Source organism: Zosterops lateralis (assembly GCF_965231275.1).
Source record: "Zosterops lateralis genome assembly, chromosome: 3".
In the NCBI taxonomy this organism is placed as follows: Eukaryota; Metazoa; Chordata; class Aves; order Passeriformes; family Zosteropidae; genus Zosterops; species Zosterops lateralis.
The window spans coordinates 79,815,601-79,887,689 of record NC_139764.1 but is presented as its reverse complement, the minus strand read 5'-3'; the positions used below and the strand labels follow the sequence as shown (position 1 = coordinate 79,887,689).

At 39.5% G+C, this 72,089-nt stretch overlaps 1 protein-coding gene across 1 annotated transcript; it reads left to right on the top strand.

Moving 5' to 3' along the window:
- Positions 1-19,837: 19,837 nt before the first annotated feature.
- TPBG (trophoblast glycoprotein) lies at positions 19,838-58,494 on the top strand (the record flags this gene model as incomplete). The annotated part of the gene is made up of 3 exons (XM_083858538.1): positions 19,838-21,702; positions 24,852-24,912; positions 58,216-58,494. One exon carries the CDS (start codon positions 19,838-19,840, stop codon positions 20,957-20,959), a length of 1,122 nt encoding a protein of 373 aa, XP_083714664.1. The 3' UTR covers positions 20,960-21,702; positions 24,852-24,912; positions 58,216-58,494.
- Positions 58,495-72,089: the final 13,595 nt, after the last annotated feature.

Here is a 72,089-nt window from a genome sequence, read left to right as displayed (position 1 = left end):
AGTTTCAACTAGAGGATGCACAAGATTTGATGGATTCCATATACCTTGCTAATTTCTAAGTTTTAATAAAGTAATCCCAAGTTTGATGTAATTGTTTCTGATTAGTTTTAATTTTGTTTATTTCCAGGTATGAAATAGGTTTCTGTCTCCTCTTCTAGCATTGATTGTGCAGTATGAACATCCAATACAACACTGCAGATACAAAGGGGTTATTTTAGTAGTACTGTAGCCCAAAAGATCATTAATGTCTGTGAATAGCATGGATTGAACCATACTAAAAAAAACCACTCAACTCTATCCTGTTTTTCTTCCCAAATGAACAATGAATTCAACTACCTGACTCCATGCCCTGAGACTAAAACCTCCAAAAATGGGACTCCAAGTAATACAATAGTAGTGTTATCTCTCTGCACTCACAGTTGTATTTCATTTTTGTAAAAGTTTGCTCTCAAGGATCAAGCCAGCTCCTTTCCTTAATTCATTCCTCAATTCATTCTAAACTCTTCGGTTCTGGGCAGCCATGGATTACATACAGATAACATCCTTATAGATAATCATGGCTGTCTATAGGATATACCTATCTCTCCTCTTCTGGCTGGATTCATGTCCCAGATCATGAACCAAGGTGATGATCCACATGTTCATGACAGTAGACTAGAGTTCTGCAATGTAGTGCTAACACCCAACTACAGTAGCACAAACAAAAGTAAAGTGAAGCTGTTTAGAAACAGTGGGGGGGGAAAAGGTCATTTTTTTTCCCTCCTTTTCTTTTTAAGTACCCAGGTGAACAAATAGTTCCTGTTAGCTCTGCTGGGACATTCTTCTGCAGTTTTCCAGCATAAATTCATAGACCTTATGCTCAAGTAGTTTGAGTTGCTGTGTCCGACTGGCTTAAATACTTTCTCAGAAGATACCAATCTCCCTTTATGGTTTCATTACACGGGGAATCTTTTCAGATGGGCAAAGGGCAAATCTTTCTTAGCAACTGAACTAAAGGCATGGACCTCTTCCCCCAGAACAACATCACCTCCCGTGCAAACCGCTAGACGTATTCCTCATTTATTCTGGATGGAAGAAGCCTTCAAGTCGCCCGCAGGGAGACCTCCCAAGGTACAAATCTGTGGAGCAAACATTAATCAGGGTGTAAAGGAGGTTGCGGCTCCCTCAAGGCATCGCACGTTTTGGCCACTAGATGCCACTGTCGAGACACGTTTGGTCCTTGATCCCGCTTATCCGAAAAGAAATAAAAAGAATGGCAAGATACGGTTTGGATAGCCTTTTTCTTAAAACGTGAGGGGAAAATACAGTCTAAGAAACTAAAATTTCTAGCGGATATGGTATACTTTCCTGAAGTAGAACCAGGGAAACATCTTTTCAGACTACTGCGAGTAAATGAGTTCACATTGTATTTAGCTGTTTAAATAGTTATGGTACTATTTAGAGACAGAAAGAAATTCCGTTAGCTACTTTCAAACCTACTCAGACATTACAGAATCAAAACTAGAGAGAGAAGTTGGCATATGAAGTTTCTATTTCATTTGGCTAAGAAAAATTGTTAGTTCTTCCCTAGTTCTGCCAGTCCTCTTATCTGGGAATATATATGTTTTCCTCACTGAGCTGAGAAACTTCTATTCTTTCTCATATGAAAGACAGCTAATAACCACCAAGAGGAAAAGAAAGGCACTGATAAGCTGGAGACCATTCTTTCACCTTCTTTTTCTGATAACAAAGAAAATAAGAAGTTTCCCATTACTCTGAAGGTGTAATGCATACTAGGAGGACACCATCCAGCTATTTGATTTGGGCTAAAGAAAACTTGCAATCCTATTGCTAGATTATGAAAACAGAAGTTTTCCCTTAATCATGTGCAGTTCTCCTGGCCCAGAGTGTGTTCACATGATCCCACATTTATTTGGTTTTGTAGTTACCTGAAAAGCTGTCCTTGTGTTAAATATTGTTCAGCTCCTACCCAAGGTACTTGCAGGCAGCAGGACTATTTCCAGGGTTGAATAGGCTAGCAGAACAGGGAGACTGACCTGAAGCATCAACTGAGAAAGAGTGACACTGCAGTAATTCTGATGCTGTTTTGATCAAACACAGAACAGTTTTAATTTTGCATCATTTGGAAGTGAAATAAAAATACTTGTGCTCAGAATCTATAAATGGCAATTCAGTGAATGTTCAGTACTTTGTAAAATGAATTAAAATCTGTAGTATTTGAAATTCAAAATAATGTTAAAAATGCAAAAACATTCATTGATTCATTCTTCATTTTTAAAGGTAATTTTTACCATGCATACATCTTCCCTAGCTGTTTCTGCTTAAGAGTTTGGACAGCAGTAAATTGCTTACAGAACATGTGGCTGCTACTTCTTGAAAAACAGCCTTATCAGCTTGCTGCTTGCTGCTTTTAAATTTATTTTTTAAGAGAATAAACTTTTCAGGGCAGATTAGGTAGAGGATTGGATTAAGTTTTTACTAAGCCAGTAAGTATCTTCTCAGATCAGTAAGTATCTTCTCAGATTGGTGAAGATATTGTAGTCCCACATCACTAGATCTACACTGAAGTGATATGGATTTTAAAACTACTCCTCTTTTTAGTCCAAATCAGATCAGATCTTGTTTTCAGCAGAGCCTCACAAAACCTGCTTGAGCCCAACAGAAGAACTGCAGCACGGATATGGCAATAAATGTGTAGGACAGAGGACAGGATGGAGAGGTAGGAATCATGTGGGCCAGCTATGCAAAAAGGAAGAAAATGTGGAATATACCACAGTTTTTTACACAGTTCACAGCACAATTCTAATATCTTTTTTATCAACAATAACACTGAAAAAATAGCATAATACTGCCCAGACTGCAAATGGATGTTTTAGCAGAGGGATGTAACATTTCTAAGGTAAGTGGGAAAATACTTCAAAATCACTGCTGAGCCAGGAAGCCCCAGGTTGGCTCACCATACTAGTTCTGTTTCAGCCCTTCACATAATGAGAGTGTAAATGGAATAGGGACCGACAAAAGCACAGGCTCCTTGTCCTGCAAAATAGTACATGAAAAGATTATGTTAACAAAAAAAAAAAAAAAAAAAAAAAAAAAACAAAAACATAGACTAAGTATGTTTTTAAAAGAAAGAAGGACTGGAAGCATCTCTCAGCTATAGCTGTTGGGCATCAGTTCACCCACCAATGACATGTTTAAGAAAACCCCAGGGGCCTGCCCTGCTGGCTGTCTGTGGTGATGGGATCCCTGGCTAGGAGACCTTGTGAGCCTCAGGGGGACTCTACCACTCCAATCCCCAGCCCCACTGTGCCCTGACATTTGCTTTAGCTTGAGGAAACTGGTCATTTCTCTCTGAACATACCCATTTGTATTTCAGGTATTCTTCCTTGCTCTCTCGGCTCTATTTTTATAGAAAATAATAGAAAGAAAGAAACAAAGATCATTTTTCATGCCAAAGCTCATTAAGCAGACTTGGTTCAGCTCCCAAGCAAAAAGAAAAGGCAACTACACGATGAAGGAGCCTGGTTTTCCCTATAATTCAATAGCATCCTTAAAGAGTCAACCTTTCAAAAAAAATTTTTGTCTGTCTTTTAGTTGCCTTAGTAAAGAATTTGCAGCCATGTTTCTGTCTTATGTCTTGGCTCAGCTATATGGCAGCACAACAAAACCTTTATGATGTTCTTACCAATGCAGGCATGTTTTATATTACGTGGCATTATGCTATCCTTTCACCAAAGCACAGAAAAACAAGGCTGGGGAAAAGATAATCAGAGGTGGTATTCTGAGGTAAGAGACCCATTAAGAAACTGGTGTTGCACAGTTGTGAAAGGGATGAGACACAAAACACAATTTCTGTAATAAACAAGGTGAAATAGGTGGGATTTAATGACATCATGTAGTCAATGTGATGATTCACTAGTTACTCTGTAAGGACATTGCTGTTACAAGCCCTCCTCAGGGTCCTTTTCTTTCTGCTGCCTGCTTTTATATGACTTAAAGCTTTGTATTCAGTCTTTTTCAGCCTGAAAGATTACAGCCAGATTTTTCTCAACTCTGTCCAACAAAGAGCTCTATATTTCCAGTACAGGCACTACCCTTGCACAGCAGCATTTGCCACGTCTTGCACACAGCCAAATACCAAAGCCAGCATAACTTTATACAAAGGACAAGCTAAAAGGGAAGAAAATACAGAAAACTTCTTCTATAAAGGCAGCTTCTTAAAACTAATAAGCTTTATTTGTCTGCTGCACTTTTAAGGAGTGTCTCCCTTTAACAGCTACTAAATCTCTGATCTGGGACTCAGCTGCTCATCGCATAAAAATGGCATATGTCGCTGAACCTTCAGATGCCTCAGCACCTACAGATATTTTAAACTCATAAGCACTCTCAAAAAGTTGTGTCCAGATGGCATAAGACTTAAACATAGCTTCTCTGTCTCCTTGGGACTTGATTATCTCCTGCCTTGCTCTTTAAATTGCTTTCACTGCTTGTATCTTCTAATTTATGTCTCTGTAAAGCATTGTCATTTTGGTAAGGTGAACGATACACACACCTGTAAGTGGCTGCATAAGATATAAAGTAGCAGAAGATTAGGTCTGTGGTTCCAATCTGTCCTGCAGAAGGAAAAAACAATCTAGAGATGAAAGGACAATAGGAATTACCAGCTGCTAGGACAAAGGATAAACAAAACCATTATTCTCCCATCAGTCAAGAAAGCAGAAAAAAAATTCCAGTGTGACCTCCCTCATGCACTTCATCTCAGATTGCTTTTCTCGGATCCTAAAATGTAGCCAGCTATGTAATGAAAGAAAGTCCATTAAAATGTTTTAAGGAGTTTTTCCTGAAAGCATATGAACAAATGTCATCCTGTTACCTTCAACAGAGTGCTCAGTCACTCTGGCAAACAGCAGAAATTCATTCTATTGCACACTTACCTGGCACAGCAAGTACAGCAATGCCTATAACAATATAGCTGAAGTGATAGGCATTTGCCTCATGCACCTGAAAAACTGGTAGGGAGGTAATTTCTTCTCTTAGTGCAAGAAGGAATGCTACCAGTGCATCTCTCATGCTGTGAGAAGAGTACTGAAAATGTTAATGCCTCTCAATGAGGAAACCAGGCTATCAACAGCTGCCCGTTGTGCCCCTTGCACAAGGAGAGAGAGAGGAAAGCATTCCTTTGTCTCCTGAGGCACGACAGCCTCCCCATAAAACTACAGCTGCTGGAAAAAGTTCAGGTTTGTGACTGTAATGTATCTAATTGGTCTATTTTAATGGTATCTGTAGTGTTGTACATGCAGCAGTAGACATTTATAGTGTTTATGCATAGTTCAGACTTACATATATGCAGTTATAAAATAATCATATATACTAGTGCTAGTCAGACTTTCTACATGCTGCTAAGCAGTAAGGTATGACCCCTTTCACAGCCATTTTACCTCAGAATACCTTTTTGTCTCCAATTGGATCTATCCCCTCTGCCAAATGATATCAACTTTTTAATTCTCTAAAGCAAGATGAACACATAAATCCCAATTCTCCTTATGAAGGATTTAGATAAAAATGAAAAAAAAAGGGGAAAAAAGCCTGAACAAGTTTTTAACAGTCAGCTTGTTAAAAATGTAAGTTTTGAAGCTGTCCTGTGAGAAATTATGATACTAAAAAAACCCCTGTTTCAGCTGAGTTCATAAAACTGATGATTACTGTGAAACATTAAGACTAAATAGATCTGCTACATTGTCTAGAGGCTGCTCTTTATGGTGGTTTAAAGAAAAGCATTAGACATCTCCAGGATGCTCTGTACATTATCACAGAAGCTTTTTAACAGCTGTAGGGCTACTTTGTCCAGAAGGAGAGTATCAGAGAGGCGTGGATGTCGTAGATACATATTGGATACCAAAGTACCAAAAAGGAACATCATCATGAATAAAATTGTGTGATCTAAGAGATGCAATCTAGTGAATAATTTTAGCCAGGTTCCCAGAAAAGCCCAGAAATGAAGTGAGAAACTAGTAAGGAAGATGAATGGGTTAAAAGAACTCAGCACTAACTCTGCTTGAATGGAATCAGTGCCTTTCAGAGGATGATTTCTTTAAAGAAAAGGTACCTGTAATCTTTTTTTATCCATTGCATGTTTCATAAATTAAAATTATCTCAAAGTGTTGAGAAATAAGCACTGGGTTATCTCAAGGATCTATATTTTTGTTACTCTTACACTGAATAACAGGCAAGTAGAAATATTTAAGTTGATACAAATGCTAGTACAGTGCTGATTTTCTTTCTCTCTCTGTATAGACAGCGCCCAGTTTGGAGTGCAGCTCCCTTCCTGAGACTCGGCTAGGAACAGGAATGTAACATATGGAGCTGTTTGTAGAATCAGCATTGAAATTTAGTCAAGCAGCTTTTGTAATTTTAAATTTGTTCTGACCCAGCAGAGTTATTCCCTTTCCATAATTAAGTTTATCGTCACTGTAATAGGAACCGTATCTGCAATTGGAGAAATGTTACTTTAGCAAAAATGAACATGATAAAAACTGCTTCGTCAAAAATGTAAAATGCTCAAAGATGTTAACTTAAAAAAAAAAAAAAAAAAAACAAAAAAAACAAAAAAAAAAACCTAGTAAACAAGTCATCTAAGCTGTTGAAAAATAATGTTTTTACCTATTTTCACATTATTGTGATTTTACAAAGACTATCTCATAAGCAAAGTAATATATTCTATAATGCACTTAGCATAGCACCCAAAATAATTTCTGCCCATTGCAACAAAGGCAGACTTCTACTTCAGCTCCACATAATGCATCTCTGGGATTCTTAGGCTGCCAGGTGTTTTATATAACATTCTTATGGAGAAAAAAAAAAAAAAAAAAAGATACTCTGTTCCTATAAAAATAGCAGGTCTCGTCATATTAACACAGTCAAAGCAATCTCATATGCAAAAGAAATGAAAATAACTACAGCAGGTCGATAAGGAGCAACCCGTATAGGAAACAAAAGAAGCTAACATAAGTGATGAACTTTGAATTTTGAATAAAATGAAAAGTTCAGATTAACTTAAAATTGACAGAGTGTGAATGCCTCATTGATTGCCAATGCTATCTGACAGTGTGTGCAACAGTCCAACATAACTTATCAGCACAAAAAAATATTTCCATATTACACATCATGATCAGTTTCAGGTGGGTAAACATCATTGCTAGAGAGGAAATGGTTAGTAAAAAAACAACAAAAAAACGAATCTGTATAATGACTGGGGTTACAGCCTAAGAAAGTCACATGCAAAGGCTTTCTCCTATAAATGTCCTCTCTTCCCCACAGAATGGAGTTATAAACATGGGCCCATGCTCATTTACAGAGAGGGAGCATAGGTCCATGATAAAGTGATTTTGTACTAATCCAAAAATATAAACGAGCCTGAGTGTATAAATATAAGCGAGATTAGATTTTCAGAACCAGCAATGTTTTATTATTGCAGGTAAACAAGACAACCACTGAGATACAGAAAGTCAGTTGTAGGCTTAACAAACTAAAAATACTCCTATCAAAATTCACTTGACATCTCAGCTTAAAAAAGTCCCAGCCTTCAGCAAATATAATTTAAATGAAAAATATGATGATTTGTTCAAATCTAGTCCAAGCTTTGATGTAAGGGGTTTTTTTTCTCTAATTAATTGAATGAAAAACTAGTTCTCTTCCCCATCCAACTAAAGACCTCTGTTACATACAATTAACACGTGCCTTGACACGCTCTCTTTTAGCTCTCTTTTATTTTGAAGCTCAACATTTGACCTTTTTACACACTCAGAATTGCTTTCTACAAATTAACTTTATTTTTAGATTAAATAATTATAGCCCTTCTTTTTTTCTTCCAAGAAGAAGCTACCATCAAAAAGTAATTATGGGATAAATTCTCCCCATTCATGTTTCACTATTAAAGGCATTGTCTGAACAATTAATAAACCTTCTTTAAGTTTACATTTGGCAAGGTAAGACTTGAGATTTAATGAGCATAAATATCATGTTTTCCTTATAGACTGAGTAGAAAAATTTAGCCAATAACAAAAATTGCTAATGGTATTTTTTCCCTATTCCCAAGGGAGACATCTAGAACCTTAATTTTCTGAATAGTGCTGTTCTACTTATCAGGAGTCTACAAACAGTATATATTTACCTTGTAGAGACACCAACTGTAAGTATTGAGGACAAAATATCTCTATAACAAAGGAATAGTTAGAAGCCCTACAAAGTGCCCTGAGTTGAGAATTTAGTTACTTACAATGAATTAAATGCTTGGAACCATAAGGTTTGCATTTGCTAAAGTGTTGGGTTTTTTTCTGAATGAAACAATTTATCATCATACAGAATCTGAATTCATATGCTGATGGATTATTCATTAGCCTATAATCAATTAACTTGAAGAAAACAAAGGACTTAAAATGAGGAAGAAATTATTTTAAATTCTTTTGACAAACCTGAAAAAGACTTGAGATAACAAAATTATTATTCTAGCCTTCACACTTAGTGTTGCCAGTGTCAATGACAACAATAAAACCTGGGAATTTCTTCATCCTGTCTGAATTGGAAAACAATTCTTAGCCTGCAAGGTAAGCAATTTTGTAATCAGATGAAAACATTTCTATAGAGCTTCTACTCCCATTAAAAACATCTACAGAGTGTCACAATACCTGTGGCTTTCCAAACTTTAAATCATCATCTGTCTCATGCACATCTTGGTTAAAATACTGGTCCTAGTCTTTTGTGACAGCTTTTCAGATATGTTTTCCCTCTCTACTTACATGGGCTCATTTTTGACACTGGCCAACACTTTCTAAAAATAACCACACACTGTCCAGGGCAAATATATAAATAAGCAATGTTCCACCATTATATATTTAGTTTTCCATTGGGTGACTCCACTGGATTCAAGGTATGCTAAAATACTATTTCCTGAAGGAAGAGTATGAATACAGGATTTTGAAACAGATCTAGCCAGCAGTAGATGCTCTAGCAGCGTTAAATGAAACCTTGTCCTAGGCCAGTCTTTTTTCTCTTGTATTTTTCCAGCAATTGACTTTGCCTTTGTTCTCATGCAGCTCTGAACTGTGACTTGGCAACATGAGTTGGCAAAGTGAAGGCATTTTTCAAACTGATACTAAACGATGGACAAAATGCCAACTGACTAGAGATTTAGCTGTCATGACATGTAGAAAATCTACTGCTATTATATGTAAGTAATGAATTATGATCCTCTTAATACTTTTTTGAGTTTTGATCAAAAACACAGTAGTAAAGAACACATGAATTTATCCTGTCCTTTTTTGGTTCCCCTACCACCTTGCCTGGCTCTGTTTCATGGATTGCAGCAGTTCTATAGAGGTACATGAGTTTGTCTGAGCATGTCAGAAAGAACATGTTGTCTGAAAGGAATAAATAAAATACTTAAAGTACAAGAAAGGGAGAAAACTACTTTTCTGTCACTTAATTATGGTAAATTAAAAAAAAAATTACTTGCAGCCTCAAAAATACCAAGGTATTATGCAGCTCCCATTCATTTGCGTAGAAATATATAAATGTAAAAAGTCATGCCCCTGTATTTTTGCAAATACTAGAAACTTTCTTTTTCACATTAAATTACTATTAAATACTGAAAATTATTTCCGTTCAAGAAAGGACTCATAGCTTAGTATCTTTTAGTCCATCTTAAATGCAGCCATGACCTCCATGCCCAGCGTGATCAATTGTCAGTTATGGTAAACAGCTACCATCAGCAATATCTATATGAGAAACAATAAAGCATATACAGCACTGAAAACTTCAGTGCATTTTTTTTTCAGTGTGACCTAAAGATGATTTAACTATCTTAACAATTGCTTCCCAGCCATTTTCTCCAGAAGCACATTAATTTTCAAGTGTCATGTTTATATACCTGGTATTAGCATCCCAAACTTCAGAATATTTTAACCTAGTCATAAAAGAAACAACTCTTGCCAGCCTGGATCTAATTTCATGTCATAAATCTCTCCAAGCAGTAAATCCTCAGCAAGAACACCTTTGACATGTTATCTTGCATCACCTCCATTGCAGGCTGTGACACTGCCATCTTTTCCCCACTTGTCTGTGTTTCCAGGGGTACATTTCATCCAGTTCAGGGAACCTCTGTATCTGTGTGTCCATAATGCTCTGAGGTTATACACAACTGGAAGCTGGTTTTTTCCAATTACTTCTTTTACCTTGCTCTTCCATATGCCCTTTTGTGGGTATGAATTGCAGAAAAAAAGAATATGGGGACCGAGTGTCTTAGTCCGTGCTGTAGGCTTTGACTGTTCTGTCCCAAATGTGAGTCAGAGCAGTCTCAGTTTCTGCTGCCCTCAATATCCATGAAATAAATTGCAGGTATATATGGTTCACTCTCAAAGTAGTATTCCCTTCAAAATGTTTCATGTCCATGGCCTGTTTTCTGTAGAGGCCATCAGCACCTAGAGAAGGGAAAGAGCTTCAGAAAGACATTTTATGCCCTATAGGGCATTTTTGTTCTGAATATGTCACAGGGAGGCCCTAATGAAACAAAGAAATCATCCAACAAATTTTTCTAAGGGACTTTGCAGGATGTATATTGTGCAAGTGCATTGCTAACGGTTTATTCAATAACAGCAAGCATATGCAATGGTTCTGAAGTGTATTACAAATATATGGAAATCTAAAATTAATGTGCTTAGCATTATATTATCTATTGAATTTTGAAGGCAGGAAATTTTGAATTTCTCAATAAACATTTTAATAAACATATTCTGATGGCCAGAGAAAGTCATAACTACAATTGGTTAAAAATAGAATTTTTCCCAGAAAAATGTTCAAATACTTTTTCTTGTCACTTTTTAATAGTATTGTATGGAAAGATAGATCAAAATCGATCTAAAAAACCCAAATTCTTTCTGTTTCTCCTTATTTTCAATACCTACAAATTTAGAATCTTGTCCCCTTTACTCTTATATCTCTCTATCTGTTTGGCCACAGAATGTAAACAGACTAATTGAGACCACTACTTTACTTTCATTTTTCCCATTCTTTTGACATCCTATGATTGAAATCTTTCAGACCCAGAAAATAAAAAGGGATGATGTAAACTTGTAACTATTTTGTGTTTAAAACCTTCAAAATACTAAGGATGCATGATTTTCTTTTGGAACTTCAGGTTGAAACAGAAACATATTTCAACACAAAATCTTTTCATTGTAAAAACTTTTAAGTGAAAAGAATTGGCTAACAGTACTCATGCTCATAGTACTGAAGATTTTTAAGCTCTGATTCAAAAATCCCTCAGCCACAAATCAGTAGAGTTGGGGAAAAAATATTGAAGAGTTCATGTTTGAGCAGAATTTAATGTCTTTCTTCAGCAATGTGTGTTGGCCACAAGTAAGAAACAATATGCTGGACTAGGCAGACTTTTGCTTCAATGCAAGGGTTTGACTCTTTTTCTGGAACTGAAGTTCTTCCAGTTTACATTCAGAAATAATAAACCTAATGGGGTAGACCTCAAACCTTATACAACATTGAGCTGATAATTATAGCCGACTTTGCAATGTAAAATAGATTATATTACCCATAAAAGGTACTAATGCAGTTCAGCCCAGTGACATTAACTTTCCATGGCCAGGTGGTGATGACATGCATCACGCTTCACTACTGCACTAAATCATTAAAGCTAGCATATTTTTAAGCATGCAAATTTGGCCAAAGAAAGCTGAAGTCTTTTGATCTGGACAGTGGCAGAACAGACTACAATTATATGTTCTACATATAATTGCAGAGTATCTTGTGATTCTTGGCTATGACATCACGAAAACAGAGAAAGAAAAAATTAAGAATGCATTCCTTAAAAACACTCAGTTACTACATTAGTTCCCTTTTTCCTTTTCATCTGTCACCGTAGTGAACTGACAGATACAGAACTTCCAAGGCATATAAAGATTTGACTCTAAGAGGTTCTTGGACTGAAGTAATAGCAAGAAATTGCACAAAATCTGTGAGTGTTCACAGCCATGAACTAAGAGAATGAGATTCCTAAAGTTACAAGAACCAGTCAGGAAAAAATAAGAGTTGTCTTCCGTACAAATAGATTCACATACAGCCACCTGCCATTGTGATATTTGAGCCTCTTTTCAGGCATGACAGAAATGTAAGCATGTATTAGAGTCGTGTCTTCACCAGTTCATTTAGCTGATTGTTGCACAGGGAACTTACTAAGAATTCTGAAGTACTTTCCTTAACAAGGTACAGTAAATTACCACTGTTATAAATGAAATAGCCAGATTTGAAAAATAAAATTAAAAAACACCAAAGTTTATTTTTGCGTAACAATAAATTTGGAAAGCCACAATAAAAGGACAATCCCGACCCCGGGATCGGGACCGGGTGAACGTAGGGACAGGCCTCCATCCTTTCCCGTTCACAAATCCCACCACCATGAGTCCAATTTTTATACAGTTTATTTCCCCCAAGGCTAGATCCTTTGCCCACTATTCTGGGATGATGCATTCTTGAGATTTTCTTTTGAAGCTGTCCCCCTCCTGAACAGGTTTCTGGGCAGAGTCGGTGAGTTGATTATTTTTCCCGGAAGGCTGCTTTGTTGGGTCTTATCTGGTTCCACTCCTCCTTGATTAATCATCGGCAATGGCCAGTCTCCAGGGCCGGGAACTTTCCTTCAGGTGTTGATTTCCATTATTCTCTTGCTGGAGACACCCAACCTGGAATGCAAGCCTAGTCTTCCCAGAACTGGGGCTTGTCTATTAATTTATTTATATTTTATTTCAGCACGAATTATTAAATGCAGTACATTCCCCGTAACACTACTAATACAATGTACTAAGGACAGAAATCTATAGTGTAGGCAAGTTTATTTTTTATACTAAGCATGCGGTTTTGTTTCCTGAATGTCATCCAATCACCTCTACCCACCCTGAAGTACTACAATTCTTCACTCAATTTTAGCCTATTTTGAAACAGAGGTTTCTGTAGCCTTTTTGGTTGGGCAAGCCTTTGCCTAAACTTTTAAAATTTATTTTAGTCTTTTCGTATATGTAATTCAGCATATATATAGCGTCCAATTCACTTTTAATGTTTTCTTTCTATTTTTCTTTCTTTCTCTCTCTCTCTCTCTTTCTTTTTCTCTTTTTCTCTCTTTCTTCTCTCTTCTTGTCATTTTTTTTCCAGTCGTAGGATGCCAGAATGGAATGCAGTATTTCAGGTGTAGTCACTGATGCCAAAGGGGAAGGAAGGTATCATCTTCCTCCTTTGCTGACAGAATATGCCACCTTCACAAAAAAAAATACTGTATCCCTTGTTCCTCCCACCCTCTTCCAATCTCTAAGAATGCATTCCTTTCAAAACACTTCAGATGTAGTATCCCAGAGAGATCAAAGTCTTGAGCTAAAACTGGAGAAGGATGGGAAGGCACAGCAAAACAAGAAAAGTTCAGTAGAAGATCATTGTATAAACCTACATGGTGGTCAATGCAGGTAACAAATGATCAACAGTCATGATGGAAAAGAAGCAGGGGACTGATTCACCCAGCTTTATAATATTGTGTATTCAATCATACTTGTGGAGGAGAATCCTACCCAGGCAGAGAGGTTGCATTTTAAGCCTGCTTTGTCAGAGCGTAAACAATGTCACAATGTGTAAGACAGGAGAGAATCAAATCCCATATGTTCTCAAATCTGCTGAGCCTTTTATATGCCTTTTTTTGGGTTTTTTAAATGGGGAATTTGTAAAATTCAACTCTTCCCTACAAAGACTTCCAGTTTCAACTGATGAAAATATTTTTATGAAAAAGGCTTTCCTTGGAAATACTCCCAACTTGCAGTCCTCTGTGGTTAGAGCTCCCACAACCCTGAGTGCTGGAGTCAGCCACCCTTACCTACCAGGGAAGCAAGGGCAAACCAGGAAACAACCTTGGCACCATGAGCAGCTGCAAAACCTTGGCACAGCACTGCCTGCAGAGTGAGGAACGAGTGGGACTGTCGAGAGAAGTGTGAGGAACACATTGGTCCAAATTCCCTGCAGATCTGGGTTTCTGCTTTTTGGAGACAAAGAAGAAAGCAGCATACTTCAGCTCTCCCTTCATTTCCCCACTACAGCTCTGCCCCAACCTATGCCATCCTTTAAGAGCCCCCTAGAAAGCATGATCAGATGTGAACTGGAACCCAGCACCTCAATACAACATGGTGCCTTCCTTACACACTGTAATGAAGACAACATTGCCAGTTGGCAAAAAAAACCCAGGATTTTGAGTTCAGCATCAGCTAGGTGTGACTGCATGTAGCAAGGCAGGTCACCATGGCCCAGAGCAATGCTAATCCAAAAAATAATCCATTCAGTCAATTTCCCAGGTTTGCCTTCAAACACATAGTTTGACATCCCAAGAGGACATGAATACACAAGCTTTCCATCTGAAGCCTACTCATATGATCCACCCTGCACTGTGAATCAGAGTAATAAGGAATAACCAGAAAGCAGGTCATTTTGGTCCTTCCAGAAGGACTAAAATCAGAAGGCTTATTTTGTACAAGGAAGAGTTTTACTGGCTGTATTGATTTACTCGAAGTAGAAGTTACTTGGAAAATATCCTAGGTCTTAGAACTAAACTTGCATACTTAAAATTAGAATAATGAAAAAGAAATTACCATTTAAAAATCCATATAAGAGTCCATCAAAGACAGCTTAAAAGTAAGACATTCATTGTTCCTGAGCAAAGAAAGGATAAAACCATGATTGAAAATTTAGCCTGACCTGTTTAAGCATGTTAAATTCTCAGTTATAATGTGATGAACTTGTAAGTGGTTATTCAGCTTGGCTCGTGTTGCAGATATTCTTCATGTCAGAACATGTCGAGCTGGAGTACAGGCAGAGGGATACACACACAGTGGCAGCATCTGGAATATAGCAAGTCCTCTTCCCAAATCTTTTTTTCCAGTACATTCCTGACTCCAGCTCTGGTAGCTGGTTTTGCTGGAGGAAGTCACCATTGTTTCCATCTCATTTGAATAACAGGTTTTAACAATAAAACACTACTAGGAAACCTGGGGACCAGCTAGAGTCTGTCTTCAGTTTCAGCGGTTTCCAGCATTGCTCACATTCAGTTAGGGGCACTTTGTCTCCTATAGTCCCTTCTATTCCCAGCTAAGCATGCAGGAGTCTCCAGAAGTTAAAACAGTGCACTGTGACAGACACCCAACTATTAAATATTTAAAGACTCCCAAAAAACGTTACTTTTGGCTGAAATCTTTTTTTTCTGTTAATTCTGGCAAACTTTAATATGTTTTCACAGTATTAAAAATCAACATTCTCTGTATTAAATTAACTTTCATTTTTTTCAATATAAAAAATGGAAACCATACAGGAAAATGCAAACATTGACTCCTTGAAGATTGTCTTCTGTATAGTTCAATCAAAAACTATCACATGAATTTAAGTGCACCTAAAAAGAAAACTGGAGCCTGAATGTTTATGGGTATGAACATGTGAATATTGAATAAAATTCAAACAAGAGTTTGAGGCTACATTTGGTTGCCTAAGTAGTTTTATGACATAATCTTAAGGATTCTGATGGTGCTTGTTCAAAGAAAGCCAAGCCTCAAGGGAAACAGGTGTCCCTTGGAGGACCTGCTGGATCTGTCTGTGTGAGGAAGCAGACGGAACTTGCAGCTTGTTCTTCCACTTTTGTGGGAAGATATTTTTGGCAGAAGAAAAGAATTTTGGTCTCTGTGCAATTGCTCACTTAGTTTATTTTCTTTAGCACATTATAAATACCCTTCCAAGGTCACTTCCTATGAAGGGCTGAGTATCTTTATGCAATGTTGAGGCAATGTAGAAACATTTCACAGAAGAAACAAAAATTTTGCTATTGATTAAAAAAAAAAAAAAAAAAAAAAGACCACTATTGCATGGAGTCCTACCCCAAGTTATTCCAACTCCTTGGACATAGCTGGAGTCAGGCCATTCAAAAAAGGGTATCCAGCATTGTTTAGTATCTGTCCAAGGGGACATTGAGAAGATTATTTAGGATGGGATCCATCTCAATGAACTTAATTAATAGCCTTAAATTTAAGTATCTAAAATAATCTTTCAGATTTTCCTAAGGACAATGGAGTGACATGAGCATCTACAAATAATACTTTATTCTTTAGTAAGCTGAGAGCCTTAAAAGGGGAATAGCAATGCCAAAATTATCAAGCAATACAGTTATCACAGGTTGTCCTCATGACCCTCCACAGCCCCTTAGGCAGGTGTAGCGTTTTCACTTTGTGGAAGCTGAATTACTGGAGTATTGATTTTCAAAAGCAAGGAGATCTCATCACTATCAAATGAAGCAAGCTTTAAACTTCTGGAGAAGGATGGTCAGAAGTTCCCTTCATGGTTCCAGATGACCAGCACATCATCCAGTCTCAGCCTGGACCATCAGAGAGACTGAAGCACTGTCTCAACCCCTGCATCTTTTAACATGAGCTTCTCAGTCAACTCCTGGAACTATCAGCCACAAGACCAGTTTCCTAATGGTAAACTAACTTCCAGTTTGAGTCCTTTAGCCATGAGGATATATTTTCAAATCCTATACATTAACTCAGGCAGAAGTTTTGCATAACATTTATGCAAAAAACTATGAGATGAGATTCTATGGGCTGTGCAATGCAAATTCACAAATCAATCAATTGTAATAGCCAAAACTGACCTGAAAACAGATCAAGGTTTTTGTTTTTTTTTTTTTTTTCATTTTCCTAGTATATATTACAAACACGTCCAGGAAATCCACTTAGTATAGATGAATTCACCAGAAAGTACCTTTTTTTTTTTTTTTTTTTTCAGAGTATGCTTCTAAGAAAAGTTGTTTTATTTAAACAAGAAGAAATCATATTACAAGGTTTTGGGTTTTTTTTTTTTCTCTTGCAAGCTTAAGCAGGTTTAGCAGGTAAAATTTACTACTGGAATAATAGGAAAGAATAGGGAAATACTTGTTATCTATTATGTGCATTGCTGCAGCACATTCAAGCACCTGTCAACGAGCACTCCACACAGATGGAAAGAAACTATGTCCCCTGCCAGAAGAGCTAATCTGCTGTGAAGGACAAGAGGCACAATCCCATCTAGACAGTCATGAAGAGCCCAAACTGCTAGGAAAACTATGGTCAGCAGAATGAGCAGATCAGTGTAATTGCTCTTCATTGTATTATTTAACTCAAAATGACATTGTATCTAAACAACTTATAAAAGGTGGTTATGGTTATGTTGATGTCTTATTTTTTCTGTGGTTTATTTTTGATAATATATTCAGTACCTATTTTTAAAAAACACCTCCTTTTGGAAACTACTTACTGGTCACTGAAGTTTACTGTTGTCTAGTTGGACAGTTCGAGGGCAGGGCTGTTTCTTTGACTTTTTCAAAGAATTTTCATAGATTAGGAGAACAAGTCTTTCTCTTACAAAATGCAGGATATCTTCACCTATCTATTTTTTATGAGCTCTATACTAAGAGGCATGTCAACAACCTTCCAACCAACTAAAATCTCCTGCAGCATACTGCCACTGTTTTTCTAACTCAGCACCAAAGCAGTAACTTCTCAAAATTCTGGAACTGCTTGTGAGTACAAGATCTCGTTTGTATCACTATTACTTCAGCCACTCCATATTTTCTTTTCTCCATAATCTTCATGTAAAAAGCACACTGCTTTATCAGCGGGACAGCCCTTGCCTGTCACCCCAACCCCAGACTTTGCTGCACCATAACACCACTGTCTGCCTAGAGAGTGAACACTCCTACAGAAACCGGTGGTTTAGTTCATTATTCTCCATATTCTGGGGCTGATTTTATCAAGACTTCACACTGGATTCATTTGTTCATTTCCCCTATGGCTTTTGGCAGCTCAGAGGTTCCTACTGACTCAAAAAAAAAAAAAAAAAAAAAAAAAAAAAAGAAGTTTATCAGGAAAGCAGAAGGAGTGTAACTCTGACATACGGGGAGAAGGAAATCTTGTGTAGGCAGTCAACAGAAGGATAAGGAAAGCCCAAAGGAGTCATCGCCTCAAAACGTTCTGTTTCACATTGTTGAAACTGGTTATTTGTATACACTGGTGGATCTTTTGTGTTAATTAAGGATTATTTAATGATCTCAATCACTTTCTAGGGACCAGTGGCCAAATACAGCCTAGCTGGCAGCTCACACCATCCACCACTTCCTGAAATACCCCCCCTATGGAGAACCGGACGGGAGTTGGTTACTGGGTTGCAAACCAGACTTTGTTACACCCGGGTTGTTCAGCCCGGCCAGGACTGTTCTGGGACAGCCACAGCGACTGAAGCTGGTAAATACTTTACACGCAGACAGGTACTTATAGGCTTTTCTTCACCATAATAAAGTTTAAATCTCAATCTTGAGCTGTCGATTTGCAGGTTCTTTTCTTTCCTTAAAAAATCATTATTATTACTTATTTGATGACTTCTAAAGGTCCCGGTGGGTTTAAGTGTAGTTTTGTGTAATTTGCTTTGGGTGTTTATGTGGTTTTCATGCTTTAGCTTTGGCGCTCCCTCGGTGTATTTGGTGGCTGCTATTGTTCCCTCCTCTCCCGACACGGATCCGCGGGTAGGCGGGCAGGGCAGCGGCCCCAGCAGCGGGCACGGCTCCCCCGCGCCCGAAACCCGCCGGGATTCCCCATCCTGCCGCCGGCCCGAGCGCGCCCTTCGGGAAACGGCGGGGAGCGGCGCCAGCAGCCGGGCGGGCACGGGCACGGGCACGGGCACAGGCACAGGCACAGGAACGGGCACAGGCACAGGCACAGGCACAGGGCGTGCGGGGCGCGGAGCGGAGCGCGGGGCTCTCCCTGCCACAGGACCCGATCACGCCGAGCCAGCCCGGCTGAAGCCCCGCACGGCGCGGCTCCACATGGCGCGGCCCCGCTCGGCGGCGGCGAGGTGAGTCCCCCTCCGGCAGCACCACCTGGGCCGGGGGAAGAGGGGGACGGGATCCCGAGCGGAGCCTCCCGCGGGCTCCCGGGCGAGGCAGCGCGGCCCCGCTGGGCTGGGCTGGGCTGGGCTGGGCTGAGCGCGGGGGCGGCGGCTCCCCCCGGCCGGGCGGCGCTTGGTTTCTCCTGCCAGCGGAGGCAGGGCCAGGCGCGGCGAGGGTGGGCGCGGGGTTGGCGGCGGGGCTGGGGGCAGTCGGCGCCGAGCTCCGCGCGAGTTTGTTCTGTACGCGGGGCGGGAGGTGAGGAACGGGCTCCGGGACCCGGCTCGGCTTGGCTGTGGGTTTGGGGGCGGGAGTTTGTAGCGGGCGCGGCGCGGAGCGGAGGGGAAGGAAGAGCCCCGGGGCAGGGACGGCAGGTGGGAGCCGCGGGGCACGGTGGGCGGTGGCGGGTCAGACCCTCCTCTTCCCCTCCGTGCTACGCCCGGGGAGTCGACGGCCGGGTGGGGAGGCGGCGGCGTGAGCTGGAAGTGGGCGAAAACTTCCTCCGCGTGTTCTCCCGCTCCGCCGGGGCCGCCCGGGCCAGCCGCGTGTCGGGAGCGGGAGCGGGACACGGGACACGGGGCGCGGGACACGGGGCACGGGACACGGGACACGGGGCGGGGAGGGCGGGGGGCGCGGGCGAGAGGAGCCAACGCCGCCCGCCGCTGCCGTCTGCCTTTCCTCCCCTACCGCAGGTCTCGCTGCGGGAAGCGAAGCGGAGCCGGCCCCCGAGGGGAAACGCCTGCCCGCGAAGGAAGGGCTGCCCGGAGCCGGCCCCCGCCTCGCCGCGCCGCCCGGAGCCGGAGGCGCCCGCAGGGAAAAGTTGCGTGCGGGGCCGGGCCGGGCGCGATGCCGGGGCGCGGCGCGCTCTGCCTGGGGCTGCTGCTGCCCGTCCTGCTGGGCTGCGGCTCCGCACAGCCCGGAGCCTGCCCGGCCCTCTGCGAGTGCTCGGAGCCGGCCAGGACGGTGAAGTGCGTGAACAGGAACCTGACGGCGGTGCCCCCCGACCTGCCGCCCTACGTGCGCAGCCTCTTCATCACCGGCACCCCCCTGACCGACCTGCCGGCCGGCGCCTTCCCCGCCCAGCGCCTGCCCGACCTCGCGTCCCTCAACCTCAGCGGCAACCACCTGCGGACCGTGGAGGCCGGCTCCCTCGCCCTGCCCGCCCTGCGGCAGCTGGACCTCAGCGGCAACGCGCTGGTCTCCCTCAGCCCGCAGGCCTTCGGGGAGGGCGGCAGCCCGCTGGAGGAGCTGGCCCTGCGCGGGGCTCTGCGCGACCACGGCGTGCTGCTCGGCCTGGCCGCCCTGCTACAGTCCGGGGCCCTGCGCAACCTCAGCCGCCTGGAGCTGGCCGACAACGGGCTGCTGCTGCTGCCCGCCGGCATCTTCACTGCCCTGCCCGCCCTGCGGCAGCTGGACCTCAGCAACAACTCCCTGGTGGGGCTGCGGAATGTCTCTTTCCAGGGCCTGGGCCAGCTGCAGAGCCTCAACCTCAGCGACAACTCCCTGGGCGTGCTGCGGAACGGCACCCTGGCCCAGTTCCGCGGCCTGCCCGCGCTCCGGCACGTCCGTCTGGACCGCAACGCCTGGGTCTGTGACTGCGCCATCGAGGACCTGCTGGCCTGGCTCAAGGACAGTGACCAGGTGGAGGGCAAAGAAGCCCTGACCTGCGCCTCCCCTGACAAGATGTTGGGCAAAGCCCTGCTGAAAATCAATGGCTCGGATCTGAACTGCTCCGTGCCCACAGACCTGCCTTCCCAGCTACAGACTTCATACGTCTTCCTGGGGATAGTCTTGGCTCTCATTGGGGCCATATTCCTCCTAGTTTTGTACTTGAACCGAAAAGGAATCAAAAAGTGGATGCACAACATCAGAGATGCCTGTAGGGATCACATGGAGGGCTACCACTACAGATACGAGATCAATGCAGACCCCAGGTTAACAAACCTCAGCTCCAACTCGGATGTCTGACGAAGTGCCCCGGATGCAGGGCAGTGCGAAGTACCTATGCATGAAAAGTAGACTTATGCTTTACCCTTGTGCTTGCTTCCATCTTCCCTGAAAAGTCTCAGACATGCTTGTAACTTGAGGGGGATATGCCTCCCTGTGATGTCAAGTTATTTTTGTTTTGAGACACTGGACTGCTGAGCATGGCGTTCAGCTGTGTGTAGGAAACAAGCTGCTACTTACTTTCCTCCTTACCTGCACTTGTGGGAGGTTTTTTTCAAGATGTCAAAAGGAAAAAAAGGATTCTCTCTGATGATCCAAAGCCACCAGAGTTTATAAAACGTTTACTGATGCAGACACCATTCAACAAAAGCTGCCTCAACTTTTTCGGAAAAAAATGTTATGTTCCTCTGTGCCAGTTTTGATCTTGTATATCTGAATTGAGATGCGGTGATTACATTTCATAGACTACCTTGAGATTTTAAAAACCAAACAGACTCCTTTTAACAGCTCTTCAGAGGAAAATCAAATAATAAGCATGCACAAATACTGTATAGTTTTACATGTTAGGAAATTTATGATCTCAGTAAGTCTCTTACTATTTTGTAGTTATTTTTGATTGCAGTTTACGTGACTTGACAGAATTTTTTATACGAACTGCATCCAAACTCCATCTAAACTCAGTCTGAACTGTTAAATTTAATAAATAGTCTTACAAGGACTGTTGTGTTTGCTGTTCAATGAGAAAAGTATGGACATCTAAGAATGTGAATAGCGCTATAGTCTCTTAAAGTAATAGCCCTGCAGTAGTAATATGAATAAAAGTTTATACAAATGTGTAGCTTGGAGCCATAAATGTTTGACAATTTTGTGATATATGCTATGAGAATTACACTGAGCTTAATTACACTGAATTAAACGACAAGAGCAGTTTCACTTGGCACAAACCCCTCAGACTGCTCTCTGAAAGCACCTGCATAATGTCAAGACAGATGCTAGGGTCTACTTTCCTGGGAAGGTACAAGCTAATAGAATTTTCATAAGGTCTTCTCTACCAAATTTAAAAAAAAACCCACAAAATTAAATTGTGGCGTTGGTAAGCTAAAGAAAATTTTACCCGAACAGAATGGCTTATTATAAAAACCATACTTGTGTGTCCTGAACTAAATTAAATGCAGCTCAATCGTGCAGTCAGTAAGGTCTAGGCTTGTGCATCACTACAGCATTTATTGGATTCCTGTTTCCTTTTTAAGGTCTTGGTACTTGAGAAGTTCTGTAGCGATCTACATCCAGTAACTTGATGGAACTTTACATTTATCTTAATGCATTTAACAGGTGCACTTCAGTATGGTATGTTGCTTACTACTTGCTTGGGAATGCATTTTCTTGTAAATAGATAAAGCATGCAAAAAAACCTTTCAGAATGCCTAATTTAAGATGCAACTCTGACCACAAATAGAAAGGTTAGCAAGAACCTTGCAGTGGCTGCCAATAATTAGTACACTTTTTCTAATCTATTTATGGTTTCTTAATGAAAAAAAAAAGTACACCAGCTGTAAAAGTGTGATGTGATTTGATATATATCATTTTATCTGTGGAGCTCTTTCCGTGGTCACTGTTACTTGAAGTTCTTGACCGTCTCTCAAATTTTATGAATTGCTGGCTAATTCCTTTTGCTTTCAGGAGTGACAGTTTTCTCATAGATGTATACATTTGGTAAGAGTTCATAAATATAAAATAGTCTTTAAATATCAGAAGAAATATCTATTTTGGGCATCAGTATTATTCAAAAGCATTTTTCATCTTGCGATTTCAGACAAAGCAAGTAGCACAACTTGCTTTTGACTAATTTTCTACTGCTTTAAATTAAATCTGTTTAATAGCAGTAGTTTTTTTAAAATGTGCATTTACCCTTAAAAGTTAAAAAAAATGGATATTAAGTACAACTATGGTTTTGTAAATCAATATATTTTGCAATTATTGTGAATTAAGTGATAGCATTTTTCTCCTGCTGTAATTTAAATGTATGAGCAATATCTGGTTAACAGCATATGAATTAAGTTTGTGGATTCTTATAAAGCAGGCGGCCCGTCTGAATATTAGCTGCCCATATTTTAAGGATAGTGTGAAAACCCCCATGTGAAGAACTATTACTGTTGCCACTATGCAAACTCTTCATACTTGGTATACATCAGATAGTTTATGTAAGAAGCTAGAATTTACAGTAGCTACGCAGTGTGGCAGTGTGCTTTGTTGTATTGGTTATTCTGGAGATTATCAACTTACACTTACCTGTACAGTGCCAAGAGGAGTAAAGCATCATCCTCGCTTAAGATGCTCCTGTAATAGAATAGATAAAATATGTGCAAACCAAGCCATTTCTTGGGCAATTTCCTGAGTTTTGTTGACAGATACTTTAAAGTAACTACAGTAAAAGCAATTATCCGTGATGTGTTAATGTAATGGCCGTGCATTTGTAGAGCTGTGTAAGGACAGGCAATGACTTTAATTGCATTCTCTCACCAATGGAGCAAGTATTTGTATAGTGGGCAAGTGTAACTGTTGTTACTGTTACTACACATATTATTCTAAAGATTATTATTACTATTATTTTTGTATCTTAGTCAGTGTAATAGAAATTTATTAGAGATCTGGTGACAGCTACTTTAAAATATTTTTTGTCATTTGCTTATATGTGTATTTATTAGGATGTAACGTTTAGCATGTGCCAGTGTTGTGTTCGATGATGTTCCCCTACAGTGTTTGACCAACAGTGAATGCTTTGGTGTTTTGTACAATGCATTATTTGATCTTAAATTCCCTTCTATAAACAGTGCTTGAAATTTGTTTTGCTTTTTTTTTTTTTTACAAAATAATTAACAGTGGTTCTCAGAAGAAAAGTAGATCCCACACTACTTCAGAGCGTGGTTAAAAACTAAACACTTAAAAAATAATTAGTTTCAATGTTCTTCCGAAGCACATTTTATAATCTACTCTGCTTCGACACCTGAGATTCCAATCAACTACTATTTCCAGAGCAGCTTATTCATTCACTCTTCAATAAAACACATGCAGTTCGAAATGCCTCTAAAATGTGTTTTGTATACATAAATTCCCTAAGTTCTGCATGACACAGTTGTCACTGAGGAACATCTAAAGTAGTGGGTAAATCTTCATTAAAGGCTGCACAGCTACAAAGCAGAAAGGATCCTTTTTCCAATATTTAGCTGCTTTATTAAAGCTAGTTTTAGTTGTTGCAATCTTAACATTCTCAGAGAAAAATAGCACAAGGAATTGACATAGTTTTAATATATTTTCTTAAAACAATTTGGATAAGTGATGTTGCCAGGTAAGAAAATTCCCCAAATCCCCCTTCAACCAAGGTAGCTTTATACTGGATCGTTATTTTATTAGATAATTTTTATTTTGCCAAGCCATAATATTACCAGTAATTCTGACATCCAAAAAAGAGGTTTGAAGTTTCGCAACAACTGTTTTAAATCTTTTCATTCAGAGTAATTTCCTTTTTATGCACTGGCAACAGTCCCCAGTGACATGGCAGCAAGCAGAGCAGTCTGTTCAGACCCACATTCTGTTGTTGAGATGTCACTGAAAACAGACATGGCAAATTATTCAAAATATGACTGCACTAGGATCCCAACTCTCATTATTCTTCTAGCATTTTCCCTGTGGTATACTCCAGTCTTTCCGCGTCTGCATAATTTCTTTTTTACCTCATTTTCTCAAGAAATCCATTAAAAAGAGTATCATGAATCTGCACAGGTAGAGAAATCAGTCTGACTGCACCAATATTTTGAGGTCTAGCATCTTTATTTCTCTTTAAGTTTAATGTGGAAAAGTCTTTGTCAAAGTGGACAGAATGAAAATTTGATATGCACTTTTTCTTTCTCTTTAGCAGCTGAATGTTCAAGAAGAACCATTCATTTTCAGCATATGATGAAGGAAAATAGCATTTGGTAAGAAAAATGTTTTGGTTTTGAGCTTCTAAATGTCATTTATATTCTATGAGAGAAAGTGGAAGGGAGAAGCTTGTAAGGGATCAGAGGTATCTCTTCGTAATGGTTCAGCACTGGAAGTCACAATGGTATGGATGGGAGCATTTCCTGATTGAATCTGTCCATTACATTCTGGTCATTTTTATAGGTACAGCTCTAATTTCTTCATGTTGCTATAAATAGAAACATTTTGTTAACAAGTGGTGTCCCATCTGACAATATTTGCAGTGCAGGTGGTTCTACTGCGAATTTCTTGTGGAATGTAATAGAAGATTGAATTTAATTCAGTGCTGCTGATTTAACAATGATCTGATCAGGCCCATAACTTAATACTCCTTTTATTTTTTTGCAAATGTGCTGTTTACAAGGGGCAAAGGCCTTGGCTTGAAATCAATAAATAAAAGCCCAATAAAAAAGCAGGAGAGATAGAAAGCAGAACATTAGGAGAGTGCAGCATTTATCAGATACTTCACTCAGAAAAGAGACAAACCACGTGGGAGCTGAGGGCTCTTTGGTGATACAAGAGTAAGTGTACTCTGTTAGCTTCCCAAGTCAATACAGCAGTAGCAGAAAAGTGATGCTTTGTACCAACACAATAAACCTAACAGCACTTCTCTTCCACATTGAAAAAAAAAACCCACCAAGCCTTTAGAAGGAAGAATACAGTTTTGCAGTTATAAGTATGTCCTTAAAAAGGACTTTCACTTTCTCAACTGTGTTACAATTTATGTGTTGTCACATCCTTGGAAAAACCTTGCTATGCCAGAAGTCATCTGTTGCGTAGGCAAAGCTTGAAATCAGGCTTTGCATTCCCAATGTTAGCCTAAATAGAAAAAGCTAACTATTAAGGAAATTAAACTGGTACATTAGACAGCATATTTGTGGTATAGTTAATAATTTAATATTTGCAATTACTTATATTTTTCAAAGTATTCACTAGATAGCTTTTTTCCTATCTGATGATAGACTAGCAGAATAACAGATTTGTATTTCTAGTAATTATGCATGAAAGCATCTGAATAAATTAGCAATATTTCAGTGCATAGGGTGATGAAAATGCTAGAAATCTTGTGTTCTAGAACATTTCACTGTTACAGAAATTTTAGATGTGCAAGAAACAGCTGTAGCTTTTTCTGATCGAAGTTTGGTTTCCTAATTAAAAATATTCTTGAGGAAAACCCTGGTAAAATATTTACCAGATTGCCTATAAATGTTACACATTCACTCTGTTGATTTTATTACTACAAATCCTTACAGATACTAAGGTCTTTACTAGAAGTGTAGTTGTATTCCTTTTAGCCCAAACTGATGGTTGGGCTATAAATTTGCATGATAGAATTACAAAAAAGCAAAGTCCTTATAGTCAGGCTGACTGATTTACTTAGAAAGGAATTTGGCCAGTGAATATAAGAGATTGTGCTTCAATTGTTCTTGTATTTTGGACATAATCTGATAGGTTTTTTGGTTATAATGTATGTGGTAATTATTTTCAAGTTAGGTGCCAATTCTGAATTTAACAGTAATGTATTTTCATCTTTTTAATTAGCAGATCAGACTGTGTTTTAAAGTTTTCAAATACATATCTACAAAGTGAAATATAAACACATTGTTATTACTGATGGAACTATTAAGGAAAAATGCTGCTGAAACAGAGAAAACAAGTGAAAACCAGAGGGGTACAAAAAAGCATTCAGTTGACAAACTTTTATTCTTGCAGCTTCTTTTAATGAAATTGTTTCTATTGTAACGTCATAGAAATCAAAAGGAAGAATGGTAGTTTATCTTCTCATAGATAGCTAATACAGATGTCCAAAATTTTATTAGGTAGGAACAATTTTTTGGAGTTGTTCCAGGAGCATAGCTGATAACTTAGTTTTGTGTCTAAATTGTTTGCTATTATTGTTTTTTTGTTATTCTTAGGACAGCTAACACAGAAGGATGTTTGGCTTTACACATGGTAGATTGATCTGTCCTAAGTTTTATCACAGAACTGAGCTATCTTAGTATCTTAGTCCACAGTCTGCTTCAGGTATTCTATTTGTTCCAGTAGAAATTCCCTTCTGTGCCATAGCTCACGGTAGCTTTGTGTGATGTCATGGGCATATATACAATAAAGAACTCATTTGTCAAATGGACATTAACAAAATCAAATAGACATTGCAAAATAATTCACTGCATATTTCATCAAGTAATGGTAGTGAAATGGGAAAATAAGAAAAAATAACATTTATTGCCATAATGCTGTAAGCAGTCATGAACTGACACCACATGGGAGCATTTGAGTAATTTAAGCTGCTTCTGAAGATGGAAAAAAAAAAAAAAAAAAAAAAAAAAAGCTATTGCGCTAACAGTTTTGTTCTTCAGGTAGGTGTTTTCATTCATTCTCATTAATAGCTCATGAACAAGCAATAACCCAATTCTACAGATAGTTACACATTTAAATCCATTTCAGTCGGGGCTTTACCCCACCGATTTTCTAGTTCCATCTTTTCAGAGGTGAGTGCCTTAGTTAGCCTGGGGGGAACTAAGAACTCTTAAACATCAGAAGACAAGAATTTTTATTTTATATGTACACAGAAGCATTTTGCATACACACAAATACATCTATAAATATATTTATATAATGTAAAACTAGAGGAGACGGAAGAGGAGTGGAATCCAAGGCACACTGTCTCTCCTGTACATTCTGTTGGCTAGCTTAGGGGCTTTTTTTCACAGATTGGAAAGGGGACCTAAATGCCTAAAGGGAGTGGATATGCCTCTGAGAAGCACGTAAGACATGATTCATGTTGCTGCACAGCTGGTGTGACCATTAGCAGCACATAATAAAAACTGGTGCTGAGTGGTCAAGATTCTCCAGAGTGGCCACAGCCTGGGGTTTTTCTCTCAAAGTAGCTTAAAGGGGCTTCATTTTCAGATGTTCTTGAACACCTTTTGGAAAATTTCACTTGTTTTCTTTTGAAGATAAATTGAACAAAATACAGAAAAAACAATTTTCAATGTGAAAAGGTATATATCTGGTATACACTTGAGAGCAAATACAAATACTTGTAAGAACTTCTGAAATTCTCCCATCTTTGCTCTCTCTGTAATTTCTCAAACTGACATCTCTGTAACACCATCTATCCAGAATATCCTTCTTCTTCTCTATCTTATTTAATCATCCCTAATCCAGATTACTTTTATCCATCACGTTTGTATTAGGACCAAACTTGATTACTTCACATTGGTAGGCAAAGGTAGAATTCCTTTGAATTCCTAGGAAACAAGTAATGCATAAAATCAAATACTCAATATTTACCACCAAGCAGATTATTAATAAGGTCATATTTGTTGCCAGTCTTTCATTCAGGTTTTCCCTTTTGCTGCTTGTCTGTTTATGTTTAGCTTTTCAACATGCTGAAAAGTTCTGTTGTAGCCCAGAAGAACTCTCTGATTCCAATTTCCAGTAATGAACAAGAAGATCTTATTTTGAGACAACAATCTTGAAAAAAACTCGCAGAAACAGCACTTGAACTTTTCTGACAGGATAGTAAAATGTCACTGAAAATAGCTCTGCTAGCATATTCTTCATTTGTTAGAAACGCTACATGTGCAGAAAGAGCCGAAATGCTGAATTTGTGATACTGATATAGATGCTGTTTAACGAGCCCGTGAGGTTTCTGTTACAATAGCTTGTGGTACCTCTGCTCCGATGTCTCCTCCCTGCAGCTCCACACACACTCTTATGTGCTTGAACAGGACTCGGATGAGTTTAGGACATGCATTCAGCAGATTGTGCTAATTTCTTTATATCATTAATCATAGGTGAAATCCCTTATTTTCAAGCATATAAATAAATATATTCTAGTACTTGTAGTTTTTAACATAGAAAAAACTAGCTGGCATATGCCTGGTTTCATAACTTATCTGTAAATATAAAAAAAATGCTCTGAATTTGAGTTTGCGAGGAACAGATGTCTTTCAGCGAGCTCGAGTGTAAATTCAGCAGGATTTCCAATTTAATCCAGGAAATGATGACACGGAAATTTATTGCGAGCAGAGAAATCACTAGTTCTTCATCACAGTTATGCGGACTGTGCCTTTTCCACAAAGCAGTGCAAGGTGTTTTTTATCTCCTAGGTTTCCAGGGAGACAATCACAATCCAGTAGGGGTTACTGTTGTTCTTAATAAAACTCTCTAGATTTTGTAGTTTTAGCAATTTTTCTGATCAAAATCACAGAGATAGCAGATAGGATTTGATAAGTGACACTGAGTAATGTGAATTGAAGTGACCTATTTCAAACACACACAGATAATGCAGTGGTGCACCAGCTTAGATTAGATGGTACTAGTGCTTTCACCAGCTAGAATAATTTTCACTGTCAGGAAAGGACTCAAAACTGAGTATTAGTCACTCTAGAGAGCTTATACAAACTATGCTTAGCATTTAGCAGTTGATACACAGTATAGTATATCCAAAAGGTTTCTGATATAGGTGTGAAGCATCATGTCCAATTCTAGGGGGTTTTGTATACCAGTTATGTAGTAATTCACAGCCTGTATGTCTGCCCTGTGGCTTTAGAAGGAAAATTGAAGTAAACAAGAACTGGTTGATGTAAATCAAATTAATAGACAAAAATCTCATCTCTCAAAATAATAGTAGTTAGTGATCTTATTGTTGGATGAGAATTCAAGAAATGTTGGTCACAGAAATATATTTGTCTCACTCACATATTTATTTGTTATATGTTCAACAGTGAAAACACATAAATTTGCAGAGGGGATATTTAGTAAAAGGAGATCAATGGATAGTACATCAGTGCTACTGAGGATCCTCCCAATTTTATTTTCTATTATTCTGCCATGTGAAAGGGAGAAGTAGAAAAGGGAAAACCTTTGACAGAACAAACTGTTTAAGGAAGGTGCTAGAGCCAAAAATCTCCTGTAACAACTGTCCTTTTTATACTTAATGAAGAAAGATGTGGCAGCAGTGGGGATGCAGAAGTAGAAGATAGTATGGTTTCTTTCGTAAGTTTAAGGTTATTTAGGTTTATTCAGGGTTTTGTGTTTTGGAGCCAGAGCTAATTCACACATTAACATTTAATCTAGGTCACCAGAAAGTACCAATGCCAGAATGTGCTATACATTTTCTTCCTGTAGTTTTTACACAGCACTCTGTGCCTTCCAGTAATGCATGAAGCACTTGTTCTCCCCTTCCCTCCCAAGGGAAGTGTGTACACTGGCTGAGGGATATTATATGCACTGTCTTCCCTTATGTTTCTGGGAAAAGGCATAAGCAAAGTAAAGCATCTTGCACTTAAAGGTGGATTTGCTTTATGATCTTCCCTAATTCCTGGATGAGTAAGTTCCTTTGCAAAGCTTGCTGCTTGGAGAAAGTTTTGTCTCCCATGCCATAAGCCTTTCATCTGCTATAGAAGAAAATGTTAGGTACATTCTTCTTCTCTTGAATTTAGTCCTAGATGTTCATCTTTCTGAAAGAATATGATAAATACTCTTAATATTACCTTTTGCATCAGGAAATAGAAGGTTAACTGTGCATAAACTTGGTCCCATGATGGAACCCACAGGAAAATTATTGCTTAGAAACAGTGAAAAAATGAGTAAAGATCCTACCAATTAAACAAGTGTTTAAAGTATGTCATAGTAAATAAACTTCCTCCCTACAGATCCCGCAAAGCTCTCAAATGTGGGGATCATAATACACTGTAAACTCTCCTCTCTTCTCTCTCTCCTCTCCTGTAGCCTGTGTTGTTCTGACAGCAGTGTCCCACCATCCATCTAAAAGGACGTGAATGTCATGCTCTTACCTTTCTGATAAACAGTATTTTAATAATAACTGTTCTGATAAACAGTTCATGGTTGGTTTTAATGTCTTGTCTACATCAGGCAAAATTTAGCATGTGCTGATCTGCGCTTTGCAGTTAAGTGCGTGGAGAATACAAGGTAAAATGGAGATACACATGCAACTTGGTCAGCTTGTGAATTGCTCTCACTAGCTTTAAAGGATGAGGGGAAACATGTCCCTACCCTTTTGCTCTTCATGTCTTCACCTCTTAATTACACAAATAATAAAATACATTTTTTGGATTTTCAATATTTATATGTACATGCATTTATATATATCCATGCACATTCATATAATATACTTTAGCACATTCATATAGTATATTGTAAAATTCTTGCATATTTGATATGTATGAAAACACGTGTTTCCTATATACAGCCTATGCTATTGCTGGAAACTATTATTTCAGTTTTATTTCATGTGCAGGCTTTTGCAAATAATGCTAATTGAAAGCTATTTATACTTTTGTTCCCTTTTTTAGATAAAAGAAATAGAGTCTACTAGTTTAGAACTAATTATTGCAGTAAGCTTTGCAATAAACACTTTTGATAACAAGAATGATGGTTCAGGCTAGCATGGCAATTTTTAGCATCTATTAAGTCTTCTGAGTAGCTTTAGAATTCTGTAACTTGTAAAACAGTCAGACAGAAGCCTATCCTGGGTGAATAGTTTAGCACAAAATACTCCCTTGCCTTCACTTTGTTTTTATTGCTCCTTCAGCATGAGGATGCTGCCAATATTTTGACACTTTTTTTTCTTTTTAAAATATGCATCTCTCTGACGGTATGCCTTCAGAGAAAAAGAGCAAGGGACTGGGATATTCTTGAATTTTCTTGTCAAAACACCGACAGGATAATTACCAAGAGATGATACAATTTGTCAGTGGGAGAGTGGGTGTTTATGCATTATGAGAGAGTGCCAGTATGGCAGGTACATTGTTCAGGTGTCACATCCTACTTCTCTAATGTGAAAGGGTGTCCATCTTCAAATGCAATAGGGGAGGGAGAGCACTTCTGTGAAAGGTAGTGTAAGACCCAGTGTTGCTTTTGTCCTGGATTGCCCATCTATTGGGCTCTAGAGGAGAGAGGCCTTCATGTTATAGCAACATCTTGCAGGTCTCAAGACCCATGGCAGTGAAGGAGGTCCTGTGGGACATCGTGCAATGGCTCTTTGGTCTTCCTGCATCTGGTCTTTCTACACTGCCAGTAATCCTTTTGTGGCTAGTTATCCTGGCTTGGTGGCTATTGTGTACTGGCAAAGAGACATAAACCAAGCTGATTACCGGGCAAGGCTAGTTCTTATTCCAAAAATCACAAAAATGTCTGATCCACAGTGTGACCTGGGGCACTCCAACAAGGAGAAAAGGAGCTTCAGAGATATTTCCTCAAGCTCTGGGGGTAAACTGCTCTTGGCAGAGATAATTTAGATTTGCTTGGGGAGACAGAGTTCTAGCAGTGACAGGAAAAATGTTCTGAGGTGTAATTTGTGCTAGGTACTGAGGCAGCTCTCTTTAGCCCATCAGTTGCCAGTTTCCCCTTAGCACAAAGTAGTTAACAGAGAGGGCTGCCTTTGAAAAGGGGAGGGAAAAGACAGGGAACTTACCCTGATTTCATTTGAAACTTTTTTTTTGCTAGTGGATAGCAATAACTCAGAACTCATGAATAGTGCAAAAATGAGTAGTTTGTGGAGGTCAAATCATGACTTTATGACTCAACAATAAAGTATTTTAAAGGAGGACTAGGTAAGTGTTCTGCCTACATTAGGAACAATATTTTTAGAAACATGCCATCAGAGAATCTTAGAATCATTGAGGTTGGAAAAGACCTCCAAGGTCATTGAGTCCAGCTTTTGACCAAACAGCACCATGCCAACTAAACCATAGCACTGAATGCCATGTCCAGTTATATCCCAACTACTTCCAGGGATGATATTCCATTGCGATTCCAAATGTTGTCCAAGACAACACTTGCAGTGAAGAAATTCTTCCTCATATCCAACCTGAATCTGCCCTAATGCAGCTTGAGGCCATTTCCACTTGTCCTGTTGCTGGTTGCCTGGGAGAAGAGGCTGACCTCCACCTGACTACATCCTCCTTTCAGATGGTTAAACAGAATGATAAGGTCACCCATGAAACCTTCTTTTTTCCAGCCTAAACACGCCTCAGCCACTCCTCATAGGATATGCACTCCAGACCCTTCTCCAGCTCTGTTGTCCTTCTCTGGACTCACTCCAGCACCTCAATGTCCTTCTCACAGTGGCCCAGAACTGGACACAGCACTCGAGGTGTGGCATCACCAGTACTGAGTACAGGGGCACAATCACTGCCCTGGTCCTGCTGGACACACTGTTTCTGATACAGACCGGGGTGCCATTGGCCTTCTTGGCCACCTGGGGACATCTTTTTGGTGAGCTTTTTGGAGAGTAGCTCTGTTTTGTATTTCCACATTGCCTGGTACACTGGGTCACTGTTCTCTGTTAGGAGTACCCAAATGCTACTAGAAATAAGTAACGATAGTGCTGTGCAGACTATTACACTGGACTTCCTTTCTTAGTTCTCCAGTTACACTTACTACTTTAACACTACCAGTTCTTTTGGAACAGTGTAACAAATCCCCCAAATGCCTGATTCTCCTCTTTCAATACTTACCACTTACTAAATATTACTTTTGGGTAAAAAGTATTTAACATTATAAGAGCACTTTGCCAAGAGAGAGATTTTTATATGAGGAAATTTGAGACAGGCCTAAGAATTCTTAAAACAGCTAAATGCTGCACGCTAAACTGGGAGAAAGCCTCCAATGTAATACAGAGATTCCCGAGTTGGCTTTAAATGCATTGCTTTGTGTATGAGAATTCTAGCTGTGGCAATACAGAACTCTTTGCAAGAGAATTTGCTCTGCCAGACAGACTGCCTCTTTCAAGGCTACAGCAACAACAGCAGAAAGATGTTCTTTCTTCTTCTTTCTTGCCGTAACAATTCTTTAAAATAATATTAATAAACTAATACAGGACGGATCTGTTATAAAAAAAAAAAAAAAAAAAAAAAAAAAAAAAAAAAAAAAAAAAAAAGGACATGGTATTTAGTGAACAAGAGTTTGGTTGTGAAGAGACTGCAGTGAAAGAGGATGAAATCATCCTAGATGATTTAGATTTTACCAGGAGCAGGTTTTCTGCTGGTATCCATGCTGCTGTGAATATGATCAGTGCCTTCTCAGGGCTCACTGTCAAAGCCCAGCCAGTCTGTGCCATCTTTTCTGGGGACAGCCAGGTGTGCCCAGTCCCTCAGCACAGCACCTGTGCTCATAGCAAATTCCCTGTGGAGGAGGACAGCCATGAACCCTATCATGAGCTTTCTTTTAATGAATAAATTGATAAAAAGGTCTGTGCAGAAGAATTTGCAGAAACTTCTGAGGGATGCTCTGGCCCAGTCAGCCATAAGGACTGTGGCTAGTTTGCTTTGAAGTGTTTGTATCAAAGTAACGTAAACACTGCACTGCTTCTCTTTCATTTATTTTCTTTCACATGCTTCCAAATGTGTTAATTTTATGCAAAGATATCTTAGCTGTAACAAATATTTATCCTCTGCTGGAACTGAGCTCTTTTGAGTACACTGCAGCACTTGTAAGCAGGCATTTGAGGAAGGCAGGTGTGCAGCTGCTCCATTCCTATTTTTTCCAGCTGGCCACCTTACATTACCCTTCTCAAAAGAGCTGAACTTCCCAAGGTCTGTGTCTATGTATGGAGTTGTAATTAATCAGCTTCAGTGGGAGCTGCATGTGTAGTATCTGAAAGTAGCTGAGAGCTCTGAAATGTGTATCCAGTACTTCAAGCTGGTGATTTCTCTGAGCTAACTATATTCCTGGCCAGGAAAATAAGCATGTCTTGAACTTCCAAGTGACTCATTCACAAAGTAATGCATTGTTTTTACAAGAAAAAGAGCCTTAACACACTGCAGCAGGAGGTAGAGGATAATTTTCTGAAGCGTTTTGAGTCTTGTAAATTTTGACTCCACTCCGAAGGAAAACAAGTAGACGTGCTTTCTTTAGACATTGTGCCTCTAGTTCCTTGAAATAGGTCAGCTACACTCTGCTTCTGATCATGTTGCATCAATGATACTTTTTAATTCATGAGTGGAGAAAAAGGCTTGGAGAGGCAGGTGATTGACTTACATCTGTTCTGAGAGCAGATAGTGATTTGTCTCATAATTTTTCTAACTCATCACTAGAAAAGATGTTTAATACAATGAGCTGCTAAACCAAATACTACACCATTAGTAAGATGAGACACTTCTCTTATAATGTGATTTATGTCAGATTTTTAGATGTTTATATAACTCAAAGGCCCTGGCAAGTCCTAAGATTCATTTTGTACTGCAGGTAAATATCCTTAAAAATTCCATCACCAAAGTGAATATGGTTTGCTCATCAAATTCTGACACAAATTTGCTTTCCATATATATTTCACATTTATATGCCAGATATATGCAATTATGCATACACCCTTTAGGAAAGACTGAAATAGTTCTAGGACATTGTGAGTTAAAGAACATGTAATGCAGTTTGCAGTTATTTTACCTGTTGGCTCAGGAAATAGGCAAACTAACTCAAGGAACTACAAGCCTCTGCTTGCCAAGCTGTTCCCTTGGACAATTTCTTCCTGTGGCTGGAGTTTTCCACCAGATTTGCTCCTATAGACACATCTTTTTGCTGTCTTTTGAAGGAAGTGGCTGAACACTTAAGCAGGAAGTCTCTGGCACCAGATCTTGTAGAACAGGGGTGAGAAGAGGAAAGGTTGGAGAATGCTCACAGGTTTTTAAGGTCATGAAGACATCAGTTTCCTAAATGTCTGAAGCCAAATGACTTTGCCTGGTCCATGTGCTGATCTGCCAGTTAAAACCATGAAGTGAGATAATGATTGTATTGTGATGATAAGTAATCGCATACCATCTGAGTGGCTCTGTGTGCCCTCCATGACTTGGAAAGAATTGTCCCTTCTGGAAAGCATCTTCAGGTAAAAACTTTTCTTCTTCTTCATGCAGAGAGGGAAGCATTTGGTTCAGTCAAATAGCTCCAGTGAGCTGCTAGATCAATAGCTTCCTGTCAGCTGGGGCCTCTCCAGATTTCCAAGACTGCTCAAAAATCATTGAGAGAGCCTTTGGGATTACATTAGCCAGCTCTTTGAAGATTCTTGGATGAATCTTATCAGGCCCTATAGATTTTCAGATATCTAACTGGGGCAGAAGATCCCACTCAGTTTCAGGGTCAGCTGTTAGTTGATCATTCTCGCAGTCATGGTCCTCCAGCTCAGGGCACTGAGAGCCTCTAGGTCCATATCAATATTGAAGACAGAGGCAAAGAATGCATTAAACACCAGTGCCTTTTCTATGTCCAGGTTTATGAGGTGACCATCCTCTCCCTGTAATGGGCTGATGGTATTTTTATACTGCCTATTGCCATTAATATATTGGAAAAATCTCTTTTATTGTTCCCTACAGTTCTGGCCAGCTTCAGCTCCAGTTGAGCTTTGGCAATCATCACAATTTTCAGTATAGTTATTTAGTAACTCTAAAGCTGGCCTTCTTCATTAAAGTGATCACATCAGTTCTGCATCATTTATTATCCAACAAAAGGATCCTTTTATGAAGCAGTGAAACAGTACTTCATGCTGTAAAATACAGTTCATTAAAATGCATTCTCATTGAGTTTTTCACTGGTAGTATTTGCAAAGTCATTATTAAAGGAAACTGTAAAAGCTATATTTTTACTTATATAATATGAAACTGTTATTATCATCTATATGTTTTGTTTTATACAAGGTTTATTCATTAAATGTAACTTTATTAAAGAAATTTTACTGGGATGGAGAAATTTCACATTTCAGTTTTTATCACCAAGAGCTGCCTATAGTCTAGTGACCTAAGCTTGTTTACACAAGTCCCAGGTCAATGTTTAATGCAGTAATACAAACACAATATGTAGTTCCACAACTCCTTTTAAACTCTGGCATAATTAGCTTCTATTAATTAGCTAATGAATTAGCTTTCATTAATACCTCATCTCTACAGTTACAAAGGTCGCCTTCAGATTCAGACAGAGGAGTTTCTGGTGGTAATTCTAAGAGATGGAAACAGTCCTCATTAATAGCTGTAGATGTTAATTCTGAAGTTTAACAAATACTATTAAAATTTGAACAGTAGTATCAAATTACTTTTTACCCATCACTTTCCAAGCAGTGAAGGTTCTCCTTACCATGATCACAGCTGTATCCATGATGCATTTAACACCATTCTGTTCTTTATGGACTGTCATGGGTTGCAAAGCTCATGGCCAGAATCTGTGCTAGCCCTCTACAGTGTAATTGTCTGTTTTGGCAATAAAAGTATCAGCATAGAGCCTAAGGTGGCAGAAGAGATGGAATGGGGTCTGGAGGTTGTACTGCACAATTAGGTCTCACATGAGGTGGAAAGCTGCTTACTGGGATCACATGGAGACATGGCAGTCCTGGGTTTTCCAAATGGAATTTTTAGGCAGACACAGGAGTTGATTCCTTTGTCACACATGGCTCCAGTTGCATGGTAGATACCACTCATAAACTCTGTAGGCTTGCTCAGAATTCTCTTTTTCTCAAGGAAGAGCTATGGTGTCACTCTCAGTATAATCAGAGGTAAAATGTTTAAAAAAACCCCAAATTAAGATTTTTTTAAAAATAACTTTATTTTAATGCCTGACCAATGCCTAATGTGCTTGGCCATTTTAATGAAAAATCATTAGGATTTTTGTGGCTGAGAGAGAGGGTGAATGGTTGGCCTTCAAGAAGAGGAAGCTCACAAGTTTATAAAATTGTCTCTTTCAAAAACAAAATAACCATGGAAAAAGACCCCTTAAGATGGAAATGGGAGCTCTCTGTAAAGGCTCTTCATGCTGATCAGCAGCGATGAGATGTAGAAAAATACCAGTGACAGAAAGATCTCTTCATTTGCAAGTATAATTGTCTCCATGAGAGGTGTTCATACAGCCAAAGATATTACTCTCCTTGCCACTCATTACTGGTGGTTAGTGTAAGGGATGTCATGATCATGCAGGTAAATGAGGAAGCAGGTAACTAACCTACAGCACTTTGATGGTTGCCTATTGAACACTTGACCTCCTGGGGACACAGCATAATACCCTGAGATGCAATATAAAACATTTATAGCCTCCCTTTTAAAAGGCTTCCAGAGGGGAAGGTTCAGCTTTTCCATTTTGTTGCAGAGTGTTTTGCTGGAAGAAATACACTGAGAAGAAAGGGGCAGCAGAGAAAGTTAGCAGTAATTATCATGCTTTAGGGCTTTTTGTTAGCAACTTCCTTGGTCGTTTCTATGAACTAAAATATTTCAAAGCAATAACATACGTAGAAACAGTAATTTCCATTTAAAACAGGAGATGATATGTTAAAAATGTTTTTCAAACTTCATCATATACAGCCATCTCTGAGTTTCAAACTGAGTATTGCAACTACCAGACAGATAAAGCCTCATGTTTCAAATGTAGAGCCTACTGACATATTCTAACATGCATTTAAAATATCTGATATACCACAGTAGTGAGGAAAACATGACTTCATTTATTTGCCAGTAAACTCTGTACTTTAACAGTTAGATTACATATACAGTGCATGATTTTCCTCACTTGGTATGGTATGGTCTGTGACATGTGACAGAATATCCACTTTATTTAATTTTGTTAAGAAAAGTTAATCAAATGTAGTAACAGTGTAAAAGGAAAAAAATAACCTAATAGAAAATCAAATTATTTACATTTAGTTCCATGTTGTAATCCAGCCTCCTGAGGAAAGAATTGTATAACCTGTCCAAATTATGCTGAATCTTACTGTCTGAAGGCACATATTTAAAAGGAACAGTTTTGAAAGAGAAATCCTGTTTTAATTGCATTTTAATCCACACGCAGAAATGCTGCATTTTATTGATTTGATTAGCTGAAGGCCACTCCTCTTGTATACTCAGAAATGCAAATTTTTGAGTCTCATCGGGCAATTTCACATATGCAAGTCAAGTATGTAGGAACATACATAGAATAGAGCAAAATCCAAAAAAATCCTTTCCCTTCCTCCAGCCTGTGCTCATTCTTTCTAATAAGTTATCATTACTCTGAGCCATGTTTGCACATCCTACCTCCTCAGGGAGAAGAAGGGTCACAACAAGGAGATGTTCTAAGTGCCACTTGTCTCCATTTCATACCAGAAATCATTTTTAATGAGCACATTCGCTCATTTCAGGGCAGTGCCCACCAAATCGCATCCCTCTGAACCAGAACACATGGGAGTCTTTAGTGAGGGTGTGTGTCTTGTGAGCACACCAAAACGAGGCCTGCAAAAAGAGGTCTGCAAAAGATCCCATGATAAATTGCCAGCTGAACTGAGTTGCATTTGAAACATGAGCTGGTGTGCTTCATTATTCTGCTTGCAGCATTTGTATGGGAAAGTTCAGTAAACTAGGCTATAAAAATTTATGACCAGTTTGAATGTGGACAAAAATAGTGAGTTCATGTGTTTCCTGATGCAGATGGTGATGGACAGTAAGAGCATATAGTACTCCCAAGTACAGAAACCCACAGAGGTTTATTTAGTGTGACCTGTCACTGTGGCCCTACACATTTCTAACAAGGCAGCAGCATTGGCTGGTGCACTGCACAGTGAACTGCTTCAGCTTAAAAAATAGCATAGAGGGTATTTCTTATATGCATGAACATAAAGTATGCTACTAGATACTGCAGGGAATTTAAGTTAGAAAAGGATTTAAGTTGGAAAAATTTAAGTTAGTTTTGTTGAGAAAACTCCACAAAAATTCAGGAAGATTTAACTCTGTTCTCTCTACAAGGTTGGCTGGAGGCCCACAGCTCCCCATCCACCCTTTACTTCTATATATGTCCTTTTATACCCAGAAACCCACCTTTAATTTTCTCCACAAGTTTGTAGAACCCAGCACACGGCTGGTCCAGACAGCACAACAGTGGGAATCCTTGATCCCAGTCCAGGGGAGCCCTGCTGCCAGTGACGCAGTGAAGACGGACTGTTGGTGGTGCAACGTGGGAGATTTCCTGTACAATATTGGTCTCACTCTTTTGGGACCACACAGAGCCAATTAGCCCTGTAGCATGGATTTTTCCATTTATGTCCTCTAACTCTTCTATACTCATCACCGGAGTGAGGCGAGTCTGCTGCTGCAGCATAAAACCCATACATTGTGTTTCTCAGAAAGAATGAAAAAAAAAAAAAAAAAAGATTTTGTCATGTAAGTTTTACTATCACTATTTACAATTAGGCCGATGCAGTAGTCTTCAAAATAAAGGATAAACCTCCCTTCCTGATGACATTGCTCATTTCCCCCCAGTGACAGAAATGTTTGAGGAAAGATTTGCTGTGGTGACTGAGTGCGGTGGTCTCAGCATCGCAGGACCCTCCTCCTGCCTGGCCTGGCTGGCCTGACACCGGCCACAGTGAGAGGTACAGTCCATTATCCAGGGATACCTTCCCGATCCTGTGAGGTCTTTTCTGCCACGAAAGCATGAGCGATGACGAGAAATGAAGGAAGGACTGATGGGTGAACAGCAGATGGGGTTTATTGACGTCCACAAGGAACCACCTCACCACCAGAGACCTGCCCACCAGAGCACAGATCATCTCTGTGCAGCACCTTAAATGCAGGGGAGGAGCAAGGGGAAGGGCACAGTGTGGGACCAACCAGGGAAATGGAAGGAGTGTCTCTGTACATAAACGACCAACAGTAGAACAAATCAAGGAGGCAAAGGAGGGAACAGCTGGGCTCCTGCCCAGTCACTCAACGACCTCACTGGAACTTTCTAGACCCAGGGTGAGGCCTCGAAGTGATGGACAGGACCCGAGGGTTATATAACATATGATTGTCATATAACTGTAATTGGGGTAAAACCAAGAAGGGTTAAATACGGGGGTACAAGGAGCAAACCATTGTAACTTGTACAAACAGCATGAAAGCATGGAACAAATACATACATGGAACTGATAAAACTAAAAACACACCATTACAACTGAGCAGGACCTGTACAGGGAAGCCTTATATTATGTAGTGCTTCTGCTCCATCTCACACTAAATAAATCTAGCAGAGATGCATGCAAACATGTTTTTATCCTGCCCATGCTTCTAACTGAAGAAATGGACTTTGGAGACCTTACGTCTCTTCTCCAGAGTCTCTGAACTCAGTAATTTTCAATAAAAAGTGTCATGGCAGTAAAGGAATTTGAGAGCACCTTAGGGAAGCCCTGGGCCTTGCTTACTGTACTATTTTTCTGTTAGGTGATGAGTTCCCTTCCACTGGTTATTTTGAACGTATTTTGATATTAATCCATTTTACATAAGATAAAGTATTAGATTCCTCAAAAGAACCCATAAGAATTCTTTCCATGAGAGGAATAACCAACTCAGATTCATAATGACAAATTTATTGCTACCTGGTAATTGTTCACTCTCTCCTCACTTAGTCTGGGGACAATCTAGTTACCCTGTTCCTTTGGTTTTATGAACAGCCTATCAATTCAAAGACTAACTAAATAAAATATCAAAGAAAAGGTAAAGCAGCTGTAGGGTAAAAGTTACAATATAACTAATACAAGTCTGAAAAAGCCATAGTAAAAAAAAAGAAAAATGCCATTGCTGGGAATTCAATAATATGGATTTAAAAACTTGATCCTTCTAAATTTGAAGATATTATTGCATATGCAACAATTTTCTACAATCTTTAAATCATTAATGTATTAAGGTTTAGGGTGGAGATGTTAAAAGAGAGTAGACCTGAGACAGTTCTTTGGGTTGCTCTGGGAATTTGAGAGAGAGCTTCTGAACTCCTCTGGGAGCCTAATGCTCTGTAATAAATGTAATTCCTAAATTATTAATTAAAATAGCATATACTCTCATAAGTTATAAGCAATAGCTGAGAAAGTGACCGGAAGATTATTTCCTAGGACACCAGGAAAGCGATGCTCAGAATTTCATTGTTTGAACTGAGATAGACAGAGCTACTCTGATTCAGTAGCCTTAGAACAATTTACTCAACTCCAAGTACTTTCCTGCACTCAGACAGGCTGAATCCTCTATTCCCATGCTCAGTGATGGACAAAGGGTAGCAAATACCACCCTGCCTAATTTTTTAGCCAAAGAGTGACATTGGGAACAAGCAGCCCACTCCACAGTGTCGAGAGGCATTGCACTGAGGCAAGGCACAGCTCACAGGCCATGCCAAGCAGGGCAGTGCTTCCCAGCAGGTTCCTCCAATGCTGCTGCAGATGGCCAGGGTGTGAGCCATCAGCCCAGCAAGGCAAACTCCTGTGGGGCCTTGACAGAGCAGCTGCAGGAGGGCCGCAAGAGCCAGGAACCGCTGCTTTGCCCAGATCTGTTGATGGGTAGGATATTATCCAAAGGGAAGCAATGGCTTCCAACCTTGATTCTGGTTATTTGCCTACTCTTTCTCTCCTTTGAGCACTCTCCAGCTGTAACTGAGAGATCTTTATCAAGAAATTGCTACCTTGGGAGACGGGGGCCTCACTGCCATGTTAAGGAAAAAGTGAATAGAGTGCCCCTTTCTGCAGGTATTGAGAAATCCCTAAAATCATGACTGTAGTCCTGAATATTTCAGCATTTTACTTGTGTTTCAAAGATAGGAATACGACAACTGGGGCTTGTACTGATATGCAAACAAAAATTGAAGAAATGTGGGATAATAGAAACCAGATCAATTTCCAAAAGGTAGGGAAACAGTGATTTTTACTTGACTTGTGATTGTGCAGAGGGATAAGGTGTTGCTTCTGACATCTAAAGAAGCAGAACAGAGAGATCAGCACAGACATGCCAAATTACAGTACCCTATGAGGGAGGAACTGTACACATTGTTGGAGATGTGCATTACTAATCCCTTACAGCAAGTAGGTGGTGGGAAAGAGGTGACCAGAGGCAGTAAACCTTGATTATGCTGTCTAGAAAATAATTGTCTATAATACTAGAAGAAATGTATCACAGGAAGGAATGATGAAGACCTGTTTAGTTAGCTGCCTGACTAATTATTTTAATAATAAACAACCTTAAGTAGATTATTCTGAAAATCCAGCACAACTGCCTAAACATTTCCCATCGTCAGTCAAAATGAAAAGGCAATTTCTACCCAATCACTCTTTTTGAAAATATTTTGCCTGCCTTTCTATGCAGACAGAGAAGGGAGGTGTGACCTAATATTTCTTCAACCACTTGTGTTGTCTTTGTTATCCTCTGGCTATTCTCTACTTCCCATCATATCAGCAGAGTCAGACACCTTCAGAAGACAGATCTGAGCATCAGAACTATTTCACTCTGTGGCTACACATCTACTGCTAAAGATTTTCATTCAAGAGAGCAGTGCTTGTTTTCAGGCCAGACCAGAGTTCAGGGTGGGTGGTGTCCTGACTGTTTGGGACTGGCTGCTGCTAGAACAGAGTGACTGCACCCACTCTGCACAACCATTTCACCAAGTCTTCCCTGGGCGCCCCACCAGTACTGAGTCCTAACAGCTGCTTTTCAATGGAAAACACCTGAAATATGGCAACACCAAGTCCTGTGACCACCAGTTCAAGCATAAGCAGTAGGTTCAAGTCCTGACCATCTGTTTATTAATCAGGGAAACAGACAGATGGAGTGACCAGCAATTGCTCTCTGTATATAATGCAGGAGCAGGAGAAGAGCTGAGGAGGAAGCAGCTGCTGCCCATTTCTCAGCTCCCTGTTTTGGAACAGCACCACAGTACCCAGATTTTTTAATACAGCCTTACTGCAAACATGCATCTCTTAATCATGTAGCTTTTTAAATACAGCCTTACTGCAAACATGTATCTCTTCATAGTTTAAATGGAAAATAGTGCTTGACACACAGCCCCCTCATAAAAACAAACTGCTTATGCCTGTGGCTATAAATACATACATACATAGAACTCTCTGTATCTCTTTATCTATAGATATAGATATACATCTCTGGAATTAATTTTTCCATGCTTCTGTCCTGTCTGACTGTCCTTTGGTCCCACACTATGATGATTTCCACATCAGCAGATTCACAGTGCTTGCTGGGATGGTGTAACAAGACTATCATGCATGAATGGGGCTAAGCTTGGTGTGATTTACACCCAAATGCTCTGACCTGGATTAGACTGTGGAATTAAATGGTCTGTTCACGGGTTTTCTTTTCAAGAGAACTAACTTCTTTAATTCAGAAATTAGCTCAAAATTAAGAGAAAAATGCAACTCCCAAAATCCTAGTTTATATGTAGTGTTGCTCTAGACATCCAGGAATGAACTGAGGAGCTAAGTGATTTGACAGCTCAGCATTCCTTACATGCCTCTCCATCTTCAGCCCACTTTAAAGCAGAGAGGTGGTCCCTCAGAGTGACTGAGGAGGGCAGGTTTTAGGGGCAGAAACCCCAGCTACAGCAGCTTCCCAGTCTGAATGCCAGAGTTTGTTTCAGTGCTTCACAAATGACATACATGTGACATACACTAAAAGTGATCAGTGGTCTCAGGGAGGCAGGGAAGCCAGAAAGGCAAGCCTTGAGTTCTTCAACAGATATAAGCAGCATATGTTTGCTCTTCTTCTGGCAGGGGAGGAAGGGGAAATTTCTCTATCTAATAGTACTCCTGCTGTTCCTTGTAGGACAATTCCTCCTGAGTAGGTATCCAAAGTACAGAAGCATAATTCTCAATTCTCTACACTGTGATAAGGAGCAGTAATTCTGGTACAAAATCATGAGATGCACTGTCCCAGAGCAGCAGACATCCATACCATATCCTGGGACATAATGTCTCTGGTTCCAATAAACAGTAGAGAGCATGAAGTGCTCAAGAGGTTCAGAAAGGCTTGGTAAGGTATGCAAAGTCCCTGAGGCCATGAAAGCACAGAGATGAGATGGCCTGGTGCCATGGCTGATAGAGAGCTGGGTGTTCTCCCTAGGCTTTCCAACTAATTGTGTGCAAACCCCATTGTGCTGGGTGTTCACCATTTCCATACAGAGCTCAGCCCCTCACCCATGCTCCAGCCCCTGCCTGCTGCAGAAGAGGTGGGAGTTAGCCTGGGCTGGGGCTGACTATGGTGCCTGCAGCCACATGCTAGGAAGGAAGGTGTATTTCTCTCCACAGGCATTTTTCTGAGCCAAGCATACGAGTTCCAAAAAGTGGAGGAGCTCTGCTTCCCTGTTTTCTTATCAGGCAGGTTTCATGCTCAGTAGGTAAGCTGGTTTTGAAAATAAATGTGAAAGTCTTCACTTTCCTCCTGCAGTCAAGCAAGGAGGCAATTATTTAGTTCTGCTTCTAGGACAATGGGTTTTGGATCCTTCTCTGTATTCCTAAATTAGGTAAAGGTAGAAATTTTGACTGCTTCAAACCATTTTCTTTGTTCTCACAGCCAGTAAGAAAGAGATTTTTTCTCTTTTTCAATGTTCCTCTGTGTTTATGGCCACTTAAGACCCAGGTTACACTCTTCCAAACACACAAGGGGAAGAAAAATCACCCTCTTAAAGAAATTTCCTACTTTGCACCAGAAAGACAATATTTTAACACTAAGCTATGCAGCATCTTCTTAAGTTTAATTTACCAAATGATTCACAAAAGCCAAAAGTGTATGGTATTTCTTTCCCTTTTTTGAGGAAAAAAATTGCATTGATTTAATTGCAAAATCAAACACAAGAATAAAAATTACAGAAAATAGTGTTCTAATTCAGACTAGCATTCACATTTAAATATATGCAATATTCAATTATCTTTTTTTTTATTTGACCAAAAAAGATATCCGTCTTTTATTTTGTTTATTTTTTTAATGTAATAGGAGTAAAAGCCACCTTCAAAGATTGTGAGGTAATGTCCATCAATAATTCACTTTCAATGGCTATAGTATTTAAAGATAATCATCCACTGGGCCATTTATTAGCCCTGACAGAGTGAATACAGTGTCAGATATCACTGAAAGGCCTGGAGGATTAAGGCACCAACCCTGCAAACTCTGACATGCTTGCCAGTCAAACTAGACTCCAGGACATAGTTAAACCAGGTCATAACCCTTTGCTTGAAGTAAATGCATTTAAGTCTGTTCATGCTTTGGATCATTGCCTCTCTGGCTGCAGGGAAAGTATAAGGGTTAGCTCAGCACTGGAAGAAGAATTTTATATAAATGTAATATACCTCTTTTTTTTTGATACATCATTTAACAGATACAGTCTGTATCATTTGTCTATAAAACTGTAATTATATACTTGGTAAAATATTGTAAAAACTAGAAGTAAAAAAATTGGTTGAATCTTTCAGTGAGGTTGGGGATTCAATAAGCAGATACCTCTCAGCAATTACTTTAAATCCTTTAGGTACGTACAAGAAAGAAAAAAACCTTTTCCTTCAAATTCTTGAATCATATTTGCTTATATAAAAACACTCCACTTGTTTTCTGGTTTAGAGAGTGCCATAAAATCGTGCTGCTAGAGCATCAGGATGCATTTTATTTGTACAATATCTGTGATGTCCCTGATTTTCTGTGTGTCCAAGGAAATAAAAAGCCCCAACTCACCAATATTGTTTTTTCCCTAACTTAACACCTTGTCATATTGGGCTAACTGGTAATATATTATGATTAGAAGCAATGGTGCTAAAGGAGGAGAAAAATGAAAGACTGAATATTAAATCTGATCCACATGTCCAGGTCAATGTTGCTGCCTCATATAGCAAATACTTTTTTATTGGCAGTACCCACCCCTTTCTCTGATCTCCCATATCGAACCATGCACCGTTTGACAAGTGTACATTAGTCTTATTTAGCATTCCTTCTCCTAGAACAGCAAGCAGGACAGTAATTGGGTTGGGCTGTGTTTGGAGAGGAGCCCCTTTACTGCCCATGCTTGGCCAATGACTCCTTCAAGCTGCCCATGTTCATGAGGGGAGCAAACAGCTTGGCAGCAGCAGCATTCCTGACTGACTGCCCAACACCCCAACCAGGAGAGGGAGGAGACTGTCACTCATCTCCTGCCCAGCTGGTGCTGCCCTGCTGTGCCCTGAGGAGCCATCTCACAGTCACCTCTGCCACAGCATGGCTTTATCTTCCCTTTGCAGCCATCAGCTCCTTGCTTCCTGGAGGGCAAGAAGTTCCTGCCAGAAGCACAAAAACCATTTTATTGCCATGTCAGTGTCATGAACTGCTGGAACAGAGCCATGGAAACTTCTAAATGGAAAATTAAACTTTTTTTTTTTTTTTGAGCAAACTTGGGAAAACTAGTTATGTACTTTGCTGCAGCAGTGTGTATAGGGCAAGCTGTGACCCACAGTGATGTACTCTGCGAGTAAAACCAGCCTGAATGCTTCTAGCCCAGTGTCAAAGAGGCTCGGCTTTTCTTGCTTAGCTTTCTTCATACTTAGCTTAAACTCATCCATTTAATTATTAAAATGTTCCTACTTCGACCCAGAAAATTCTTTCTGCCCTGGAAGTAAGATCTCAGTAAGTTTTTCTTCTTGCCAATTTTCACACTCTTCCCAGACTAAAGAATCTGATTTCTCTTTTTCCAATAGATCTAATTTACACTTATCTTAGAGCCACAACTTCTCATATACAGTAAGCATTCATTTCTTCATTTTCTAAAATACAGAATCTGAAAGAAAACATAGGTAGGATCTAATATTCGAGAAGAATTGAAAAGAGAGAAAGGGAACATTTGTTCTCATCATTTTTTTTAGAAAGTCCATAATGTCAGATTATAACAGAATGTCCAGCATTATGAACTAATAAAACCCAGTCATTACTACATGACTGTTGCTGAAGGCAATTAGTTTGCCTTCTTATATTTTTAAATAAGTGAGCTTATTAAATAAATATAGAGAAATTTTTGTGCACTGTAACTGATTTGCATGTCATTGTTCTGCCATCAAGACCAAAACTACTTTAAAATTCAGTGGAAAAAAAAGCTGAAAATTTATAAAAATCCTAAGTTTTTATCAGGAAAGCTGAAACAGAAGTTGGTTCTATCTAGTTCTAGGAAGTGGCATATCCATGTGTTGCAGCATGTCAGAGGCCCTGTTTCCAGAGGCTGCCTCCCAGGGGGACAATGCAGCTGAGCATTGCAGCCTTTTCATCACTGGAGGAACTAATCTGGCTGTTTCACAGGGGGAAATGGAACCAGGGAGAATTAGTTTACAGGCCTGTAATACCTTTGAGATCTCTACACTTTGACCTTTTGGTCAAATACGGCTGAAATTAGCTGACAAATGAGCAATTGTAAAGCAAGTCCTGAAAAACAGAACATGTAAGCCAAACTTCTTTCGGAAAGTAGGCTATGGAGGCCAAATGGACCAATGCAGTTCTTTGCATGTCTTATACACTGAGAAAAGCAAACTTACACTAACAAATAAATACACAAAAAACAGCTGGTATATCTGATAGAGGGTGTCAGGAAAAAAACCCATGCACATATGATGTAAAATTTGCAAAAAAATCTCTCTTACTGTCACTCTTTAACCACAGGGTTTTAACCAAATGGCATATTTTCAATAAAAGAAACAGAGTTTTCAGGACAGAAGGGGAAATCCTTCAATGAAGGCAAAGTTTGAAAGGCCAAGATGCTGCTACTCTGCTTCTATGTCAGAAGGAAATACTTCAGTAGAAAAGCAGTAAGTTACGTTTATCTTTGGTGCAGCTCTCAGGTAATTTCATCACACTTAACAGAATGTTATCTATCACCTAAGAATGTTTTCTATTTCTGACGAAAGTGCAGAATACAGAGGGGTTTGCTGTCTCTGCCTCTGGGCTTCCACTCTGGAGCCCAATTTTTCTACCAGTTTAAACCCATGCCTAACTGCGCCCAGTCTCAGTTGTGTTTTCAAGTCTCTTCCCCTGGGGAAGAGACTGGACCACTGTTTCAATTTTTGGTTAGGTGGCCATTGTGCCATTAGTAGACAGAGGATGAGTATGTAGACTTAATAGCTGTTTTCAAATGTTTCCAAATTTGTAGCTTAGTTCACATATCGAGCCATTGTAAGATTGCTGTGCTGAGCAGAATCAGTACAACAAGCTTTAAATATCTAGACTGAGACAACTACAGAAAGTGATCAGCAAATGGCATGAAGCAGATGTACAGTAGCTATAGAAACCACAGCTTACACAAAACAAATAAGCATGGACCATTACCTACAATTTGGTTCACGTTCCTTCAACTGCACTGTAACATCTGTTGTAAGGAATCTTGTAGGGTGGGCTGAGAAAATATGTTAAACACAAATATTGCTGAACAAAGAATAAAGCCATTTCAAACTTAATGGTGCTACAAGGGTATTTAAATGTACCAATAAAGAAAGTAATGAGGGATGCTGTCAGTGCCAGAGAAAAACACTAGAGAAAATTAGCTACAGCGACCTGCCTGTGGAGCAGCACACATTACACCACACTGCAATTGCAAGACAGTGTCATAATAGCTGTCAGCATCCATTTAAAAAAAACTTCAAACTATTAAGAATTTTGGCACTATTTTTATTACTTGATGGTGTACAATATCAGCCTTGAAGATTTGGGGTTTTCTCCAAAAAATGGGACTCTTTCTTCAAAAGTAGATTTGAAATGAAGATTGGATTATAGCTGACAGCAATGACCACAACCTTCTTCACCTCCTTCAGGGTCTCCAAGGGTACAAGGATACACCAAGAAAATTTCTGTCTTGTTTAAAGCATGAAAAAAAAAAAAAGAGTGAGAGAGAAAGAAATGTAGAAACAGACATCAGAAATAGTGAGGTATATATTTTTCTATCCTAAGGCATATATTAAATTCTTACTGCTCATCCCTTTGGGTTCTTTTGCTTTAATTGTAGATCCTGTTTCCTGATGCCCTGGAGAGAACTCTGATGTCAGAAAGGTGCTTTCAGACTCTAAGTCAGGATGGTGAATTTGAAAAGAAGCATGAGAAAGCAAAGAGAGTATTGGGAGATCAAGTGGTTTCATTGCATCATTGAAACTTTTAGTTTGGAAAAGACCTTAGGATCACTGAGTCCAACTCTTAACCCAGAACTGCCAAGTCCAGCACCAAACCATGTCCCTAAGTACCACAAGAGAGCATAAGAGCAGCTGACACTTGAGTGGCAGCAAGTCCACTCCAGAGCTCTGTCTGAGCAGCTGTGTCAGTCACAGTAGGTGTGGAACTTAGACAAGCTGTGGCTTCTGCTGGGTGGATGCCATCGTTCCCCATGTCAAACCAGCAGGGCTTCAGCACCCTTCCTGCATGCTCTTCCTTAAGAACTGCTGCCCAAACTGGGATGTCATTCCCTATTTGCCCACTCTACTTGTGGTACTCCTGGCTGCTAGCACTCCATTGCACTAGGTGATACACAAATATATCAAAAAGAGATGATCCTTGGCCTTGAATTGTTGCATTGAGATAATACTTCAAGATATACAACCTGCAAGTACACTTAAAGGAGTATTCTTGCTCTTCCTCATTCCAGAAAATATGTCCTCAGTCTGCCAATAGCCCATGTACTGAAATAAAAAGAATCAGTATTTTCCAGGTTTTGAGACCGAGGTAATTTCACAAGTACCCTGGGAACAGAGGTAGGAGTGACCACTCAGTATAATGCTCTGTCAGCATGCAAAATGCAAAGAAAAGAAATAATCTCCCTCAAGGAGAATGGAACTTTTTTTTTTTCTAGAATCACCCCCTGTGATAACTGTTACCAACCTATCTTTTTGTTCTTTCAGGTATTTTGCAATAACAATCTCCAGTGCTATCTAAAGATTTGATTGGTATGTGGAAAAGCAGCATATGTCAAGTTAGAAGGAAGACATGTAGAACGTTTAGTTTCCCAAAGGATTATTGAATAATATTCTTCAAATACCTCATTCAATGCATTTAATGATATTTTTCCATACATTATTCATTTTTCATTATTTTCACATCTTATAGAAGGAGAATTTTCCCCAAAAGTTTAAATAAAATATTTGCAATTTAGTTCATTTCATTATTTATTAAACTCTTGCTTTCATTTTCTATTTCATAAACATGGTTCATCAAAAACAAGTGTTTAAGCAGTAAATAGCGGGTGGTGATATAACTGACATAATATGGAACTAAAGAAAAAATTCCCACAATTTTAAGTTTTAGTATGTGGAAGGGAGAACTCAGAAGGGGAAAGACATTGGCTTCACTGTGACCAAGTATCAAGTTTGCAGGGAAGGCAATTATGAAAGGTGCTCCCAGGGTTGTTGCTAAAAAGTAACCTTCTTCCATGAAGAGGAGTTTTATTTGCCTCTCCAACAGAGCAGGACACTGAACTATCTGGGCTTGCTAATCATTTTTAAATTATTTGGTCTTGGTTTGGTCTTTGTTTCGTACCAGTTTGTATTCATTTCCGGTGAGTGGCTGGAAAAGGTCAATTGTGCATTGTGAAGAAGCAGAAGGCACCTGAGTGCAGCCTGTCATCAGAATTTAATGAGATGATCCTGTCTGTGCATGTGCTTGTAACGTCACAGCCATGATAATGAAAAGCATATGTCTAATGGCTGTTTCTTTTTTTTTCTTTCCTTGATAGATATAGGAGTTAAAAATGGGATAGATAAGCTAAGAAGAGGAAGCAGAAGGAAAGCTAATAGCTTATCCCATGTTTCCCATTCTGTAATAAGGTGTCATTTTCAGGATATCTTGTCTCCGGTTAGCTTGAATGCATACAGTGAATAACTGACCTGCTGGGAATTTAACTAGCAAACTTCAAGTTTAAACTGTAGCTCTAGGCCCAATTTCCATATTTTCCCAAGGGTGAGCTGTCAGCTCCTACTCATTGGCACTTTTTACATTAAAACTGTTGCATTAGGCCTAATGCATCTTCCCTTCCTGAAATATGTGTAATTGGTGTTGACTTGAAAGTTCCACATAAAAATCTGTGGTGAAAAAATTAGAGGGAAATTATGTTAAAAACAAACAGGATATTTCTAAAACTATATTTCACATTATGTATTATGGAATATTGAAAATGTGCCAGGAGGCAAAACAATGTTCCTTGTTGCCAGTCCATACAAAAGCCTCCAGAGGGGGAAACAGAGGGTCATGCAACCCCCCTGCTCAAGCAGGATCACTTAGAACAGGTTTGCACAAGGCCATGTGCAGTCAGGTTTTGCATACCTCCAAGGACTGAGACTCCACAATCCATCTAGACAAACCATTTCAGTGTCTTACCATCCTCACAGTAAAAAAAAAACCTTTTTTCTTAAACTTGAGTAGAATTTTCCATATTTAGTTTTCTGCTCGTTGTCTGTCCTGTCCCTGGGCACCACTGAAATAAAACATCATTCTTAATGCCTCCCATGGGATATTTATGCACAGTGTTAAGATCCCCTTGAGCTTTTTCTTCTCCAGGCTGAACAGACTCAGCTCTCCTAGCTTCTCTTTGTAGGTCAGATGCTTCAGGGCCTTCACTGTCCCCATGGTCCTTCTTTGGCCTGTCTCCAGTATGTCCATGCATCCCCTGGTGCTGGGGGGCCCAGACCCAACTCTCCAGACGTGTCTCACTATTGGAAATGCTTCTTCCCAAACAGGGTGACAAAAAGGGAAAACCATCCCAGTCACCCGAAGATGCTGCTGAGATGTGAGCCAAGAACTTCTAGATCCAAGAACTTTCTCAGCTTCTCTCATAAGGAATGTCTTAAAGCTCCTTTTGGAGCTGTTTTTGTTCATGCAGGCTATTGTCACAGGTCTGCTGTGTCCCAGATAAACAAATCCGTAATTCTGTTTTCACTAGTTCTTCTACAATTGTATCAAGATCTGTTAAACTCCCATTATTCTTCTCAGAAGAGCTATGAGCATGTCCATTTACACCCTTTAGATTCAGTCTGACTTTGTAGAAGATTCTTGGCAGGTGATTCTTTCAACAGTTGTGTTTCACATCTGTGTGGAAATGAAAGAGGACTAATGAGTTTCTATTCACTTTGGAGTAGAATATCTTAAAGTTCAGCTATACATGCTCTTTATGCCTTGTTTTAGCCCCAAACTCATCTGCCAGAACCAGCTGCAATCAATTTTTTTTCCTTAAATGCTTTAAATAAAGAGGACCAGATAAGCACTGAAAAAGCCAAAACTCTTCAGTGTGTGCAAGATAGAAGAATCTATCCAATTAAAAAAAAAAAAAAAAATCTGATTTTGTCCTCAGAGGATGTCATTTTCTCAGGAAAACATCATCTAACATGCCAGCTTGTTCAGACATACTACCTATCATCACTAGTATGCAATACTTTTGTCCTCCTACCTGACGCTGATATTCTCATTGGTAGAGAAAAGAAGTGGTTAATGAGCAAAGAGAAACCAATTCTAGCTTAAAATATTGCCTGTGAAAAAAATCAAATAAAAAGGGGGAATGAATTTTAATTTCCATGTCAATAGTTCTTTAAAAAATACAACCATGTAAAAATGTGGAAGTGAATATGAATTACCAAAAATAAATTAGTTGGCCTCATGTAGTTTTGTATGCCCATTATCCTGTGTAGGAAACTGGAAAGCTGGGATATTTATACACAGTGATAATTATTTCTTATCTGTTCAAATCCAAATTATGTTTAAATATGGATTTGCTAGGATCTACTTTATAATACCTTCCTCCAAAAGCCTCAGGGAATAGAGGACTTAATTAAGAGTGTTTTAGATGTGGACTTCAGAGTGATGTTCGTTATGTTTACTTTAATACTTTAGCAATCATTTTACATGGAAATCTGCAAACACTGGTAGATTTCCTATACCAGAAAGGATGTCCACCATGAAAAGTTGTTCTCCATGCTACCTCAGACCTTTCTGTCTTTGACTTCTTTGTCATTGTTTGCATTCTTAATACTTTGAATAATATAGAAGCAATTATTTACTGTATGCAATTGTAGCAATTAATTTAGAGTTGATTTAAATGAGTTTATAAAAGGGAAACACAGATTCCTGTTGCCTCCATTTTTTTTTAAAGGAGAAGCTAGCAGCACTCCATATTTAACACTTGGTCTTATACATTGCTCCACGGTGTTACCTTAGGACCTGCTGATGACAATAACACAGACATGGGTATGCAGGAAATATGCATGTAAAGAAAAATAGATTTCATGTAACTCTACACTTAGCTTAGACTTTTCAGACTTTTGAAGGAGAACTTGTTAATATTTTCCATTTTAAAAATGGTAGAAGAACGAAGTTCTGAATTCCATTTGAATATTTCTAGAAAATTCAAATGGTAATCTATTACTCAAGATAATCTCAAGAAAGTATTTTTCTGTGGAAAGAAATAGAATTTTTTCCTGGAAATACAAACACTCAGTGTGGCATCCTCATCTGCAGTTCACTTTGTTCTGCTTCTCACTAATTTGCGTATCTCTGATAAAAAAATTATGGTTTAAACACATTTGTAGGCCAGAAGTGTTATTCCAGTGTGTTCTGTAATACACCTTATGAGTTTTCAGTCTGGTTTCCCAGGGGAATGCAGCTTACATGATCTTGCTCTCTGTCCACCCATCTATCACATGATGGCTACAAGTCCATCTGACAGAAATCAACATATCAACATATCAAATCATTTCCTGCAAATTTCATGAAAGTCTGTGGCCAGGCAGATGAGAGAGATCTAAATAATGTCCTGTGCTGAGAGAAGGGTTGCAGAGGGAGCCTAACACGGTCAGAACAAATTCCTCACATGCACTGGCTGGCTCATGGGCTGGCGCATGGGCTACTGTGACCCACACACAGACCCTGGCCCAGCCATGGAAAAAGAGGAGCACAACCAAGATATAGGGATGTCATGGGCATGGAATGATGGGCCATTCAAGCCAAAGGAAGAGGGAATATAGAGATAATGCAGGGGAAGGTGATACAAGGCGACAGCTGGTGGTTTATCCTGGCAAGGGGTGTATGGAAGGCAATGGGTTACTGGTTGGGAGGAAGTGAAGCAATGGAGAAAACAAATGTCTGTGATGGTGGTTGTGTTAATTTCATTGGTTCCAATGAAATTGTTTGCAATTTGTTTGCTTGGAATAATAATGGAAATTACTTTTATATTTGCTGTTTTAATATGATATTCTTGAGCATTTCACTGCAATATAGGCAGAATGCAAAACTCAATATTGTATCTATTAGCATGAATTTTGCTGAAGGACTTTAAGAACTTAAAATACTGAGATTGGAGTCAATATTAGATTCAAGCCTCTTGAGGAGAAGTAGAGCCATGTTTGAAAATGTATTTAATATGTTCTATTTATTTATTTATTATATTGTAGTTTCTCAGTATTTTTTCCCACAGTTTCTGTTTAAAAATCCCAAAAAACAAAACCAAAACAAACAAAAACCCTTCTCCAAACAATAAAATTACATTTAGTATTCTATAGAAAAAGAAATGGGAATAAGGTCTGTAGACAGTGTATCATTCTGAAACCTCAGTGAATGAAAAGATTTAAAACTCCTATTAAAAACAGCAAATAAAGAGTGATTGAGTATATGAAGCCAAATAGCTTGTATTCTGTTAAAGTGTATCTTCTATCCAGGCATAATTTGAAGTTATCTAAAAATTAAGAATCTGCTACCAACACTGGTAATTTGTTTCTCATTGATTACAAATAATAAATGTTCTTCATTTTTCATTTGTATTTAACAAGCTTGAGCTTACAGGCATTAGTTCTTTTTACCACAGAATCATAGAATCACAGAATCATTTAGACTGGAAAAGACCTTCAGGATCATCAAGTCCAACTGTTAACCCAAAACTGACAAGTCCACCACTAAACCATGTCCTTATGTGTCACATCTCTACATCTCTTGAATACCTCCATACTTTCCCTGGCCAGTCTCTTTCAGTGCCTGACCACCTTTTCAGAGAAGAATTTTTCTTAATCTAATCGGAACCTTCCGTGGCACAATTTAAGTAATTTCTTCTTTTCCTATCACTCATTACCTGGCAGAAGAAACCAGTCCTTACCTGGCCTCACCCTCCTCTCAAGAATTTCCTGAGAGCAATAAGGTCTTCCCTGAGCCTCCTTTTCTCCAGCTTAAACAAAGCCCAGTTACCTCAGCCACTCCTCATAGGACTTATGCTCCAGACCCTTCTCCAGCTCTGTTGCCCTTCTCTGGACTCGTTCCAGCACTTCAATGTCCTTCTTGTAGTGAAAGGCCCAGAACTGGACACAGCACTGGAGGTGTGGGCTCAGCAGTGCTGAGTACAGGGGGGCAATCCTTGTCCCAGTCCTGCTGGACGCACTATTGCTGATACAGGCCAGGATGCCATTGGCCTTCTTGGCCACCTGGGCACATGATGGCTCATGTTCATCTGCTGTTACCAGCACTCCCAGGTCCTTTTCCTCTGGGCAGCTTTCCAGGCACCCCCCCCCGCCCCCAGCCTGTAAGGGGTTATTGTGACCCAGGGTCAGGACCTGGTGCGTGGCCCTGTTCAATCTCATACAATTTGCCCCATCAATCCAGCCTGTCCAGATCCTTCTGTAAAGACTTCCTGCCCTCCAGCAGATCAATACTTGTGCCCACCTTGGTTTCAGCAGCAAACTGGGGGTGCCCTCAATCACCTCATCCAGACCATTGGTAAAGATATTAGACAGGGCTTGGCTCAACACTGAGCCCTGGGGGACACCACTTGTGACTGGATATCAGGTGGATGTAGCTCTGTCCACTCTGGGCCCAGCCAAACACAGGTGGTAAACACAGGCAGGCACCTGCTTATACCAGGGGCACTTAAACGAATTATCTCACTGACTTCAGCATACATAAGTAAATGTACTCTGCTGCAGAAGAGCCCTCAGTGAGAGTAAAGGTGCACATGAGATCTGGAAAAGTGAAATTCCATCCTTGCTGATATTTGAAAAAGCTACAAATTCATCAGGCTTGAAATAAGATTGTATTTTGAAGTATTTTTAAGCACCTGGTAGCACTTGTGTAATAGAAAGCCTGTCAGCCTTTTCAACATGAAACTATAAATACTTGATAAGATCTAGGAGCTCACACAGTGTACACAGTGTCAGGATGACATGGATGGCTAGTTGTTTTTTGGTTTGATTTGGCTTTTTCCATTCTGAGTTGCTCCAAAAGCACTTGCCTTCTTATAAAAGAAGAGTTTAATTTTTTCATTATGACAGGAAAACTAATCCTCAAAATGTATGATTATGTTTTAAAAATACATCTAATAACCATTGTGCTGTAGCTTAAATGAATCCTGTGCTACATACTGGTTTTGACTGTGAAGTTCTCTTTTGTTTAATATTCTTAAATTATTTAAAACAACATGGAGGGGGGGTGGTTCTCTCTCTCCTTGAGATATGATTTGGTATCTAAAAAGCTTGAATGCTAGGTGATTTCAAAGTGACATCTCTGTGCCTGCTGGCAGCTCTCCTGGCAGCTCTCCTCTAGGTGTTCATCTCCACTCCTGCTCCATCCCCTTTTGCTGCTCAGTGCCTGAAGTGCCCTTGAGCCTTAGCCCTAGTGATGCTGAGGCCATGGCAGAGGCAACAGCAAATGTGAAGAAGCTTAACAGCTGACCAATGTACAACATTTGGATCTGATGAGGACACTCCAGTCAGCATTAATGATATCACTCACAGCAACAACCAGTGGGGATCTTGGGCAGGTTCTGATGAAAGACATGTGGTACTAGGGAAATAGCATAGCACAAGTCCTTCTCCTTCTTGTCATCCTCAGTCCTGATACTGGCTGCATTGGAGACAGTCCCAATAGGGGATGATCAACTGAGACCTTACCACTGTTCCTCTGTTCCTCCTGGCTGGGTACTGGAGAGACTTTTTTTTTTTTTTCTGTTCCTTTGCTTTCTCTCTTCTGGATTTTTCTTTTTCATTTTTTCTCAAGACTTGATCTGTACCTTTAAAATCAACATATTCCATCAGCTTCAGATGCTCCTAATCGATCCCTGTGCAGATGGACCAGCCTCAGCATCCTCTGTGCAGCTATTTCTCCCACTGTCTTTGATGGCAGACATAAGTAAATGCCAAGAGAAGGGTGTTACAACAGATAAGTCCAACGTTTCCCCAGAATACCTTCCTAGACCAAGTAACTTGTGATTTAGGAACTTTCCTGACCCAGAAATTCTCAAGTTAAATGTTTGCAATTAGGAGTCCTGGTTGGAATTTTCTAACACAAATGTTTCCCATACTTTATATACCAATGAAACCTTTTAGCATCTCCAACACAAATGTGGCAACACACATTTCCATGTCCTTCAGCACGGTGTGTGTGGTTCCTTTCTAATTCATTTCAGCCTGCAATTTTCTGGCTCTACCTAGTGCCTCTCATTCTTGCATTAGAAGGAACTATAAACAGTTTACAGCCTTTTCCATGCCTCAGCATGACCTCCTGACTGTTTTGGTTGTTTGTTTTTTTTTCCAGTCTGCAAAGCCCTAGTCATGTAAGGCTAAATGATCATGGCTCATAGAAGAAGAAAGAGATGAGTGGAAGATTTCTGCTCAAGTCACACCTTTAATAACATTTCTGAAAGGCTGGGAAGTTCCATTCACAGAAAAACGTGCAGTCTACCCCAGCACAATGCAGTGGTCCTGCATGATGAATGTTGTACCACTATGCACAGCACAGTGAGTAGCTGTACATGAGCTTTCAAGAGGAAGTGCACATGGTGGGATTTTAATGTTCATCATCTGCTTTCCCAACTTATTGAGGAACCCAGTTTCATTTCCAAGAATAAGAAACAAGGTACTAGAAATTATATTTGATTAGCAAAGGCCTCAATAATCATCTTCTTCTGTCTAAATATTCAGGAATTGCAAACAGTATTCTTCCAAATATATAAATTTCTCGTGTTTGGGTTGCAAGACAGGCACAAGTTCAAGACCACTGGTGTGAGCATCTGCACATGCAAATTTTTGATATGTATCTGTAAAAGAGACAATGTACACAGAATTTTCATCATGACAAAGAGATCTTGCCTGGATAGGAATAGAAGATTGCTCATGTCAGAAGACTCCTACTTGCACACAGTTCTAAACTGAAAAGTGTTTTATATTTTCATGTGTAGTCACACAAAGAACTTGAAACAAGACAGAATCTCCAACAAGAGAGGCGGATCTTCCCCTTGAAAAAGAAAACAGACATAGGGAAAAATTAATTATAAAGACACTGTAATTTTTGTGATAGCATAGTGGCCGAACAGTAGAAGGTGGTTAACTTACATCAAAACATATCATAATTGCATCTCTGATGTTGTAGGTGTGGGACTTAAACAACAGATGATTTAAAATGCAAGTCTTGTTTCTAAATTGCCTTCTTTTGGTTTTTTGGGGTTTTTTTTTTTAAGCCTGCTTTATAGCAGCTCTTAAATCTGTATTTCTGGTTTAATTAAAAAAGGCATAATATATCATGTGATGGCATGGAAATTAATTTTACAAACTCTAGTTATAAGTAGTTACGTTAAGTTTGTACCAATTTCATGAATAAAAATAGCATGTGCTGCATAGTGAGCTTTGCATCCTGGCAAAAGAATAAACAACAGGCAAAGAATTATTTACTGTCATTTAGTCTTGTCAAAGCAAAATGGACTAAAACCTTGTTTGAAGAAGGTCAGCTCAGCCACCAGTGCCTTTCAGAATCAGGCCCTTACACTTCTGTCAAGTTGATAGATATTTCAGTCAAGAGGATTTACACACTGAGGAGCAGCTGAATAAAAATATTCCTTCTTGGAATAAAACTGTGCAGTAAACAGATCCCAGGAGCACTCATGCATTTAAAAATTAGTGTTCTAGGCGGATCCCACAAGCAACAAGCAAATGGAAATTGTTAAGATAATGCAGCATAAACCTTTGCTACATGATGGACTAATGCTTCCATGTCCACTGTCTCAGATCCTTGTCTGGATCTGATTTTCAATCTGAGTTATGTATCCAGACCATCAAAAAACCGTATCATCCTACATGTCTAACTGACATTCAATCCAGCTAGCATCAAGCTAAAAATCAACCTCTTCCTTGGTTTTTTCCTTTGTGGGCTTCTCAAATGCAGTCAGCTGGAGAACAAATGGCAGAACTGGAAGTATACTCCACTGTGAGTCATCGCTCAGGTAACAGATTTCTGCCTGGAAGGACCACCCAATAGTCACAAGCACCTGTCTTTTCTGTTCTGAGAGGGCTGAATGCAGTCCTGTTCACAGGCCCAAGGTTTTGTCCTTTCAACAAATGAAGGCTACAGCTGTTCAAGAACAGTGGAGAAAACAAAAAAGCCATTGCAAAAACCTGAGAGCCAACAATTTATATGAGCAATGGCTTAAGTCACTGAGATGCTTTTGTATGCATTTCTAATGCGTTCATTACCATAACAGCAACAATGAAAACAATTAATTTTCTTCCTTTCATTTTACTGTTCCAATAATAATTTATATAAAATAGGAGTTACATCAGCTGATTTCATATAAGGTATTACCGCTGTTTACAAATGTTACCTGTATTGGGCAAGCAAGATCTGTAATTCAGAAATGATTGATCTCCAGAGGGTCACAGCACCAGACACAACATTACTACACACAGAGAAACACAACCCTGCTATTTTCTGCAATAAGAAGCTGTACACTGTGGCAGATCAGCTCAACATGCATTAACTGAAACTCCCAAGAACACATTTTCTAGGGTTTCCCCCAGGATAAACTTTTTGAACCAGATCAACTCTTTCTAACTCCCATGTAGGAAAAGTATTTCCCTACCAAGATTGGATACATGCCAATATTGGATACATGCCTAGTGAGAAAGGAAGAACCTACTTTGTCTTGCAGATATATCCGAGCTCAGTGGAGGATCTCAGAACTGTCTCACACACCATTCCTATGGTTACCTAAGGACATCAGGCCTAGCTACAAATATCAAAAAAGCAGTCCACAAATAGCCATTAAAATACCCCAAGAGAAATAGAATGGGAAGGTATTTCAAGTGCCTTACAAGTCTCTCTCTCCTGCTCATTCTACTCAATATTTTCATTTATATAGGGCTAAATGGTTAATGAGAAGTTATAGAGGTGACAAAAGTTGTGGAAGACCAGGACAAATTCTGAAATGAACTGGTGATGTAGCTGTCCAGAATCAACAAGATTAATTTAGCCTGTCTTTGCTTCAAATGGGTTGTGAAGGGTTTATTCCTGGCAAGCTATTACAGGACAAATCAATGGGGATAACAATCAGCTAGACAGCTGTGTGTTGGTGAAAGAGCTGGGTTTATAGGGGTCACAAAACTGGTATGGATGTAGCAATCTAACTTTGCAGAAGAAAGACAATATTCATTTTGGAAAGCATTACAGAAATGCAGTGTGCAGTAAGACAAAGACATTTCTTCTGTCACATGGAGTGCCAGTGAAAGGTTCCTTGAGCACTGCATCCTGGCCTGGATTCTTGAATGTGCAACAGAGAAAATGCAAGGAAAATGAGTAATAAGAGCAGCAAGAGCTCTGAAAGAGAAAATCTGCAAAGGAAAAAAAAAAAAAAAAAGTTGTGGTAGTTCAGTTTGGAGAGTGAAGACAGAGAAGGAAATGGAAATCTTGCATCATTATAAAGACTGTTACAAGTTTCCCTTGCTAACTTTTCTGTATTTAGGGCAGATACTAGGGAAGACTTCTTAGCAGGGTAGAGAGAGGGTAGCATGGTGACCACGAATTACGAACTCTGCAGCAGTGCAGGATGCACAGGTTATGTCAATATCAGCAATTAGCAATACTAGAACATAGACCTGGGCCCTCAGTCATCCTCCCTGCGAAATCATCAGTTGTTCAGGGTCCATAAGAACTCCCTGTACAGGCCTGTAATTCACGTGGGCCATAGACTATTCCCAACAGACAGGCTTAATGGGAGCATTCCTGACAGCAAGATGGGAGAGCTTCAAAATATATTTCCAAGGGCCATTTGGTGTCAGAGCCAGAGAACTATGTCAGGCACATTTAATGTTTTAGTACTGAAGTCAACCAGTGGAAATCCATAGGGAGGCACACCCACCTCCACAGAGGAGAGGTTAGGATATATTGCAGTATCTTATCTAGTCATATATGAGTGGAGTTCTAACTATTACTTACTTACTCTTGAACTTTGTTGGGAAATACAGAAAACTTTGGGTTACAGTACAATTCCAATTAGATCCATTTTCCAGAATCCTTATAAAGATGCAATGAGGCTGACCTTTAAACAAAAGAAAAATCAGTCTAATATAAATCAAGTCTAACACCTCAGCTGGAGATAAACAACTTTTATCAATCAGAAGATGCAGACCTAGATTTATTGTTATATGGCATCACAGGAGCAAGCCATATCAAACAATGCAAGGATATTGCCCTTCCATCATTTTGGAATTCAGAGGGGGATAGAGGCTCCACACTGCGTCACAGCTCTCAAAAAAACAGCTTCTCAGCACCAGCTGTGGGCCCAACTTTATCACGCTTTACAAACAAAGACAATGTCTATAACACAGTCACTGCTCCAACTGTGCTGTGATTGATGGCAGCTTAGCTGCCATAGCAAGGAGCTCAATGTGGGCTCCCTCTGCATAAGCACATTGTTGCCCTAGATGGATTCCTGCTGTTTTAGGGGCACTTAACCTAATCCTGGCTCAGATAGGTCTTTGCTGCAACTCCAGTGTGGAAATGGCAGGGAAGAGAGGCACCTCCGTTGGCCAGCTGAGCCACTGGAGACAATCCCTTAAATTTCTAGAGAGCTCTGTTGCTGAAGGCTCAGCATCAAGAAGCACCTTTTATACATATACTGGGAAATATTTCAGCATGAAGTCAAGGTTTTATTGGGGTCCTCACCGTTACCACTCTTCCCTCACACACTGAAGTCCTACTTCATATCTCCCACCACATCTTGGCATCCTATTTTTTGGAAGACAGTTAAAAGAAGGAGAATATGTAGTCACTGGGTGGCCTAGAAAGTGGAAGATAATGTTATGAATTTGTCCACTAATAATGAGCAAAAAAAATCTTCACCTTGCTGTGAGAAAAGGAGCAAAATGCTAAGTGGCATATGCCAGCTGATCAAAATAGGGAAATCTTGTAGAAAGTGCATATTTCCCTGCTGTGAATTTCTTGACCCTACTCCTTTCCATATTCATAGACAGACTCAGTTTAGGCACTTTGCATTATCTAGCTTTATTGATGAAAAAAAGTACAGAGGAAACCACTGGCTTTAGTGGAGGTAAAAAGAGATTATGAAAAGCCCCAAATCCTTGAAATCTATCAGTAGCAGGAGCATAATAAAGGCAGGTCAGTAAATTGTGCTTTCTGAACCCAAAATACAGTCTAAAAATAGAGGACAGAATTTTAGATACTTGAAGTGACATAGCTTTAAAGTAAATTTAGGTATTCAAACCTGCTTCTGTGTAGGAAGGTGACTTTGAGGAATGCTTGAAGGACCTCACCAATTGTAAAGCCTCAGTCTATTCCCTTGTAATCCCATACCATTTGGTCTAAGTCACTTGAGAGGGAAAAAAAAAGGTGAGCGTATAATTTTTGTTTCTATTCCTCCTGGGCAGTCTTCTGCATAGCTTGAGATCTGTATTTTTGTAGCAAAAAATGAAATAAATTGACCCCTTTGAACCCAGTATATAGGTGGAACATTCAGTATACTCCACCTTTGAGTCACTGGACCCAGACCCCTGCTATCTCCAGCAATCACGCCACATAAACCACTTCATAAATCTATCTTGTTGCACATTAAAAATTCTGTGGATGGTTGCCCAATTTCTTAGACTTTTTAAGCTCTGTCTGAAGAACGGAAACTTTCTTCAAACTTGCATTTAACATTTATTCACAGAGAGCTGTACCCTTTGGTTTCATGGCAGGGAACTATTTTCTTAGCTCTTCACTCTGTACTGCACTAACCCACAGCTCCAGCCAACATCAAAACAGCCTTTCCAGCCTCATACAAATTTTGCTTTGCCAGAGGGAGCAAGCCAAGCTCTTTCCAATCACCCCCAGCATAACAGAAAATCTCTGCCCCTCTGAGTGACCTTCCTCTACACATGTGGCAGCTGTAATCCATATTTTTGTTGATTTGTTTGCGGTTTTATTTGTGGTTTGGTTTTGGTTTTTTTTTAATGTGTGTCCAAGGTTGCATTGAGTTTTCCAAGGAGGCTGTAACAGCAGCTTGTACAATTAGCTTCATACTTGCTAATCTGCAGCAAAAATATTTGAGCCAGTAAGTTTTACCCTTGTTTTTCCTTTCTTTTTTAGAGCATCTCATTGAGTATGATTGACCATCACATGTATATTTCTTCTTCTTTCCTCTCTAATGACAAATCTCAGGCTTATAATGGTAGTTATTGCTGTAAGTTCCTATTAAATTTTCTCCCATTTCTGCAATTCCAATTTAAAGGTTCAGCCAAGTTCTTTATTTGATATTCAAATCCTCGTTTGCAGTGCTGGCACTGCTAACTTTTTCATTAGCAGCAGTTTTCATTGCCACACAATTTTCTTTTCCTGTTTAATTTATTGATGATACCAGTAAATATTCAAACTTCATAATATATGATATATTTTCAAATCCAAGATACAATATTACAATTTTTTTTAATTAAAAAAATATTATGCTATACAGCTGCAGTACAACCCATCATACATAAACTGTCTTATTCTATTCTTCACTTGCCCCATATCTGAATTATTTTAATAAATATCTTGCTTTCTGATACACACTGGGTTTCTGAATGACAACACGACATAAACCTTCGGGGGGAAAAAAAAAGAAGTTTGGAAACTTCATAAACCTTTCTACCCTAGATTGATTTGGGAATATTTTTAGCCTGCTGTATTGAATTGTTCAGTAGCATCAGACTTACTGTTTTATTGAGGTTTTATTTATAAATGTAGAACCAAGCATAGCCTTTATCATAAGGCTGCTACCTTAATAAAAAAAATGAGTTTGCTTGTGATCTGAGCTTTGCCTTGATGCCTGAGGTTAGGTACCTAGATTCACATGGAAATCTGTAAATAAGTGTGGCCTGAAGCACTGTATCACACCATTCACTCTTGATTTGACTGTAGGTCCAAGTTATTAGGTTTGCTGTCCTTTTATAGGAGAGGAAGATTTCATTTTGACAGAGCTGAAGAACACCAGTGTTTCCACACTCGGTGTCTGCCTGCAAAACCTTTTATCACTCTTTGCTTTTCATTCTCTTTTGGAGATAGCTTAGGCAAGAGAGCGACAGCATTTTGCTGCCCAGTGCTGTGAGACAGGCAGCCAGATATGGGATGTTCTGAGGTCTGATGACTCATGCACACTGAAGAGAAAAAGGCTAGAGACAGTGCACTGCCCTCAAAATTAACCCCCTTACAGCAGACCCCAAAATGGACCAGAATGAGAAGCACTAAAGTGCTTGTTCATTCCTCGGCCTTCTCTAAGGTAATAAACATTTGCCTGTTTAGTTTGAACTTGTCACAATTTTGTGCTTAACGGTGGGAATGTGCTAGGATTTGGCAGCTCCATATTTTGGAACACTACCCTACTCTGTCCCCAGAAAAACCTCAGAGATAAACATTTTCAAGCAGGACTGTAAAGATGGAGATCTTCCCCCATAAGATTAGCTTCCAGCCAAACCAGAAGCTAGCCTGGGACTTCCTGACTAATGTGAAGCCTCCATGAGTTTCCTGTGCTAATTTATTCCTTCTGTTTTACCAGCATTTTAATATTGAGCTCAGCCAGAACCAGGTGGGTGGTAGAAACAGCAATGTGTTTTTTTCCCCTCTCTACTCCAAGGTTCCCTGAATCTGCTGACCAAAAATTTTATTGTGAAGTACCTTGAGTTTCACTCTAAAGTAGAAACAGCGAAGTTTAGGAGCAAGTAGAAAGGAAAAGAAAAAAAAAAAACAACACACACAAAAAAAAAAAAAAAAAAAAAAAAAAAAAAAAAAAAAAAAGTAGAAAAAATTTTATATGAACTGTTATTGTATGCTTCATCTTAAGGGGTGTACTGACCCAAAGGGAAATCAGTTTAAATGGCAGGAAAGGGAAAAGAGAGGCTGGAAGAAATACACAGTGAAACTCTTGCTAGATTAAGCAAGGACTTGGGAGCAGCTGGACAGCAAGCCAGTAGGAATCCCCCTGCAATGCACTGGAGTAAAATCAGCCAAATAGTTTTGGAGCTAAGTACCACAAACAAGCTAAATACTGCTGCACTGAGGTGACTCTGCATAATGGTGTGCGCATTGTGACAGCTGACACAAGGAGCAAGGACTGCTCCCCCAGGCACATTAATTCAGCAGAGCCCTGAGAAGTGGGAAAGCCTGAAGACCTCTGGGACTTGTGTTTCAGCCATATGAAGGACAGAAGGAAAAGAAAGACAAGAAAACCATACATGCTATTTCACATAATGATGGTCCTGCACAGGCTGCACTGAACACACCACACCTAAGTCTCAGCATTAAAACAGAGCTAGGATAATAAGAGTAAAGGCAAAGTTCTGTTTACCAATAAAAAGAGAAAAAAGTCCCCAAAATTATAAGCTGATAAGAAGGCTCTCTGCAGTGTTGTTTGAAGTATATTTTGCAGTATCTAACATGTCCAAACACTGACAATCTATTATCAGCCATGGGCAACGTTCTCAGGTTGTGCTGCTCAGGGCCTGCTTTCAGCAGCAAATCTTACCTCTGCTTGCTGCTTTCAGTGGTGTCTGCACTGGGAGGAACAAAAAGCTTTGCCGAGAAGCATTATTTTACCTTTCTACTATTCTCGCCAGAATTCCCTTTTTCAATTACAAAATAAACAACTTTGTGAATCTTCTAACTAAAACTAACTTTACAAAAGAGAAAAATGTTTATACACACGGAGAGAGAGGAGTATGCATGTATGTGTATGTGTTGGGGATTTTTAATCTTGCATATCAGGATATATTATGGCTGGCTAATAGACTAAAACTCAGAGCATGTAACAGAAATAATTCCTGTCTGTCAAAGGTATGAGCCTGTAAACTTAATTACAGAAATAGTATAGGCAAGCAATAAAAAACTAACAAAACAAACAAAAACATGCAGAAAAGCCGAAAATTTCTCCAGCAAAGTCATGACGTCAGATTTTCTCAGTGTGCATATCTGTGTACCACCTCTAGTTCACCTTTATTCTGGCTAAATTCATAGCTGCTTGCTTACAGAGTAATGCAAACACCAAGAGAATTAGAACATCAGAATTCCATGGTGCTATGACAAATTTAAAACTAAAAGCATCCTACCTGGTGCTTTTCTTTTTTTTTTTTTTTTTCCTTCTTCCTGGTCTGCCAAAGAGTGAACAGCAATGTCATGTACTCAGTGCCTCTGCAATGCCTTCTTGGATGGCTTCCCAGTGCCTTGGCCCCCACACATGTTGCTCTTCCTTGGCTCTGACCTGTAAGGATGCATCTCAGTACGAGCCATAGCACTGCTGGTGACAAAGTCTCTTCGCTTTCAAATCAGAGCTGATGTGCCAACACTGTCTCTAAAAACAAAAGTATGTGCATCTCACATGATCTCCCTTCTCTTCCCACCTCTCCACCGCCTCTGGGGCTGGGCAAGGATTAGAGTTTGCTTGAGCGCCAGTGAAGTACAACACTGGAGACTTCAGTCTTGGCTGAGCAGTTCTATGCTGCTGTAGAACAAACATTTTGCTACTGATAGGTGTGCCTATCACTCAAAAGCTCTGCTAACAGCTCTGGTTTCTTCACTGGGTAGTTGGGCTTGATGCTTTACTGTAAAAATGCACATGCCATTTATGTATGCTATATAGTACATTGAACCATAAAAATCACAAATCTTACTGGGTATTCTCTGGGGATTCATTGTTTCACCAGGTGAATAGAATCTAATCCAGAATGAAAATTCAGGAAAAAGTGTGAAGTCAAAGGCACATAGCCATGTGTCACCTTATGAAAGAGGTTTGAGCATCAGAGCAACTAAGTTATATCAAGAGCCATCATAAATATTTATATAGGGTTGCAGAAATAACAGGTGTCTTATAATAAACAAAATGTGTCAAACAGATAGAACCCCTGCAGGGCTAACCTCCAAACAGGGTAAAACAGAACAACAGTTTCTCTGGGATATGAAACCTGTCCCCCTGAAGTGGAACTAAGTGCATCAGGCAGGATAAGTCAATGCACTAGGATCCTATGTGTATGTTAGAAATGGACTGGATTTACTACATATGCACCTCAGCCAGAGCCTGCTGGAAAGACAAGCTTTGGATCCAGAGCACCAAGCCAGGAACAAAATCATCTTCATAAGACACAAAGTTGTACCCATTTTCTGTTCAGCATTTTCCAGGTGAAGATTTAATGCAGATTCAGAGACACAGTTAAACAAAGCATCACTGAATCATGTTGGGGATCTACCCTTCCTTAAGTCCTCTTCTCTGTCCTTAGCTAAACTGAATTTAATGCCTCCTTTCAATGAGAAATGTGCTATGGAGACATTAAGAGTTTAAATAACTTTTTTTTTTTTTTTTTTTTTTTTTTTTTTTTTTTTTTTTTTTAAGAAGGAAAATTATGAAAAATACCATCAGAACCAGCAGAAATGCTATCAAACATCAATTTGTCAGTATGCTGACCTGTTGAAGGGAACCCAACCCAGGAAGTGGATACTTCTGAAACACATGGGTAGTGGTACCCAGGAACTATTTCTTTCCTTATGGCAAGTCATAGCAGGCATTTCTCAAATTAAGTTAAAAGCACGTAGGGAATTTGTTGATGGAAGATATGATAGGACTTAAAGCTGACTGCAGTTCTCCCACAAGCCTGGGAGGATTAGTCTTTTAATTTTGTTTTTAATACAAAATTTAGTTAAAACTATTTTATTCCTTGATTTTTACCTATTTCATCTGCAGAGTGGTTAAAACCAGCTTTTTTTGCATATGTCATCAATATTGTTCAAATGATGTACACTGCTGTGCTACTGCCCTAAGATAATGTGCTGCTAAATGGGTATCTCTGTGTTACTGTCATACCTTGCTGCTCACCATCAGCAGTTGCCTGAGCTGAAGCAAGTCTGCCTGATAGTGAATTTGTCTGTATTCCTGTATAATTTCAATTACATACAACCAGTTTGTCGTAACATCCTTACACTAGTGCAAAGTGACATTTACTGGTTGCAAATTCTAGAGCTTAGAGGAAATAACACTGACTACTTCAAATAGCAGTTGGGTCTTAATGCCCCAGAGACAACCGTAGAATCATAGAATAATTTATGTTGGAAAGGATCTTTACAGATCATTTAGTCCAAACCCTTTGACCTTTACAGGTCATCTGGTCCAACTCCCCTGCAGGGAAATATTCCACTAGGTCAGGTTTCTGAGACCCCCAATCCATCCTTGAATATTCCCAGGGATGGGGCATCCACCACCTCCCTGGGTAATCTGTTCCAGTGTTTTGCCACCTAGGTTGTGAAAAAATTCTTCCTTATATCTAATCTGAATTGTCTGTCCTTTAATATAAAACCATAATCCCCTGTCATATCACAACAGGCCCTGCTAAAAAATCTGTCCCCATCTTTCTTATAGAATCCTTTAATTATTGAAAGGCCTCCATAAGATCTCCCTTTTGACGTATTTGCACAACAGACATACACATTTTCCAGTAAAATTGGTTCAGCTATTTGGCTTTCCCTGTGCTGGGTACATCTTTCCAATCACTTTGTAACCAGGACGAGTAGATGTGATGCTATTCAGCTTTTCCACATCAGCTACCTCAAGGTTTCACCATGAAGTAAACAATGAGAATATCTAAGTGGAAAAGCTGGATTGTTTATCTATTCACTCAACAGGAAGAGTATGGTGCATTGTGGACATAACCCATATCAACTCAGCCAGTGGTAATTTCATTACCAACATTTGTTAAGAAGTTCATGAGAACACACTCCTTTTTTCACAAAACTTAGCTCAGGTATTTGAAAGTCATGGAGGAACTCTTCTTAGACCACAAGTGGGACCTATCTCACTCAGGTCTGAAAAAGTTAGTTTCCAAACTCTCAACTATTTACACTGCTGCCCATTACAGGCAGCTGGGAGAAGCAGGCACATCCAGGGAGAAATTCCTCTCATATGGAGGTAGTTAGTTAAAGTAGGTCAGAGAGATTGCGTGTGTGGGTTGCCTCCTATGAATCTTGTGGAAGCCTAGAGCAGTCAGTAGAGAATTAGAGAAGTAAACCTTAAATATCTCTACTAAGATGGTAGTATATTTGCCCCAATATTTTTCTGTCCACCATAAACAGCTGCTACAAAAAAAAGTTGTGCACTTGGTCATGACTTGGCTTGTAAAACATGCCCTGCTCCAGGGTCTCCAATCTCCCCAGAGGCTCCTCAGAGTGTTATTGTGTGTAAGTAGGTCAACACTCTTGTTAACGTTATACCACTCCAGTGATAAACCTTTTGTTTCTGCAAAAACAATGTCTAAAGGCTACTTCTCTAGCATCTGTTTGGTGATGATAGCACAGGTATGGCTTGCAGTATAATATCTGTCCTTTTTAAATAGATGCATTAATTTATTCCCTGTACAGGAAATCTTTGTACAGATTCACTGCTGGAAGAAAAGTAATAGTTGTGTAAAGGACAAATGTCTCCGAAAGGTCAGCTTGTTTTAACCCACACTCTGTTCACAATACCTGTGTTTCTTTTCTGTTTTAGAGTATCAGCATTATAGGAAGTACATCTAAACTGTGAGGATTGATGAGAATTTTTGGTGTTGTTTGTATATTTTCGCAAATGAGAACTGTGATTTTATGTTTGGTAAATCAAATTAAGTAGAAAGGTGAGATAGAAACAATTTGGAGTCTTGAAAAATAAAAAATAATTTTACACCACTTTTTCTACCTAACTGCTCCATATTTTAGATACAGCAATCCTAATGATGGCTTTGTCTTTATGAACCATCCCTATTTGAAGACATTGGTAGATGATGTTATTGTAGCCATGTACAAGAACTAGGTTAGTAAAATCATGGAAATCTACTCAACAGATATGAAGAATGTATGGATTATCCTCTAAGAAAAGCTTGGTATTATAATTCTTAACCTTCTTTTTTATTTTCACCTTACAGTAGATTTTCTTCTTTGCAAAATAAATTTTGAGAACAGATACATTTTTTTCAGCCTGTAACAACTTCTTTCAAATGTCTCAGTCAGAGTTAGAAAAGCCAATCATTTATGGAAATATCTGTGAAATAGTTCAAGTAATTTTGAAAACTTACATTTTTAAGAAGAGTGTTTTTCCTAAGTTTAATGGCAAGGGAGCACAGCTTGCTGCCTTCAGTTCAACAGGACCAGCTGGCCATTTTCTCTCCTATTAAGTGAATTGTGGGCATATTGCAGGCATGAAGACTGCACACAGCAGTTATCACCAGTTCCTCGCTGTGTGTCAGCATACATTTCTAGATTTCATTCCATCAACAACATTCTTCCCTCAAGTTTTTTTTTTTTTTAAGCTCAGATTTGAAATGCCTGTGTTGATCATGCAAAATTTGACAGCATTAGCTGACTTGGAAACTTGAGCATCTTTAACAGTAACTTTGAAGTTAAACAGCACTTTATGTTTTTTAAATATATTGTATTCAAGTTATTAACTTAAAAGGACAATGTTAATGTTTTTCCTTCTTATGATATTGTCAGTAAAATAGATTTTAAAATGTATTTGAAGAAATTGTCCAATTTTATCTGAGAGTACAGATAACAGTCCAAACCAAGTAAATCACGTTTTCTAGCAAGTTGGAGGCCTGTTAAGTAGCACATTCTAAGACTGGAAAATATTTTGATTACAGTGATACCTTTATCACCAAGGACATTTTACAGTAGTATAGATATGAAGGAGACCAGATGTTGACCTGACCTTATCTGGTCCAACCCATGTCCAAGCTATTTCTTGTGGCATTTCCCTGTGACTCTGGGAAGTTGTGACTCTCCTCCCCTCCCCCTGGGCTGAGATAAGCCATGGTTTTAATTCCACATCACCAAAGTCATCTTTCCAAGAGGTCTTTGGTTGAATACTGCACTTAACAACACTTGTAACCATTGAGCTTTTATATGAACAGCAAAGCTAACACTGATATAAGATTTTCTTGGCAATACACTACTCAAATCCATCAAAAGATACCTCCAAAGATCTCCACGCATAAAGCCATGTAAACTGTTGTTCTAATAATCCCACAGTATCCACCTTCTAGAGAAACCCTAATACCAATAAAGCCTTCTTATTATTGGCTAATTAAAATATTTCTCCAAAGCAGAAAAGTTTTTCAGATCTCTTCTGCATGTCTTTAAATCATGTAGACCTTTCT